The sequence below is a fragment of the Zingiber officinale genome, chromosome 9A, assembly GCF_018446385.1.
Source record: "Zingiber officinale cultivar Zhangliang chromosome 9A, Zo_v1.1, whole genome shotgun sequence".
NCBI classification, from domain to species: Eukaryota; Viridiplantae; Streptophyta; class Magnoliopsida; order Zingiberales; family Zingiberaceae; genus Zingiber; species Zingiber officinale.
The window spans coordinates 136,418,064-136,489,271 of NC_056002.1; the positions used below are offsets into that span (position 1 = coordinate 136,418,064).

Consider the following 71,208-nt stretch of genomic DNA (forward strand, 5'->3'; position numbering starts at 1 on the left):
CTTTTTTGTTTGTTGTGTTATGTCATTGTAGTATTGTGACATATTGTCTAAGAAACAAAAAAAAAATATATAGCTTCTGCTAGCTGCTTATTTTGACCTTTGAAGAGTTTTTTTTTTCCCTTCATTTTTGTGCTAGTACTAGCAAACATCTAATTTCTATTTTTCTACCTTCAATAACTTATTTCTATTCTACCTGTTTCCATCAGCTAGATCGATTATCCAATATGTTATGATTTTGAAAGCTCTTCTTTTCTATGGGGTCTGAGAATTGTAAAAGCTTAAGTGATGATAAACTAACATGATGAATTAGTGAATGTTTGAGAGAAAGTGAAACTATTTTTGAATTTCTTTCCTAGTCCTATTTTGTTTAGGCCTGCAGGACTGTTGGGCTTTCAGAATCACCCTTTTTCATCAGGATTTACTAACATGGTATTTGGAAATTGGAAATGGAAGATCGATACAAATCCTGATACTTCTGAATTGTTTTTCAGGGATCAGAATATGATGAATTTGTAAAAGCAGCGGCTACAGATAATGAAATTCAGTTTGTCGAAACCATTGACAACTCCATAGCTATGCTTCTGTTCCCAGATGTTAGATTGGATAAAAGATTCTTAGGACTTGTGAAAAGTGAACCTGAAAGATTTGAGAAATTTGGTAAGTTGGTGTTTCATGTTAGCATAGACATTTGCCTTGGCTTGGTGACAGATGAGAACTGGAAACTTGAATTGTTTCCAGAAAGAAAGATATTATGTGAATTTATATGTAGTATAATGTTAGTTTTACATTTTATTTTGTATAAAAGTATTGTCAGGTATCATTTTGAGTGTCTACATCTTTGGTATAGCATCACTTTTTGCAAGCAGGATATGGGAGTTAGTTATCCCATGTTGCTCCTTTATTTTGTGCTTCTTGTATTTACGAGATACATTGACACCCATGTAAAGTATTAAAATATGTGCCTGTGTTTCATGATCTAATTTTCTGGTTATTGTGTAGGACCTGCATATGATGGCATTATGAGTCAAGAAATTAGTGGCATTTCTTTGGATTTATGAGACAAGAAATTAGTAGCCTTTCTTTGGATATAATGGTTCCCATGTTTCTTTTGCTCATGAATTCTTTTAATGAATGTAATATCAAACTAGGTCTGCTTCATCTGTTCAACATGAGTTTTGCCTGTCATATTTAGAGATGGTTCTGTACCACTGCAAAACATGAGTTTTGTTTGATTCTAATGCATTTTGTATCAAAGAAGGTTTGTTTCATTCGATACCAACTTTTGACTATGGTTATATTACCATCTTCAGAGGTGACTCTGTAGATGTCATGGTCAAAATAAGTCACATACCAGAGTTTGTTCAGTATGCTTCTTATTTTATCAAATTCATGTGGTTGACTTATAGTTCACTCAAATTTTCATTCTGCATTGTCTTGGTGTTTTTGTTTTTTTTTTAAATAATATTTGCAATATAAAATGTCAAAGATATTTTGTTACAATCATATTATTTTATTTAAACAATTTTTTTTTTTTTTTGCAGATGACAATTTTGAGGAGCATAAGATCTTGCAGTTCATAGAATACAATAAATTTCCTTTAGTTACTGAATTGACTGAACAAAATTCTGTTAGAGTATACTCCAGTACCATTAAACTCCAGGTTGTTGTTGCTCCTTTGTTATTGCAAACTCTATGTAGCAATTCTATGTCTCAGAAAAATTGTATTTGATATTAGAATGAATTAAAGAGAACAATGTTGGAAGCAAGCCAACTGTTTAGATTGAGTAGCATGCAAAATTTTCATTGTCCTGGGTAGGCTCTAATTCCTTCGAAGATGGTGTAAAATTCAAATTTTGTCAAACCTTGTATTGTATCTGACCTCTCTTGACGAATTGTCTACTAACATAGCATTATTCTTGTGATATTAGGATTTCTTGTTTGAGGGGAGAGGAACCCAATTTAAAATTGCCAATTCAATTTAGATTAGGACAATTGTCGAACACAATAGTTTGTGAAGCTATCATATACATTTAAAACCAAGAACAATAGTTCACTTAAATTATAGAAAGTTGAATGAAACCCATCTTTGATAAAGCCTAAGAGAGTTAAAAGCTAACTGTTACCTAACTGAAGATGTAAAAATGTTCAGTAAAGATGGCTGAATCATAAATGTAAATTGTGTTAATAACTTCATGTCTGACAAATTAATCTCAGTTTGATTTCTTTCTAGGTTTTTATTTTTGCAACTCCTGATGATTTTGAAGGTCTTCGCCCACTGATTCTAGATGTTGCAAAATCTTATAAGGGAAATGTATGTAAGATTGTACTGCTTCTTAAAGTATATTTCTTACTTGGGTTTCCTGACCTTTGATTATATTGCTTAATGATGCAGATAATGTTTATACATTTAGACAATACACAAGACGACCTGGCAAAACCATTTATGAGTCTATATGGACTTGAATCTGTTGAGCCTATTGTAAGTTTTCTATCACTTGATTTTGTTATCTGTAATGCTCATCATGAGCTCTGAAACACATAATACAACTTTATTGGCAAAGATAACTTCTACACACAAGTGAGATGTTTCTTTTGTTTTGTAATTGTTAGAGGTGGAAATAAAATATTTATTTAGTTTTGAAATGGAGATGAGACTCGATCCAAATTTTGTGGAGACACTGAATCAGAGGCAAAACAAACTCCAATTTTTTTTACTCACCTCACCCAGGTTCAGATTTCTTGTTTTAGATTGATTGGAGCAAAATTCCATCATGACCAAGCTGGACCAAGTTCAGACCATGGCCGGTCACACAAATGAGGAATAGCAGGCTCAAGAGCACATATTATCACCAAAACTATAAGAGAATAAGCAAAGAAAATAATAAATGGGGGTTTCAAATTCATGACTAGTGCTATTTCAATTTTTTTAATCCAATTTATAAATTTATGATTTATGATATTTCACAAACTAGGACTATAATATTGCAGATGTATGGTGATCATGATCAAATTAGTTGTCATGATTAAATTATTTATGAGGTTATTTCTTTGATGCACAGGTAACTGCATTTGATAATAGGATTGGTTCCAAGTACTTGCTGGAAGCAGATCTTGCGCGGGACAATTTGGAAGTATGTTGTGCTAGTCGGGCATATTTCAATTTTTTACTGAACACCTAAAGCTGGACCCTTCTATATTGTATTGTTTGGGTCAACTTTGCAGGAGTTCTGTAGTGGACTTCTTCACGGTACTTTGCGACCATACTTCAAGTCAGAACCAATTCCAAATGAAGTACGTTTTGTATACACAATATTCACATCACTCATCTTGCTATACTTTTTTAAATGATATTATTTCCTACATGCAATTTTTTTAGAACATTTAAAATTACAATTTTGTGAAATTTTTTTTTCTCTGATAAGGAAATTTGTTGACGTGAAAGGATTTCTTTTTTACATTTTAAAATCACCAGAAACTACATGAACATGAATGCACTGGTGATATGATAATAGTGTGGTTTATGCATGATCGTGATTATAGATTTATTTTTTCCTTAATAAGTTATTAGTATAATTAATTAGAAATAATCCATCCAGAAAAGTACCCTACTATATTTCCATGTGAATCAAAGTATCCAGCATTAAGGTAATTATTAATTCAACATCTACCATATAAATCATTAGCCAAATTTACCATTCAATTAAGATCATCATTCTACTTTGACTTTCTATATGATTTACTTGGTTCCCATGAATTTTGATGGAAATTTCTTTCAAGTAAAATACTCATGCTGTTTGGTTTATTGCTTTCATGCTTCAAGTCTGTTCTTTTTCTTTCATGAAAAACACAGAAGGGGATGATTGAGAAAGTTGTCGGTAAGACGTTCAGTGCTTCTGTCTTGGAAAGTGCAGAAAGTGTTTTTTTAGAGGTATTTGCTTTGCTTTTTTTTTTTATTTAAATATTTTTGCTGCGCTGCTGAAACATTTTCTCACATGTTGCTCATAAATACTTTGTTTTGAACTATAGGTCTACACACCCTGGTGCATTGATTGCGACGCTACTAGCAAGCAAGTACAGAAATTAGCCAAGCACTTTAAAGGGATGGAGAATTTGAAATTTGCCAGAATAGATGCTTCTTCAAATGAACACCCGAAGCTGGAGGTACAAAATTCAAGCATTGTAAAAACAATAGCGAAAAGAATAGGGAAACAAGATCATCAATTCTTTATAGTTGCCTTTAGTTTTTCCGTATGCTGATAATTATTTATCATATAAACTGGAGTAGATTCTTTATTAGTGATTAGAGAGAGTGTTTTCCTTTGTTTACGCATAAGATAGGAATAATTTTCAATTTTCTGAAACTCCAACACATTATTAGTACATTATTACACGGTCCAAATTCGATTCAAATGTTTGCATTCAGCTTCACCTATCAAAAAAGGAACTCCTGTATATGTACATGTATCTAGTAACCTGAACCTTCTATATTGATACCAGCCTTCTATATTGTTCATAATTCATCGAAACCTTTGAGTGTTAGCTTTAAGTATTTGCTTAAATAAGTAGCAATCTCTCGTCTGGACTTGGGAATAATACCTAGCATTTTCTCTGACATCTTAACTTCATGATTTGAGTCTGGCAATTTTTGTATATTGATCCCAGATAAACAACTACCCAACGCTTCTACTCTATCCAGCCGGGGACAAGTCGAATCCAGTATGTATTGCTAGATATTATTACTTCCTATCGATTACGATTGCTTTCTGTCTGTACTAATAAATGCCTAGCAATTTCCAGATCAAAGTTTCCAAGAAGTCAAGCTTGAAGGATTTGGTTACCTTCATAAAAATGAATGTTAAAGCAGATGAAGACAGAGGAATCCTGGACAAGAATGGGGATAAGAAACAGGAATTGTGATCAACAAAATGTTACATGCAGATTCTTATGATTTTGTAGTGTTGTGATTTTTTTTTCCTTCTCCAGATGAGTTTTACAAAATTGCAAACGAAGCTCTAGTTTTTAAATTCTCATCGGAAAGTTATAACTAAATGCATACAGTTCTGTATCATTGCAAAAACATGACACTGTGTTTTAACTTGCAGTTCCTGCACCTAAGCCTGTAGATTGTGTTTCTATATAGTCCATAGCAGTGTGTATGTTATTGTGTTGTGTTGCTACTCTTAACTATAACACAACTGTCAAATATTGAAAATTGTTGACACTGCAGGGGAAGGTTTATTTCATAGGAGATATTTTTAAATCCCAAAAGTTGGACACTTATTAAAATGAAATTGTCATACTTAAGTGTTAATGGTTAAATGGCAATGCCTCTTAAGATACAATTGTGTCTCGAATATATTAATGTCTCGAATCTCAAAACTTTATGAACTCTTATTTTGGAACTCTCTTAGTACTCAAGGAGAGAAGATTGCTCTTGAACTGATTAAATGAAATGCAGAGAAGTGAAGGAATATGCACTTGTACTAGAGTATAGATGTATCCTTTTGAACACAAAATTAGAGGGAAAGGTGAAGGGGCTTACCACTACTACTACACCCTTTCTCAAGTACCTTGGTGCCAAGTGTGTGTATTCCTATTAGCTACAACTGGCATGTGAGTTGCAATGACCTAAAACAGATGAAGATTGTGACTACATGAAATATGAAAATAGTGAATAGAAGATGGTTGAATTAGGGAATCAATATAGAAGGCCATGAAGTCAACTTTTTGTTCCTTGAGAGGTATTATGGGTATATCACTTTGAATTAACTTGGATCCTTCTCAATACTCTAGTAGTAGTAGTAGTGGTAGTGGTAGTGGTAGTGGTAGTAGAGTTATCATACCTTACCAACAACTCCTTGAGTCTTTATTATATTGCTCATCTTAGATTTGGAATACTTCCAATAGTCGATTGGAAAACACTTATCAATCAACTTATTATCAGTAGTAGTAATCATACCTTTCCAACAACTCCTTGAGTCTTTATTATATTGCTCATCTCAGATTTGGAATCCTTCCAATAGTCAATTGGAAAACACTTATCAATCAATTGATTATCATCTACTAGTTGATTGTTTATCTAAGTGATCTGAACAAGCAACCACCAATGGCTCCATCAATGACTACCTGTAGTATCAGCAGTCGATTGATCAACATTCATCAATCGATTGTTATATGATAGTAGTCAATTGAATGAATGACTAAAAAATTTTCTATTCGTTAGCTTTTGTTTACTAGTGGACTAGCTAGTCAACTGTCTATTAATCAACTATCAATTTTCTATCAATTGATTGTTATACCTCAAATTTGGTCAAATCATAACTTTGTAGTTTTAAGTTCATCAATCGATTAAAATTACTTCATCAGTGATTGACACTTGATTTCAACCATATTAAGGCAGAATTCATGCCATGCTAAGAGCCTCCATATTTCTGGGACTCTCTTATCTGCCTAATACTAGTTGACTTTGATTCACTAGGACTTACTTGTCTAGATACTCGTCTCTAACACTTCACTCGTTGCCCAACCTCAGATCAACCTTCACTTATCAGGTTTCACTATTACCAAACATTTGATCCTCCTTGACCTACTTAGAATTTCGTCACCTGCATAACTTTTAATCCTCCATGATTTATTTGGACTTTCTCTGCCAAGTATCAGGTCCTCACTAACATATTTAGACTTTCACTACCAAGCATCCAATCCTAGTCGACTTGCATGGACTTCCACTACTTAACATCTAGTTATTGTCGATCTATTAGGTCTTTCCACGGCCAACATTTATTAAACTTCTCTAGTGCTATTTGGCATACCTGACCCATTTGAATTTTCCATCAATCAAATATCTAATCAACTTTTATCCACTGGGATTTTTTTATCTGCTAACACTTGTTGAATTTTCTGCTAAGTATCTGGTCGACCTTGACCTATTTAGTCTTCTTCAACAAGTAAATATCCACTCATCTTAGCATACTTGACCTAATTAAGAAATATATTGTTCAAACATCAAAATACAAATCTTGGTCAATTTGACTATGGGTCGATTGCAATCTTGAGTTTATAACGGATTATTTTTTTAGGTAGAGTTTACCTAGTGGTTTGTACAACCAAGGAATAGTGGATTCTTGGTTGTAGTCAATGTTTAAGCTTGATCATCAGTCAAGTCAGCATCTTCAAGCAAATTTAGTTAACTAAAGTATTGAGTTGACTTAAGAACTTACTATAAACATTCTTCTTAAGAAAGGTTATGTTTTTGGACTCAATCAATTGAAAGAGGGATTTAGTCAATTGAAGCTATTGAGTCAATTATATATTTTGAAACAAGATGCTCTTTGTTGGGTTCAAGTCGATTGGCGAGGATTTTAATCAACTAAAAAACTATCCATCAAAAGGATAAGAGTATTATCTTATCCATTAGAGTTGATTGAGATGGTTTTCAAAGGACAAAGGTGTAGCAATCAAATAATATAATTGTTAAATGGCAAGATCATTATTTAAGTCAATTGTAATGATTTTTAATAGATTATATAATGTTTAGTCGACTAGAAACCTAGCCATTAGGGGGTAAGTTTGTTGCCTTAGCTAATAGAATTAATTAGAATTGGATACAAAGTGATGACTAAAGAGATTTGAAGCAATTGGAGCATTAGCCAATAGAAGATAAGGTTTTCATATTTGAGTTTCAATTGACTAGAGTTGTGCAAAAGCAATTGTTGAAGCTTATCCATGCATGAATTGGAGGCTATAAATAGAGAAGTAAAGGAATTTTAAAAAACATCATTCATAATCAAGAAATAATCATCAACATACATTGTTTCTTCTACTCCTAAGTGCTTTTGATGGCTTTCTAAACCCTAAGGTTTTTAGTTTTCTTTATCTTTTACTTTTCTCTTGTATTATTATATTATCAATAGAGAAAAATTATTACTTTTTTTAGCTATCATTTTTTATATTGTATCAAAGAAGTAATTTTTGAAGTTTTCTCTACTTCTCATAAAGAAAAAATGTATAGTAATTTTTTAGGAGTAATTTACCTATCTTACTAGTTGGTTGTGAGTAGGTTATAGGGGCTATATTAGGGGTACAAATAAATGGAGTCTAAGCTTTTCGAGTTGATCGGTTAAAAAAATATTTAATTTATATTTAAAATTATTGAATTTGAGTTAAACTCGAGCATATTTGATAATTTTTTCAGCTAAATTTAAAGTTAATATTTTATTTGATTATTCATGAACCGCTTGTGAGCCAAATTGAAATCAAACTTAAATTGAATTCTAATTATTTTATATAATTTTAATTTAAATATGCTCAAATTAAGATTAAAATAACTCAAATTGAACTTGAATTTAAGTCATTTTGAACTATAGTTTGATTCTGCACGAATTAAGATTTGAACAATTCGAACCGAATTTAAGCTCGAATTTTATTTTGAACCAAGTTCAAGCTAAAATTATTTATATTTTAGAGCTTCAACTTGAAATGTCAAACTCAAATGTCAATAATACTATTCAATTCATTTGCAATCCTAGTCTAAATCATATCTCAATCATAGCCTATGGTGACTATAAAAATTTTATCTTTTGAGGACTAGAGGCAATCCACAATGGTATAGTTATAAAATTTTGAGCAACATAGCACAAAATCTTAATTTGTAGTGGTGTTGTCATATTTTTTTTTAATAATCCAAATATCTAACTCTTCAAATTGACTAATCCTGAAGGTGACTGGCTCGACTCCACATAAGTTTTCTATCAACCCCTAGAACTTGTTCATGATTGAAGTGATAGTTGAGAGCCACATGCTTCATACAAGAGTGGAACACCATATTAGAATAGAGATTGGTGGCACCCACATTGTTATAGTAGATGACTAGATTTTGGGATAAAGAGAAGACAACCAGTGCGGTTCAATAGTCGTGGTTACGACAAAGCGGTATTTTGCTTCAGTAGAGGATCGAGCAACGATGCGTTGTTTCTTCAACTCTAAGAAATAAGATTTCATCCAAGATAGACAATATAAGCACTAGTGGAAATAAAGTCGACTTTGTTTCCAACTCAGTCTGCATTAGAGAAGGCATGTAGAGCAAGAGACGATTGAGGATGAAGTAAAATGCCATCATCAATGGTGCCACATAGATATCTTAAAATGTGTTTGACAACATTCCAATGCTCATTAGTAGGATGATGCATGAACTGAGATAGCTTGTTAACCACATAAGCAATGTTAGGACGAGTACAAGATAAGTACTGAAGACTATCTACTACAAAGCAATACTTAGACAGATCAAAGAGGGTTGTGTCATCATGAATTGTAAGGGTAGGCGTAGTAGGTAGTGATGTGGAAATTGGAAAACCATTTGTCATCTTGGTCCAAGCAAGAAGGTCAACAATGTAATGATGCTAAGAAAGTAACAAACCTAGTGGATGAGGGAGTACTTTGATGCCATGAAAATAAGTCAAGGGGCCAAGATCCTTAAGAGAGAATTGCTTGATTATTATATCAATGAAATGTTGAACAACTATTGTGTCATTTCCATTGATGATAATTCTTGTCTACATTGGAATATATAGCATGAAACTTGTACAATTGAGGATAAAGAGAGAAGTATCTACATTGGAATTATGGAAGCTAGAAGTGATGAGAAACTAGCGTAATTCATTGTACCAAGCACTAGAGGCTTGTTTGAGACCATAGATAGCCCTCCTCAATTTGCAAACATGATGAGAATAGTTTGTATCAATAAAATTTGATGGTTGCATCATATAAATGTCCTATGTCAGGGTACCTTAAAGGAAGGCATTATTAATATCAAGTTGGTGGATGGACCAGCCATGGATGATAGTAAGAGAGAGAACAAGATGAACTGTAGTTGGTTTGACAATAGGGTTGGATGTATCATGATAGTCGACACTAGGTTGCTGATGAAAACCCTTGGCTACTAATCGAACTTTATACCTGCTAATAGAACCATCAGTTAAAGGTTTAATGTAATAAATTCATTTGCAACTGACTATATTTTGAACTGATGACTTAAGTGTTGGAGCAATCTGGGTACTTTAGGTTTTGATGTTTGGATAAAGGTTTAAGTTAGGTTTATTGTTGTATTTGATATGCATTATGAGTGTGCAGGATACAGGCACAACAAGAAAAGTCCAAGGGTAATCTTGTAAGAGGAAAGTCCAAGGATGAGTCTTGGTGGTGTAAGTTCAAGCATGTAGTCTTGGCAACATAAGTCCAAGTGTGACTTGACAATGGATGAAGTCCCGGAGGCGCGACCTCTTGGCAAAGGAAGACCCGACAACAATGACAAAGCCAATGGAAGCTCTAGAAGATAAGACGTGAATGATGGGGAGGCATCCGAGGGACGCAAGACTGATGGAGGAGGCTAGAATGCTAGGTCTAGGTTGGTCGGGCGAGGATGAGTGTTGAGTGAATGTATTCGGGGGTTAAATCCTAGGATTAGGGGTTACTGTAGCAGCATTGCAGTAGTACTGTAGTGTTACTGTAGTAGTCGACTGGTGTTTTCATCAGTTGACTGGTGCAGTTGACCGGGCAGTCGACTGGGTGCGAACAGAATGCTTCTGTTCGTTTGGTTAGTGTGGAGCAGTCGACTGATGGAAGTATCAGTCGACTGATATATAGCCGTTGGGTTGTAACAGTCGAATCTCCACAGAGGGCAGTCGACTGATGGTTTTAGCAGTCGACTGGTAGACGGGGGTTTCCAACTCGTGGCCTATATAACCAAACATTGGAAACTTGGTTAAGGTTGATGAAATAGATGTGGTTAACCCTTATTAGTAGTCTACCAGTGCCCTAGCGTCTCAAGTGTTCTTGTAAGAGTTGTGGTGAGGTTTATCCACCCACAAGGAGCTACGTGAGCTAGCCGGAGTTTGCCGGGGAGTCATCCACCAACGGATCGGGATCGTCCACCTTACAGACAGCCATGAAGTAGGAGCCCTAATCTTCGAACCACATTAAATGATCGTGTATCTTGGTTTACATTTCTTGTCTTGTATTTAGATTAGCTTTCTACTTGTTTGTTTGTATTTCCGCTGCATAACTAACAAGTGTAGGAAGAAGCGATCGATTTGGGTGAGACGCTATTCACCCCTCCTCTAGCGGGCTTCGAGGTCCCAACATTAGGGACTAGTTCCTAAGTACCATTGCTAACAAGAGTATTAAACTTGACAAACATGTCCTAATGCCATTTGTGATCCTTGAGAGCCTGGGTTATAGAGGTTGGTTCAATTTCACGGACTAGTTGAGCAGATAGGTTGAGCTTGGTGAAGGATTTATGGATATTGTTACGAGAGCAGATGATGATGTGTGATGGTTGGGTTGAAGGCACAAATGTGGAAGCTGGTGGGGATTGAGGTTGGTAGAGAAGTTGGGGTGGTTATAGCGTTGGGTACAAGAGAGGCAGGGGCCTCTAGGTCTGAGGTAGGCAGGGGTTTGATTAGTGATTGGGATGGGCCGAGAGTTAGCTCGATCGTGGGGTCGATTGTGAGTTCTAGATAGGTATCGTAGTACTAGAGGAGTCAGCCAAAGGTGTTGTGCCTGAGTGAACCATAAATGGTGTAGATGAGGGAGGAAGTAGAACGGGAACTGAAAGCTAAGTGGAACTGGTAGACTCATTAGGACAAGGAAGGGTAGATTGAAGACCAGACATAGGAAAAATAGACTCGACGAAATGAACATGATGAGAGATATAAAATTTAAAGGTAGTGGGATCATAACACATGTATGCACTTTGAGTGACAAAATAACCAAGAAAGACATAAGATGCAGAGCGAGAGTCAAGTTTGTGAGAAGAGTAGGGACGAAGCCAGGTGTAGCAAAGACACCCAAAAGCATGAAGTTTGGAGTAACTGGGAAGGGAGCCAAACAATTTGTGATAAGGAGACACCATATGAAGAGTTGTAGTGGGCATGCAATTGATGAGGTAAGTTGTCGTGGAGAAGGCATAGGACTAGAAGGTAAGAGGCAAAGAGGCACGGGACATGAGAGAAAGACCAATTTCAACAATGTGATGATGGCAATACTCAAAGAAACCATTGTGTTCCGGAGTGTGAGGTGGTGATGTGAGATATGAAATGTCATGTTGACTTAGGAGCGAAGATAAAACTGTGTATTCCCTCCCATTGTCATAATAAAATGTGACAATTTTCTATTTAAAATAATTTTCATAAAGAGTTTTGAAGTGTGGAAAAATGGAAGAGACATCAAATTTGCACTGAAGGGGATAGGGCCAGATGTAGTGAGTGAAGTGATCAACAAAAATAATGTAATATTTGTATTTGTCAATAACATAGATAGGGGAGGTCCAGACATTAGAAAACATAGTAGTTGAGACAATAAAAGATTGAGAAAATGGTAATTTGTGACTTTATTACAATGACAATCATTATAATGAAACAAATGTGATAAGCTGGATGCAAGAACGAATCTAGAAAATAGAGTTAGGGGGAGCTTGACTTAATAAAATAAATTATATATTATTATAAAAAATAAATTATATATATAACAAAAAAAGTCATTTATAATATACTATTCAATAAAGTTATGCCCTATGAGATTTGAAACATAGAATTCATCTATAATTGAATCTACATCTATATCCTTAGTTAAATCTCGTTTAATATAGTGCGTCAAACAATCATCATGAAAGTCACTCTATTTTATTGCAAAGCATCGTCTTCACATGCTTCATTGTTGAAAGTCTCACTCAGTAGTGGCAATAGAAACATATAATGTTAAAATAACATGAATCAATTTAGTTAATATAACGTAAACTTTTGACTGCCCACTCTCAGTCAATTAATGACACAACTCAACAAGTGCAGAAATCTTAAAATTCTTCATCATATCAAGTTTATAATGTACCAATTCATACCCCAAAGTAACGATGTCTTGATCTATGAAATCTTTAGGATAAAATTTTGTTGCAAGCTTGCAAATATCATCACTGTTAATTGAATCAAATAAATTTTTAGGATCTAAAGTTGTCCTAAGAGAAAGAAGTTCCATTGATGATTCATTGAACTGAGTATTTAACTCCATCAGGATGAAATCTATTGTTGCATTAAAAACATCAAAGTGATAATGATGCTTAACTTTAGTTTTCTAACAGAAACGATTGATCTTATATGGACAATCAAGGTCAGACACATCGATCAATTTCATTTCTCGAACAAAAAACTTCACTTCATGAAGAAATTCTTCCCATCCGTATTCTCTAAGTTCTTGAAGGATAGTTTTGGTAGTCCCCTCAGGACGGTCTAGTGGCTAACACATGACGTGTTGCTATCATGAGGTCTGAGGTTCGAATCTCAGCATAGCCAAGGTAAATGTCTCCCTTATGCGCCAATCACTATTCCAAAGACTAGTAGTCACCCATGATTTACCTTCCCCGTGTTGACCTTAAGACGGATTGGCGGGGGCGCTGAGGGCGAGCATAGTCACCTTTTTGCCACCTTTAAGGATAGTTTTGATAGTAGAGACAAATGTAATACCAATCAAAATATCTTGAAATTTGTTTTTGAAGAATTTGACAAAGAGTATTTCTCAAAATTTTATGCATTAAGTGCAAAATGAAAACAAATTCAAAACTTGTCATGTTTCTGTAAATCCCTCGAACATCAGCCTTAGCTCTTCTAGTTTGATAATGGTCACTGAGAACTTCAAAAACTTCACAAGTTGTAGAATACATACCTATCAAGTTTTTACTGAGTTATAGTGAAAACTCCAACGAGTAACTCCTGCTTGCTACAAATTACCAATATGATTGGCTCCACTTCCATAATTATATTCTTCAATTACCAACATATGCTCAATTTTATTTCTTTGTGCAATATATAACTCAACAATACGCTTAGTAGAAGAAGTGACAATATTATCCAAATAAGAAAAGAATTCATAAATAACATTAACATCCTTAGCTATAGAAACTAATGTTAGTTGTAATCGATAGGTAAAAAATGAACATAGTATATAGACAATCTCTAAGAACTAATGTATGAAGTCCATTCTATGCACCACATATATTGCTAGTACTATCCTATCCTTGTCCTTAGATTTTCTTAACCTGGAGGTCATGATAAACAAGAACATTTGATATCTCTTTTTTCATATTCAATGAGGTAGTGTCACTAACACTTTTGATGATAAAAAAATTTTCTGTTAAAATCCCATGATTGTTCAGAAACCTCAAGTAATGGTCATTTGCTCTTTTTTAAATATATCTCGTGCTTCATCAACAAAAATATAGAAGCATTTATCTCCAATTTCTTCATGAACCATCTATTACGCTCTATTGTTCATAATATGTAAAATCTCTTTCTTAATTTTTGGAGCGATATATTAGGTATTTTTTTAGAGCATTCTCAAGTACAACTTCAATAATGTCTATACTCTTTTTTGCAAGACTCGCTAGAAAACTCTCATGATTAGATGAAGATAGAGATTTATCATTACCTCTAAAGACACAACCTTGAAGTGCTAGCCAATGAATAATTACAATTAAGGTCCTCAAATGCAAATGATTTTCCTCATTTTCCTATTTAGATTGGGCATACATCACATTATCAATATGTTGTGAGAACTTTATCAAATTTTCAACCCTTCTCTCATACATAATATGAGGCAAAGAAGCTACCGAACCAATATTAGTAAGAAATGCACATATTTTTGTTTTTGATTTATCCTTTTTCAATTGTCAAATCTTTCATTGACCAATGCTAGTGCTAAGATATTAGATAAAGTAATATCATTCAAAAAAAAGAAAATAATAAAATAATATGTCTCATTTGTTAAAGTCAAATACTCCAGCTAATGAAATTTTTAGAATCAATTTTAGTGAAATTGATGGTTTTGATTTCTAAATTTTATACTTGGATATGAAAACATATTTGGTTGATAAAGTCCCATTTTTAGATATGAATGTCTTATCCCATCTCATCTCGAATATTAACATGATATTTATATATCTATTTTCTTTTTCTTGGATCTCGTTCAATATAAAAGATGATTATATTGATGGTCGTCGATAGGAGAGGAATGAAGAAATTTTTAGAAATTGAGAATTGAAAGATTTTTACTAGATTGATGTTGTATTGTAGAAACAAGTGATTTTATTAATTTTATGCTCTTGTTTTTTTTCTTTTTTAAAAAAATGAATATAATTGTCTTTCCTTTTTTTAGCAGAATTGATATTTCAATCTAAAATAGTTCACGTTATATTCCTAAACAAATAACAAAATAACAATCAATAAATAAATAAGTAATAATAAATTTAGGACAAAATCACTTTATTAAATAAACTAAAATAAAATAAAGTTAGCTCAATTTAACTCTCTAAGCATAAAATAATAATTTTATTTTTTCATGTCATCCTTTTTTTATAATTCTAGTGTCCCGTTTTTAATCTTAGAGGTCACCCATCTATCCCTAAAGAGTTTCTTATCAATCGCCAAGGATAAATCACGATAGCATTGTAGCAAGTCGTCGGCAACTAACCCCCGTGGTCTTCACCATCCACGTAAGACTATCTAATGTTGAATTAGTACTTTACTTGTAAAGGTAAACTCATAGACTTTTTCCACCAAAGGTACTTTGGCACACGACTGCTCAACCTAAATTTTTTTCACTAAATTTAGCACCAGCACGTATCAACACATATTAACATAAGATCAAATCGTAACACTTAATTTATATACATTATATCTTAATCGTTGCACTCTATCATGAGGGCTTTTATATTGAACTTTTTTTTCGCCCCCAGGGCGTAGCACAGACGGTAAGCACGTGATATCTCTGACGTAATAACTAAAGATCGATTCTTAAAAATTAACGACATAAGATTTATCCATCATGCACTTGACACTTATATATTTATATGTATTTTTTTTCATATCCGTATATTTAGTACTAGGACATCGTTAATATAACGGTTATATTTAACTTTTCTTTCCCATCGCATGATATGATATTAGTATATTACAAACGTGCATGCATGTACAATGGATTTTTTTTTTAAAGAAAATAAAAATAGAGAGACTCACATGAATTCCAGCTTTGCACGCGTGACGCCAGAAGAAAGTTTTCTATTTCTTTTTTCGCATAAACAACAATTAATTGAGGAAACGAGTTGGACTAGATGAGGATTAATCAGAGCTTCTACCGAACCCTTGTTCGCCGCTAGAGCTGTCGGCTAATCCATAGTGGAACAGACGGGCCAATCATTTGGCGGGATGATATGAGATAAGGCGGGGCGAGTCGACTCGTATCTTGGTGGGTTAAGAAAATTATCAATTCAATCCAATCCTTGGTGGGTTAAGAAAATTATCAATTCAATCCAATCCAAGATCAATTGCGGGTTAGGTGAGTCAATCCACGTACGCATAAATTTTTTAATAAAAATAAAAAAAATTCATATTTTGAATGTTTTACTGCAGAAAAATTTCATCTATCAAATATATCTAGAAACAAGTATTTTACATATAAATGGATACAAACAAGTACGCATGTTGAATGAAAAGTATTATTTTTATTTCTAAATTATGACAAAAAAAGATAGTAATAAATTGACATAAAACTTGGCTTATATATATTTTTTAACCCGTGGACCAACCTAAGCCAGTTGCGGGCCGACCCGTGCAGATTGCGGGCCTAAGCGGGTCGATCTGCTATAGATTTGTATTGATAAAATTCCAACCTAACCTATTTAAATTGTTTGGTGGATGAGCCAACCCGACGGGGTCAACCCAAATTGACGGCTCTATTTGCCGCAGCAATAGTTAATCAAGGAATAATCATTGTCTTCTCAATTTCTTAGACACTTAAAGATCGAGTCAAAACTTCGATAAATTAACGATTGAATTTTCCTTAATAGACGACGGTTGACCTAAGAACGTGGGGCTATGAGACCGCTCGTTGTGAGTGCTTTCTGATTTATCCTGGTGGCCATTGAAAATCTTTCATGGGATTCGTCACCCCTAGGATTAATCGGCATAAGATAGATACACGGTGCCAATTAAAAATAAAAATAAACAAAAAAAATCAATTGGGTTGGGCTGGGCTATAGCCTAGGACAGTTCATTACTAGATTTGTCTGCTGTATGATAAATATAAATTGAAGTTAGTAACTAAGTGTTCAAAAATAGACTTGAACGGATGTCCTAAACGATAATATCACTCGGAAGGAGAAGCTTTGACATTGGAAAACACAACTAGGGAAGAGGAGGAAGTTGGTGAGGTCGACCACTCATAAACACCATCTCTAGTTCGCCCGTGTCCACAAAAATGGAACAAAATTCAATAAAAGTTTTATTAGATGTGCAAAATTTAGAAATAAAATAAGATTTCTTTTCGTAATTGGGACATACAAAACATTCTGTAAATTAAAATTATGAGAGACAGTGTTTAAGGTAGTAGAACCTACGTAAGTGATATGTAATCCAGTACACGGCCAGAGACAATATGATGAGATGTACCATTGTCAAGATGCCAAGCAAGAGATCTGAGGTGGAGGTTGAAGCAGTGCCCACCTTGGCCTTTTGTTGCCATTGTCATTGTGGAGGCCAAGGCTGTCTAGTTGGAATGAGACGGTATATTCTAAAATTGATTGTGAACCTTTAACAATTTGTTTGATTTGATCCCTGATTTTATTGATGTGGCCACGAAACGGGCAAGCATAAGTATAAGTAAGAACTTTATATGTTAGTCATTATTCCAAAGGTTAGTAGTTATCCGTGATTTATCACTTTTGTGTTAACCCAGAGACGGATTGGTGGGGACGCTGGGGACGAGCGTATTCGTCTTTTGCTACTATAAGTAAGAATAGTTCAAGCATTGTGAGAAAACAAGAGCACCCAAAAGAAGTTTGTCTTGTAGGATCCAAGGAAAGTAATCCAGATTTGGCACGTCAACGTCGTTCACACAAACGGTGGGTGTTGGACATGGGTGAGAGTCATCCAAAAATTTGAAGAGATCGTATGAGGGGAGGTCGGGTTGGCTGGATTGAGGATGACCACCTAAGTTTGATCAATGGCCATGGGGAGGAGGGAGAGAAGAAATTAGGGCTTTTTTTTTGGAAGAAGAGACTAATGGCTCTGGTACCATAAATGACAAAATAAATTAATAGAAACTTTTCTTGTATTTCTTTCATTGAATTAGAAAACTATATATAGAGTACAAATGTTTAAATCTGGAAACTAAAACTATTCTAAAAAATTTACAAACTAAATTATAGAAGAATATAAATGACTATAATTACAAGATTTATAATTTCAAAATTCAAATCACAATCATATCTTTGTATTTGGTTCTCTAATATTTATTGAGTAAAAATTTAATTAGGTCAAGGTTGATCAGATACTTAATAATAGAAAAGTTCAAGTGGGTTACAGTTTACTGAATATTTGATAGTTGGAAGTCAAACAAGAAGTTGATAAGAGTGAAGTCCAAGTGGATCTTGGTTGATTGGACATTTGATAGTTGAAAGTACGTACAACAAGGAGTTGACAAGGGTGAAATCCAAGTTGATCATGATTTACAGGATACTTGGCAATTGGAAGTCCAACAAGGGAGTTGGCAAGGGTGAATTAGAAGTGGATCAAAATTGACCGGACACTTGGCAATGATGAACATTAAGCAGGTCACAATGGATCAAATACTTAACATATGATGAAAGTCCTCCTAACATATCATCGAGGACAGATGTTAGGTATAGAGATGGGAGTCCTAACTAGGGTTGCAAAAGAAGTATGTTCATGATCTTTTCAAGTCCGCTCGAAAAATATTTGATTTGTACTAGAAATTTTCAAATTTAAGATGAACTCGAATATGTTTGATAATTTTTTTGAGCCGAATTCAAATCCATAATATTTTTATTTGATAATTCATGAGTCACTCGCAAATTGAATTCAAATTGAACTCTAATTGAACTAGGATTATTTTTACTCAAATTTAATTTAAATATGCTCAAATTAAGGTTTGAATTAGTCGAATCAAACTCGAATTTAAATAATTTCTAACTATAGTTCAATTTTTCTCAAATCAAGGTTTAAACAATTCGAACCTAACTCGAGCTCAAATTAAAATTATTTATATGTTTGAACTTCAAATTGAATTCAAATATCATATATATTTTTCAAGCTCTAACTCAAATATCAATATTTTTATACTATTCAGCTCGATTCGATTCATTTACACCCCTAGTCTTAAAAGATCATGGAGGACTATATATCAACATGATAAGTGAAATCCTAATAGATCAAGGAGGATGAGATGTTAGGCATAAGACAAGAAGTTCAAACGGTTGGAAGATTCAATATTTAGCAATAGTGAAGTCCTAACAGATTAAAATTGACTGAATGTTAGGCTTGAGATGGGAAGTCCAAACAAATCAAGGAAAATCAGATGTTTGATAATGGTGAAGTCCTGGTAAGTTAAGGTTGACCGAATGCTAGACAATCGTGAAGTCCTAGCAGGTTAAGGCTGATAGCAATGGTGAATTCTTAGTGGGTCAAGGTTGACCGAATGTTAAGCCAAAGAAGTCATAATAAATCAAGTTTGACTAGATGACAAGTAAAGGAAGTCCTCGTAGGTTGAGGTCAATCTAATACTAAGAAAAATGAGTATTTAGCCTTGTTAAAGTCAAAACAAGGGTGTCAATCGACTATTATTGTTTACAAATCTATTAATTTACCTGAAACTAAAATCTAGGAGTTTAAGAGGGTTTCATGCATTGTTGAAATGTGAGCAATCAATTGCTGAGTGTTAACGGTTGATTGGTAAACTCTAAACTATAAGTTTGAGATTTAAGAGGGTTTGAGAGGGTTTTCAGTGTGATCAATCAACATGATGTGTTTCATTAGTCAATTGATTCATCAATCGAGTGAGGAACTCAACTGATGACACTTTGGAGCAAACATAAGATCTAAGTTTAGTTGGGAACTCGACTGATGTATTAGTCGACTATTAGTGAATATTAGTTGATTGTTGACTTGAATACTAAGTTGGAAGAAATCGTTGAGTAGTCAAATCTTGATAACGTTTGAATTCTGGTAGAATAATTGACTAATGATGATAAAAGTCATCTGTTAGGTGGAAAGTAGTCAGTAATCATATAAAAGAGGATTTCATGGAAGATTTCAGGCATATATTCTATGCTGATTCTTGGAGGTTTCGAGAGAAAGTATTGTTACATTCAACCTTCAAGAGGCAATCTAAAGTAACCAAAACTGATCAAAGCCAAGTTCTTTTGAGTAATCTTGCTTATTTCAATTGCATTTGATATAATTTGTATATATATTTGGCTTGTTTTGTTTTGTAAGGATAGAATTGTAAAAGATTTCTCTACCTTTGAAAGATATATGTGAAGGAGAAAGCATATTAGTGCTTACCGATAAAATGCTAGGCCATGGAATAGGAATTGAAGGTTTCGAACCATGAAAAAATTAAGGCGTGGTTTATTGTTGTGCTTTGTGTTTATATTTCTGTTGTATATTAACTTTTTCCAAATGAGAATATGATTGATGAACAATAATCGAAACATGCTATTTACCCTCCTCTAACAATGTCAACGATTTTGTAAGTATAGAATTTTAAGAGGTTTCTCTACCTTTAGAAGATATCCGAGAAGGAAAAGAGTATTGTAGTGCTACTGCTAGAACGCTAGACCATAGAATAGGAACCGAAGATTTCAAACCATGTAAAATTAAGGTGTCGTTTATTGTTATGGTTTGTGTTTATATTTCCGCTAAATATTAACTTTTCGATCAATGAATGAGAATCAAAATGTGCTATTCATCCTCCTCTAGCAATATCAACTATCCCAACATGCAGGACTATGGGCTAGCCCTCCACAAGTCCAACATCTATATAGATGGAATCAACAGGCATGCCAAAGATCAGCTACTAGAGATATCAAACTTTTAGATCGAGACTTTCCTATGTACAACGGGCTATCACACCTTGATTGGCACAGTGGTGAGTCAACTTACTTCCTAGTCGAAGCACACTCACTCTTATGTTGGAAAGTTGGAGCTAGTTAGGATGATTTTATAGGGTGTTGAATGCTTCTGGTTCCTTATCCTATTGATCCCCAATGATGTGATTGACAACTTATATTCCATTTGCAAAGTTTTTGTGTGGACATCCAAACATCCTCCTATCTCTTAAACTACTATGTGTCTTTTAAGGAAGGTTATGGACTACAAGATACGTCTGCATGGAATTCAATATTGTTGACTTGAGTTTTATGTAGACATGCTACATTAACGCCCCCTTCAATGCCGACCCTACGGATATGGAGAGAGGTAAATACAGGTACATAAACGTTAGACATATGGTGGAGTAAATCCTAGGTCGTCAGTTTCTGAGAATCGATTTTTGACTATTACACTAGAGATGTTATACGTCCATCGTCTGTACTATACCTTGAAAGCTATTGACTTGAGCTTTATGGAATATACAAATGAAGGACACACTATGGGTGTCATCGATTCATCATAAGTATTTGAGTGGATTTGATCTATGCACATGACAGGTGAAGGCGTTAGATTAACTTATTAAGTGATTACTGTAGATTTAATATACTATCCTAGATCGCGTTGTACAGTAGGGCAGGCAACATCTTTGCTTAGTAATTGGTATGTCTCATCTCGACAAGGCATTTTAGACGCATATGGTTTCTTTCAGTCGAGAGGTCACTAGTCAACTTACATTATAATTGTTTGGAGGCATGACATTATGCCCAAGAGTAGCTTTATCTCGTGGTTACTAGCTCATGGACACATACGGATTAAGGATGACTTTCTTATGCACAATGTACAAGGGGGACAATGAGTAGTTTAGACCTCTTATTCACTTTTTACGAACTAAAAGAGAGTCACTTACGTGTATTGATGGAGAGTAATGACCTCACCTATTTTATATGTGAGGGTTATTACTCTCCACTAATATAAGCTACCTCCTCTTATTAAATATACTATAGGGGATAAAAATTGTGAGATGAATGTTATGGAAAGATGCGTTCTTTAAAAATAAAAAAATAAAAAAAAAATAATATTGTAAAGATAGAAAATTTGGATATCATATATGATATAGTAATATAGAGGATGACTATGAAAATCTAAAGGCTTGTATTTAAATCTTTAAATTCTTACGTGGTTTTTAATATAATTTATTTATTAAAAAAAATAAAATAATTTCCCCAGACAGCTGGAAAATCCATCTCCGCGTTAATCGCCGTTTGTTTCTGGTGGGTCCCAAAAACGCACGGCACCGAACGCGGCCCTTTTCTATCTCTTTTTCTCCTCTCTTCTCTCATGCCCACCGCTCTGTTAAAAAAGGCAACGGGAAATTGATAGATCGAGGCTGAGGGCCGAGGGAGGGAGGAGGAGGGATGCCGGGAAGCCACGATTACCGCTCGAGATCCGCCAAGCCGGTCACCATCCATGGCTGCGCCCAGTCCGGGGACTTCGCCGGCTTCCAGAAGTGCCTCAATGACAACCCCTCGCTGATCAACGCCAGAAACGCAGTCGTACGCTTTGCTTCTCGTCTTTCCTCTGACTATTCTATTTCATCGCCCGATCTCGTTGTTCTAGGCACTCGTTTCGTTTTCTTCTTTTTGTTTATTGCTGTCGACAATGAGAAGTTGATCTTGCGAATTGATTACTTGGTTTCTTTTAGTTTCAATGGGTTCCCTCCCCAATCACATTGAGTCGATGGTTTAATAGACCAAGATCGCAATTGCAATTTGGCTTCTTGTTTGGAAATTATTGCCTTCTTGGACTAGTTTGTAAGCAAAACTGTTTCAGCGATCTCTCTTCTGTAGGAACTGCTTGTTGATAGGTTCTCAGCGCTTTCATTGTCGTTAGGGCAAAGATTTTTTTGTCTTCTGGATTCTTGCTGGGAGATCTATCCTTTCATGGTTTTCATGTCGCTCAAGCTTTGGAAACCTGACTATGTGGATGACCTAAACAATCTCATGTTCGCTTGTTAGATACTTTGTGTGGGCTGGTTTCTTAACCTGGACTCACATGCCAGTTTGAATGGCTAGGATAATCTCTCCTCTTTTTGTTGTTTGATATAATCTTTGGATCTCTTGGTATATCGTATTTATTCTGTTAGTTTTCTGTACTTAAATTAAGATCTTGAGAACTTATTCTTTTCTTCGACTATGTCAATATAACAGCATTATGACTTCCGCCAACTATTAATTGCAGATGTCACAAACACCTCTTCATGTGGCAGCCGGATATAACAATACCAGAATTGTAAAATACCTTCTCGAGTGGAAAGGTCTTGAGAAAGTTGAGTTAGAGGCAAAAAACATGGTAGGCTGAAGCAAATAATCCACTCTTGCCAGTTTTAACTTTGGTAAATTTATTCTTCTGTCTGTTAGTTTATTAACTGGCATTCCTTGTACCTATTTGTTGCAGTATGGTGAAACACCATTACATATGGCAGCAAAAAATGGTTGTAGTGAATCTGCAAGACTCCTGCTGGCGCAGGGTTCTTCGCTGGAGGCAAAAGCCAATGTAAATTTTTTATAAGATCAATTCACCTTTTCACTTGAGGCATTTGAATTTCATTGTCTGCATGCTTCTTACTGAATATATTGCACTAGATTCTCATGTAGCCTCTTAATTTATTTTTCCCTTTTTAATCTTTATTGAAGAATGGGATGACTCCACTACATTTGGCTGTTTGGCATGCACTGCGGGCAGAAGATTGTAGTACCGTGAACACATTATTGGAATACAGTGCTGATTGTAGTGTCAAAGACAATGTATGCTTTCCTTGATACTGTATTATCAGGTTTGGTTAGAATCATTTGAAGTGACACCTAATAATATTCTTTGTAGGAGGGTATGACCCCTTTAAATCATCTATCAGATGGTGCTAGTAGTGAGAAACTTCGAGTAATCCTTATGAAGCACATGGAGGAGCAAAGGAAGCGCAAAGCTATTGAGTCATGTAGTCAAGCAAAAGCTAAAATGGATGAGTTTGAAGTAGCTATTTCAGGTATTGTAGGGTTGCATGATCTCAAAATGCAATTGCGCAGATGGGCAAGGGGCATGCTTTTTGATGAGAAGAGAAGAGCATTTGGATTACATATAGCTCCCAGAAGGCCCCCACATATGGCTTTCCTTGGTAACCCTGGAACAGGTATTTGATATAATACACGATGAGGTTCTTCTCAAACATAGGATACACATTTTCAATTGATAAGAAGTTTGACATGTTATAGTGCTACAATTTAGTCTACATTTCTCAAATAACAAACTAGTTATTTGTTCTTTAACTTGGATGTATATTTGAACATGAAAAACATATGGTTGTCTCTATGAGTCATTCAAGAGGAATTTCCTATTTCTCATGTGATGAAATAATTTCAGTATTCCACCTAAAATCGTAGATGTGTGCTGGTGGTAGCAATCCATTTTTTGGGGGAACATGAGTCAAAACCATGCTTTTTTTTCTATGGGAGCAACTAAGTGGCCACTCAATAAACAGCTATCAAGAGTTTTCTGTCTGTCTCCTAGAGGTGCTCAATATGGATCACTAATTGATTTCTAGGTTTCAAAATGAAACACAATCTCCTATTTAGTTTCCACCATTATGTTTGGAACCTTGAATAAGACTGTTGGCATCCCCTTGGGACGGTCTAGTGTTTAGCGCATGAGGTGCTGCCAACTTGAGATCTAGGGTTCGAATCTCAGCATGCTGAGATAAATTTCTTCCTCGTCCGCCAGGCACTATTCCAAGAGCTAGTAGCCACCCGTGATTTACCTCCTCCGTGTTAGCTCTGGGACGAGTTGGCAGGGGCGCTGGAGGCGAGGGTAGTCACCTTTTGTCAACTTGAATAAGACCGCTGGTGATAAGACTGAAGGTGAATTTTAGCAATCACTTATTTTGATTCTACAACGCAGGTTTTTTCCTGGTGCAATTGTTGAAACATTGATTCCTGCCAGGTTAATTACAGCACCTTTCTGATTCCATCCAAAAAATTCTCTCGTACTAGATTTGAAAATGGGGAAATAAAGACCAAAAAACTGTTAGATTTTGGTATCACTAATAATGTAATTTAGCATGGTCCTTAATTGTGGAAGGTCATTGTAATTGATGGTAAATAGTTGGACACATGGAGCAGTCTTATTGTATAAATCCTGATTAAGTTTGTAATATGATATCAAATGTTATCTTCTCATTCTCTTGCTGCTTCTACTGATTTGGAGATGCTAAGTGTTGAAGGGTTATTACCTTTGATAGGTAAAACAATGGTTGCTCGTGTTCTTGGTAAACTCCTTCATATGGTGGGAATTTTATCTACTGATAAAGTTACAGAAGTGCAAAGAACTGACCTAGTTGGAGAATTCGTGGGGCACACGGGACCAAAAACCAGACGAAAGGTATATGTGTATATATATCATCACTTATCCTGGTATCATGGGGCACATAGAACACTATGGCACCATGAAACATGTTTAATTTCTCACAACATTGCTTCTGGAGCTTGTTAATTGCTTAGTATGACAGACCTTCAAAATTTTGGAGGTCCATATGGTTAAATATCATATTGCGATATTGTTAATCTACAAAATTTTAGTATTGTTAGAGTAAGCATCCTGATGCTACATTGAACAATTTTCTCAGATAAGTGAAGCAGAGGGAGGAATTCTTTTTGTAGATGAAGCTTACAGATTGATTCCAATGCAAAAAACAGATGATAAGGACTATGGCCTGGAGGCCCTAGAAGAGATCATGTCTGTAATGGACAGTGGTAAAGTGGTGGTGATTTTTGCAGGGTACTCAGAACCAATGAAACGCGTGATCGAGTCAAACGAAGGTTTTTGCAGGAGGGTAACTAAGTTCTTTCATTTTGACGACTTCAGCACAACTGAGCTCGCACAAATCCTTCATCTCAAAATGAATAACCAAGATCAAAACAGTTCCCTCTATGGATTCAAGCTACATCCATCCTGCAGCATCCCCGCCATTGCAGAGTTGATCGATAGCGAGATGACTGAGAAACAAAGGAGAGAGATGAACGGAGGACTCATAGATCCACTGCTCGCAAATGCCCGTGAAAGTTTGGATCTTCGACTTGATTTTGATTGCACTGACACTGATGGGTTGGTGACGCTAACAATGGAGGACCTGAGACTTGGTCTTCGACTCTTCGCTCGCTGATGGTTCTTCTTGGTAGCTTAGAAATATTTCATTTTTTTGTAGCCAGATTGATTACCTACAATGTGTCAAATTGAGATTATTTTGTCGAACATAATTTGTTGAATTGCGTACTGCTTACTCGGTAGGGAATGGCTCGAAATATGTGAAACTCATGATGTAATTTGTAAATGAGTTTTGATTCTCCAAGGAGAAAATCATTACAATAAAATAATTATTGTTTCTTCTTAATTTCCTTGACGCGTGCAGTGCGCGTGATCTTCATCCAGCGTGGCATGTGACCTCGCTTTTCTTCACTCCCTCGTGTCAGTGTTGTAACAGCTGCCGTGTGCTGTTGTTGTTTTGACTTTGCTTTTCTGTCTTGTCTTCTTGTGGCACGAGTGAGGTGCTGCTCTCGCTACAGGTCAAGCTGTGGAATCCAATAAATGAACAACCTTTCTCCTGCTCCTTCACAGAAGCCCAACGCGAACACGATGTCGAGTGGTTTTGCTTTGACAAATTCAAAGGATCCAACGCTCCCCGCAACCATCGTCAAAGCCTCACTCGCTGTTATTGCCACTTGGATCTGTATAAATGTCAACTCCACTCTGGCCTTATCCATTCCTCCTTGCTCTTTTCAAAAGTTAGCGCCCCTTGCTCTCTGTCAACGCCAACCGCCGTTGGAGCGGAGGATGTTCACGGTGGCCGCGAAGATGGACGAAGGCAACTGGGACCTGGGCGCGGTGGTGAGGAGCTGTCAATCGTCGGGAGAGGCCGCAGCCAGCGCCGCCGTGTTGGCGTTTCCACCGCTCTTGGCGGTCGAGGCCGGCAAAGGCGGCGCCTTTATGTGTATATCGGAAGCCTTCCGGAAACAGAGCGGCTTCTTGGAGATGGAAGAGATCTTCAAGTCCTCCAGCCCCAAAGTCCATCCCCCGCCGGAGAAGGAGAGCGTCTCTTGGCCTCCTTCAAATTCATTTTGTGGGAAAGTGGATAGCTCTCAAACTCCCCGCTCTCGGCGAAAGTGAGCTTCCGTTCGAACAATTTTCACTTTGAAAAATTGCCGAAAGAGTAGAGTTAGGCTAAAAATTGCATCTTTGGCGGCGATCGCAGGAAGAAACAGCAGAAGAAGAAGGTGGTGCATCACGTCGCCGCCGACGGCTTCTCCTCCGACATCTGGGCGTGGCGGAAGTACGGGCAGAAACCCATAAAAGGATCGCCTTATCCTCGGTAATTAATCCGCTCCTCGACCTCTAATAATCTTGGTGACAAATCGAAGAGGCTAACTTTAATGGTGAAAACAGGGGATACTACAGGTGTAGCAGCTCCAAAGGCTGCCCCGCCCGGAAGCAGGTGGAGCGGAGCCGGACGGATTCGGCGGCGTTCATCATCACCTACACCGGCGAGCACAGCCACCCGATGCCGACGAACTGCAACTCCCCCTCCGGAAGCACCCGCCTCAAGATTCCTAGGTCACCCTCCGGCAGCAACCAAGAAGCCAGTCCCCTGTCCTCCACCACCACCGCATCTCTCTCGGCTTCCATCCTCACCCGGCCAAATGAAGTTTTCGCAGTGGAGGAAGTGGAGATTGAAGAAGAAGAGGAGGAGGAGGAGGGGCAATTGCTGGTGGACGACATGGAAATAATGGGCGAGGACGACTTGCTCTTCGTGAACTTAGAGGAGAGCGCCACCGCGTCCCCGGCTGCGGAGATGGCCGCCGCCTTATCGGACGGCGAGGGCAACCTCGACCACCACCTGCTTCCTCTGCTGTGGCGGCCGAGATCGGCATAGAGCATCCGATCTAAATGATTATTGCTTGTTAATTCGTATAAAGAGGAATAAAAAAAATCAATTTATTCGCATGATCTGTTCGTCCTTCTCTCCGTCATCATCTCGATTCTCTACTGCGCCGTCTCGTATCCTATTCAGTACGTGCTGTTATTTTCTTACTAGATTGCCCTTTGACTTTATCCGGCTGGCATCATTTGGATTTCATGGTGGAAGTCAAACCGCGTATGGGTTGGGAAGTCACAAGTCAACGAAACTTATTGCTAAAAAAAAGGAAGACAAGTTGCACATTCCGATGCTCTCCATCTGTAGTGTCAGTTGACGGTGAGCTCTTGGTCAACCAATATTAAAGACAGCCCGGGAACAATGCAGGCGACCACGTTTATTTGTCGTTGACTTTGACATGGTCTAGAATGGATGAAACGCGGTGCTCCCACGTGTTTCAAGACAAATTTTGTATGGCCCACTAACCCATGGGGTTGCGGTTCAACTGTCTACCGTTGGACAATATAACACAGCAGGGTCAGTAGTTGCCTCATTAAAAGAATCGAGTTCCTCTGCTAAAATCTGTTCAAAAATTATTGAACAATTTTACTCTAAAATTATTGAAGTGGATATGATTTTGGGATAAAAGAGTGATTAAGAGGAGAAGGAGGAGTATTATTGTCTTGACACTGTTTAGGACTTAAGAGGGGGGAGAACGTACTATGCTGGAGCGACAGTGAACAGAGAAGAGGAAGCTTCTCCCTCTCTCTCTCTCCGCCACCCTCACAACGCCGGCGATAGCCACTCCTTCCTCCTCTCTCTCGCGCTCCTCGCCGGCGCCGGTGGCCGGTCGGCAGGCCGAGACCTCTCTCCTCTCCCTCTTCTCCTTGATGCCAGCCATATCCTTCCTCTCTTCTCCCGCTGGACGCGCCGCCGCCGCCACGAACAGAATGCTTCCTTCACGACAGTCAGCCGCTGCGCCTCCTCTTCCTCTTCCTCTTCTCCCTCTCCCCCTAGTGACACCGACGACGATCGCCTATCTCCTACCCCTCCTCCTCTCGTCCCGTGGCCAGCACCGTAGCTGGTTCTCTTCTTCCTCGCCGGCGCAGCCGCCGGACCAGCCACTGCTCCCCTCTTTCCTCTCCCACCGGCAGCAACTTCCCACTACCTTCTTCCTCTCTCACCACCACCTCCCCACTGCTCCCCGTGCGCATCACGACCCCCATTGCGAACGCCGGCAGCCCTTTCTCCTTCTCCGAGTCGACGTCGTGCTTGTCGGAGCCGTTGCCGGTACTACTGTTCACCCGCACAGTTAGGGCATGCACGCCGCAGCAGCTGCCCCTCCCGTGTTATAGTCGGTTGTTGCCATCTCCGATGCTTATCCGGCGTAGCTTCCCTGTTGTTGTATGCCCCCGACCTGTGTGCCACTGTGGTGTGTTTCCGGCTTTCAAACCAATATTGGGTTTCCGTCCTTCTAATTGAGATTATGTTTCAGTTTGTGCATTATTCCGACCTGCGTGTCGAGCTCGTGTCCCGACCTGCGTGTCGATCTCGTATCCCGGCCTATGTGCCGATCTCGTTTCCCGGCCCGCGTGTCGATCTCGTGTCTCGGCCTATGTGCCGATCTCGTTTTCCGGCCTGCGTGTTGATCTCATTTCCCGGTCTGTGTGCTGATTTCATGTCCCGGCTTGTGTGTCGGTATTGTATCCGGGTCTATGTGCCGGTGCTTTATCCCGGTCTACGTGCCGGTATTATATCCCGACCTACAGTTCGTCTTCTAATGTCGTACTGCGTTCGGCACCTCACCGTCAGATCCAGCCTGATCAGAGTCATTTACTCTTCCGGGTCGCGACAACTCGAACAGCGTCCCATCCGAGGATGCCCCCCTGGGCCGGGTACGTTCTCCGTTCATATTTTATGTATATTTCATTATTTTATAGCTTAGTTTTGTACTCATATATTCGTTGGATCTACTTCGAGTATCAGGGTACCGGGGGTCGGGTCAATCCGGTCGCTGGCTCCAGGTAGCGTTGACCAAAGGACTTCTGAAGACTTGGCCAACATAGAAGCCATCTCGGCACACCCTCTTTCGGGACGTCGCGATTCCGTCAACATTTCATCCACCTCACCCGACGGTCGGTCTGACTCAGCTTCCAGACGGAATCAATTATCATTAAATATAATTATTAAATTTAAAAAATTTAAGTTATACTATTTGTCGAGATGAGTTTGACCTGCTCAACTCCAAACCAAAAGACTGAGCTAAGTAGAAAAGCCAAAAAGCCAAGCTACCAAACTGGGTCGCCGAGCGAGGAGGTAGGGCAGCCGAGCGATAAGGCCAAGCAAGGAATTGTCGAGCTACTGAGCGAAGGCTAGGTAGGGAAGCAGGGCAGCCGAGCAAGGAGGTAGAGCTACTGAATTGGTCGAGTTGTCAAGCTATTGAGTAGATTGAGTTATAGAGTTGGCTGAGCTATCGAGACTTTGTGTTATACACAATTTTCTTAAAATAGATTCACCCCTTCTCTATCAATGCTTAAAGGTTCACAGAGACATTTATATTCTTAAACTCTAAACCCTAAACTCTAAACATGTAGAAAAGTTGCTTGTTGAATGGGCTATTCTTCTCTTCTTCTGTTCACCTCTTGCCAAAGGAGGCGGCCAAAGGAGCCTCCTTTTATAGGCTTGGGACCTTAGTACCTATTAATCTTGATGATTAATGGTCATTACTCAATATTAATAGCCAGGTAGTTAGAGGTCTGGTCATTACAAGTCAACCATTAACATTGGATCATTTTAAATTTACCAGTAATGTGTCTGTTAGGTACTTGAAGTAAATAGAAAAAATAGTGAGTAAACATTAGTAGGGATTCTTGGGCAAATTTCCCCCCTAATTGATTCAACATTTAACGCGTGCAAATCACATTCACACATAAATTAACTGGGTTTAGTGCAATTTAGATCTTAGATTTGTAATCCCATAAGGGCACAAGATAGTCTCTCATCCATATAAATTCACAACATCTACAACTATGCTAACCCTAAAACTCCCATCCTGAGACTATACTCCCTTTCATATTGGAGCTAATTCCATCCTTGTTTCCTTCTAATATGGCTAATCACATTAGAGTCAATTACAGTTAATTTTTCATTGACTTTTCCAACACCTACATCAACAAGGTTGACTCAAAGTTAAGTTAGCCACGACCTAAATAACTTAGACAACTTGAGTTTAAATATATATTTTAACTTTTGAATGATTATATAAAAAATTAAATATAAAAGAAGGGAAAAGAGACATGTATAGAAGAGTTAAAGTGAGAGAAAGGAAGATAAGAAATTTTATCTAAATAAAATGTATTAAAGATTAATATAATAGAGTACTAGTAAACGAGCGAGAAATAAAAGAGTGATGGAAGAGGTATGCTCATCAACTTTGTAATAAAGATTTAGGTGATTAACTTAACTTAGGTAATTTAAATAGGTCAAATGAGCATAGAAATTTAAATTTTTATCGTAAAATTCCAACTTCAGAAGTAGAACAAGCTTTAAATAGAATACACAATGAAAAGTTATTGGATTAGATGATATTCCGATAGAGGTATGGAAGTACCTAGGGAAACAAGGCATTGAATGTCTTACAAAATTATTTAATATCATATTAAAAATAAAAAAAATATCTGATCAATGAAGGATAAGTATTCTACTTCTCTTATATAAGAACAAGGGAGACATACAAAATTGTATAAACTATAGGGATATTAAATTAATGAGTCATATATTGAAACTTTGAGAAAAAATAATAGAAAAAAGATTAAGGAAGGTGACTACGGTGATCGAAAATCAATTTGAATTTATGCCGAGAAGGTCGACAATAGAACCTATACATCTTTTTAGACAATTAATTAAAAAAATATAGGGAGCAAAAATAAAATCTATACATGGTATTCATTGACTTAGAAAAAACTTATGATAAAGTCTCAAGAGAAATTATATGGACAATTCTAGAAAAGAGAAGTGTTAGCGTAACATATATTGAACTAATTAAGGATATGTACGAGGATGTAACAACTAGAGTAATGATTTCAGGAGGAGTAACTGAAGCATTTTCAATAAAGATAAGGTCACATTAAGAATCAGCTCTAAGTCCCTATCTTTTTACACAAATTATGGACGAACTCACTGCACATATTCAAGACACAGTACCGTGATGCATATTATTTGTCATTTATTATTAGACACTCTTAACCTCTATGGAACTCTCATCACGCGCACCCTTCTTCTTGGTTTTTTTTTAAATCATATATATCTCATTTTACTATTTATTTACTCATCCATCTAATAAACAATTATTATTATTTATTTAATATTTTTATCTTAGAATATAATAGTTAACATGATCGGATGGGGAGAGATTATCAACTTATTCTACAATTGTCTAGGCTTATGGGGAAGGGCAATTCTTTGATAGTGCAATGCCACTATCCTCTAAACCCTCAACTTTAGCTTCTTTAGCTTGTGACAAAGAAGGGGCCAATAATGAGATAACATTTAGAGGTAAAAATGATTTCGCTCCCCTCAAGTGTCCTTCATCGTCAGCCCCACAACAAAATAAAGGAAGATAAATCATGTACTAAGTGACCTCCTAAATAAAAAAATATTTATGAGATAATACCTAAGGTACTATAGAGAAGGGTGCCTCTTCGAACATGCAATGAAAAGCATTATAGCGTCTTTAAATTATATATAACTATAGTTTATATCTTGGATTAAAATTTCTAAATTGCTACTTAAAACTTAATAATAAAAGTTTATTAAACAAAATATATATATAGAGGTGGACATGGTATACCTCTTATATCAATGGTGTCATCCGCAACCTTCATAGGTCGGGGCATCCGAAAGTGAGTCAGGCGTCCCACCCCCTCAGGCGCAAGCACTGCCACTGATATAGGAAGTTGCACCATATCAACTCTTTTAACTTGTATTTAACATCTATAGCTAAGTAAATATTACGAGATCTAGATAAATTGGATCATTGATAGACATCACGCTACATGCCTTATCTTAGCCACAATTAGCCATTATGTACTAATATTTATGGTGTCTACATTAGCTCCATCTCCAGTTTGAATTGAGGAGTTACTTGAATGAATGGAGCTAGGAGATATCCATCTACATCGAAGATTAACTGGATGCTAAGAATCATCTATAAAATAAAGGATGAACAAATAATCATTCATGTTCTATGAAAATTAAGTCAATATCATGTCAACTTCTTATTAGACTTTTAATCACTAAATACCTAATTAATCGTGATCCACTTAAATTTTTCTCTTACCAACTTTCTGTTAAACATTCGACTGTCAAGTGTCCAATCAACCATGATTTATTTGGACTTCTCTATTATGAAGTATTCAATCAAATTTGATTTACTTGACTTTTCACTCAACCGTTCACATGCAAATCAAACATAGTTAACATAATCCGTTCTTCTACTTGACATTTTGCTCTTATCAACAAGTATATTGATCAAACATCGAAACTCAACTCGAGCTGGGGTCACACTTAATCATAGATCAATTGTATTAAGAATATCTTTTTTTGATATTTGATAATATATTTAAGTTAGATTATCTCATTAACCTAACATTCACTTCTTATGCCAAAACATAAATGAAAATTTTCAAACTTAAACCTTCAATATGCTAATCAAAATTGCACAACTATTTGCTGATAGCCCAATAAAAAGGTGCAAGGTAGTTGAACCTAACTTTGCCAAAGGAATAGTTTTTGTACCACATCTCCATCATCAACATGGAGGGGTCAGCAAAATCCTGTTATACTAAAAAATCAGATGTCTATTTATTTACTACTCTAGTGCAAGGCAGGAAGACAACATAACTAGACCTGAAAAAGGATTAGGCAACCTAACAGCTGCCATCAGCTGATCGTTTTCCAGTCGTAACCTCATTTTCTGCAGCAGCTGCTGCGGCTGATGCTGCCTCATTTAAGCCTCTATTCTCCAGTTCTTTCAGAAAACTTTCAACGTCAGCTTCACTTATTTGATACGGTGTATGAGCTGCACTGGGGAATGAATGAGTTTCGACTTCCTCTTTGTATTCTGTGAGGGCTTTGTTTATGACATTGCCCACTTGCGCATAATGTTTACAGAACTTTGGAGTGACCTGTCAGAAAGTTCATAATCCATGGATGTATAAGAAAGATCGGGATTAAGAAAATTTGATTAAAAACAAAATTACCTTGGCATGATGAGGATGTTGCAACATTCCCAGCAAATCATGGTAAACAAGCACCTGCACAAGTTTTGATGTTTGAAGTTGGAAAACATTTGATGTGAAACTCATGTAACCAAGTAAAATCGTCCGAGTAACAACAAATATCACAAAAGGTATACTAGGAGACATTCATTTTAGTACAGAAATGCTAATCAATTGTGCTGCTTATAGAACGTTTTGAAGGAAAGATAAAGAGGACCTACCCTTGTGTCTTATCTAATACTGTCAAGTTGAAGGAATAGCTATATTGGTCGGTAATGAAAATTTGAATATCCAAGGAATAATGCGATTCTCTACTGTAATTTCCAACGGGAGAAAGACTGCAATAGCAATCTATGCAGTTAGTAATTGACACTACCCCTTTCCTTGTGTCATGTAAAAAGCTGCATCTTAGTCAGCAGAATAGGAATGATAATGTAAAGAGTATCATAGAGGTTAGAGAAGTGAGAGTATCAAGACGGTGATTTGATAATATAGCACAATCACTACAATAATCTCTATCAAAATATTTTGTCTAGTACATTTGTCCTACAATAATAATAGCCAAGCTTTATCCCACTAGATGGAGTCCGCTATATGGATCCTCTTACATCATGCTTATGTCATTGAATTTTATCCTTGCTATCTTATTATTTATATTTAAATAAATTTTATTTTATTTTATTATTACTAATTAAGTCTTCTTTGATCAACCTCTTTCTCATTTAATGTGTGTATTTGTCATAATTTCATATTACTTAATTGAAACTTTTATTATTGACCATCTAAATACATGTTCATGTTTCTCGGAGTTTTCCCTCAATAGGTGCAACCTCGACTTTTCTGACTCTTTCTCTAATGTTCTCATTTCTTATCCTATCTGTCCTTGTATGTTCATACATCTGCGGTTCTTATCTTTTGCTCGCATGCTTGAGTCCATGAAACTTGTCCCAAAAATAGAAAAAATAATGCTCCCTCAAATTCTTATATTGCACTCTGCAACCTAAATCCTAGGTCTGCAATGAAGGCAGGTAAATTTGAGTTTCAGAAATCTGAATCAAGACCACACTGAATGATCATATTGGACGACAAATATTTTAAACAAGCTATACAAACTGGAAAACATGGGGACAACTTAGTGTATAATAACAATCACCAATTCAATTCTTGGTCCAACACAAAAATGATCCTTTGACAGTAGTGATCCTTTTTATAGCAGAAAAAGAACATAATGAGTCTTGCCGGTGATTAAGAAACATTAAAAGAACCTAATTAACTTCCAGTAATTTGTTAGATCCACTAATGATAGAACTCGAGGAAAGGTTCTAAGCACATTTACCTGATCGTAAACCCTGATTTATACTGAAAATAGTTAGTCCAAATTCCTAACTTACAGATACAGAACCATTCTTCATGATTGTCATCATGAAAATGTTTTCCTTGGGAGGAAATGAAAAATGAGAGGTTCTCACCTGTCTTACTAATATTCAATGTAATTACATATCCTCCATTGGAGAAGTTTATACAGCAAGTACAATGCATCATGTCAGGAAGAGAAACAATGATGAAGAGAAAATTACACATTGAGGAAGGAAACAGAAGCGGAATGGTAGACCGTTATAACTTAGCAAGTTAGATTGTTAAGGTGTCTTCCCTCTCAATGAAGCTAATCAACAAGCAAAGATGGCAACAGGATGGGTAATTCCTGTGGAGAGATGTGAATTTCACTCATGCTAATAGCTCATACATATCCAGCAATGAGACTGCAAAGTTGATAAGTGGAAGTTGGGTACTTATCACCTCTCCACCTTCGACAGTTCACCTGGCAAGTGCAAAGGGGCACACGAACAATAAATGAGTGGGTAACAGTCTATCTGTTAGTTTTTCATAAAGGCCAAGTGAGGTTGACATTAATGTTTCTTCAGCAGAAGTCTTTGTTATGCAGTTTCTTTGCAGGATGATCCTCCCCTTGAATTTAATTTTAGGGAGGACGACAGACAGTGTCATAGATGTTTGTACCAAGGTGAGTAACACCCTAGCAGGAAATGTTCATATATGTGGTGTGAATTATTAAAGTATCATTACAAGTGAGTGAGGGATCAAGGAGGGGGAATAATCAACGTATGAGTATCATTACAAGTGAGTGAGGGATCAATGAGGGGGAATAATCAACGTATGAGGAAGATTGAGTAGTGTAGGTGCATACTATGTTATGACACAACACACCAACCAAAGAATGCAAAGAGATCAAGGAGGCTGTTTCAGCAAGGCAAAATTGACTCGGAAAGCATGTGTACACAGGAACGAGCTGCCACCAAGTTAAGTTGATCATGGAGGATATCAAACCACCATTTCAACATGGAACATTGAGGGTGGAGTATAATTCAGACATGCATAAGACCCAGCAGGCTTGCCTGCTAGAAAAATGGTATAGACTGATCAAGCAAAGGCAGGTGCCCTTGGATGAAGCAATCTTGTGAATGACCCAATTGAGTGTAATGTGGATACTCAGGTGCCAAATCATCTAAAATATTCTGATTACTAGTATCTTTCTCTTGGAAACATCTGTCGGACGGAACAAATTTAAAGAAAAGTAAGAAACCATTTCAACTGAAAAGGGGGAAAACAACTTTCAACACTAGTTAGTTAGTGAGTCCTCTAAAAGATTAAGAATACTTCTGTTCAATATGCAAACATTGAAAACCACTAAATGAACTATAGAGAGAAACTGTATATTAGATATCACCAGAAAGAAAAAGAAAAAATCCTTCCTTGCAAGCCTACAATATAAACATTGAAATCTAACCTGGCCACTACAGAAAGGTCCCGCACCAATGCCAATGGTAGGTATGTGCAGAGCAGAAGTTATGGCAGCAGCTACCGGAGCAGGCACACACTCTAAAACAACTGAGAAGCAACCTGCGTCCTGCAAAGCAAGGGCAGTCTCCACGACCTGTCCATAGCTAGAAGTTTTAAGCACACGATAAACCCTAATATAATCACATCCCGAGATAATTGGGTAGGTATTAGGTTTAAAAAAGTCACCTTGACAGCACTAGAAACCGTCTTTCCCTGCGGCCGGAAGCCGCCGAGAATGCTAATAGCTTGCGGAGTCAATCCAACATGCCCCATGACAGCAATCCCAGCCTCAACGATTGCCTTGGCGGCAGAGATCCTGGACGGCGCGGCGGCTTCCAGTTTGATCGCATCCATGCCCCCTTCTTTTAACATCCTCACCGCCGAATCCACGGCCTGCCATGCCAAGAAACAGATTGAGAAAGTGAGGATGAGTACTTTGCAAGCAAACAGACGGGCATTTTTTTTTTTTTGCAGAAGTCGCACCCGGGAGGCGGAGGACTCGTAGGATCCGAATGGAAGGTCGCTAACGAGGAGGGAGCGGGAGGCGCCGCGGGCGACGGCGCGGCAGTGGAGGAGCATGTCGTCGAGGGTGATGGGGAGAGTGGTATCGTGGCCGTGGACGACCATGGCGGCGGAGTCACCGACGATGAGGACGTCTATGCCGGCAGAGTCCACGTGGACGGCGGAGGGATAGTCGTAGGCGGTGACGACGGTGATGGGTTGGCCGCGGCGGTGCTTTTGGCGGAGGTGGGTGAGTGTAACTCGGTGGGCGGGCGATTGGGGCTTCGGCCCGCCGTACACTGTGCTCTCCGGCACGTTGCTCATCAGGCGCCTCGCCAGCCGCCGCAACATCTCCTCTTCTTCTTCTTCTTCCTCTTCAGAGACCAGAGGCAAGAGCAGTGTTAGAGCTTCTGACAAAAATGGAAAGCTGAGAGCGAAATGGGAGAATCGTCGTAGGTCGATTCCGTAGGGAAGGGCGACGATTCTGTTTGGGAAAGCGAGGTGAGGAAACGAAAAGGAAGGAAGCGTACGCACAGAATGGGAGATTTTCTTACATTCTAAATTGGGATGAAGGGAGAGAAAGGGAAAGCCAAATAGATTTTTATTCTAATTTTACCCATATTCTTAAATATTTTTTTTTAAAAAAAATAATTTTCAACTATGCCACCTCAAACGGTTGCTGTGCCCTTCGCACTGGATAACCGGAGGAGGGTAGACCCGGCCTGAGCTGGGTCAACAGGCCGTTGCCGGGCCCAACCGGAACCAGCCCGGTTCATTAAGTGCAAAACATGTAGACCGCTGGTTAGTCATCAGTTTGGCCCGTTGGTTCAACAGATTTTTTTTTTTTATTTTTTTCCCGTTGGAATTGTCGGTTAACATACGGTTCCTAGTCGCTGAGGGAGGGATGAAGAATTTTTTGGATATATTTTTCAACGGCTAGAAACATTTAACCGTTTTTTTATCAATGACTATGATTTAATGTCTGTTACTATCCAAACTCTATAAATAGAGACCTCATTTCATTATTTTTACACACATCTTCTCTACTCTTAATCTTAATTTCATATTCTCTATACGTTTTCGTCTTCATTTCTACACACTTTCATATTCAATTTTCAATTGCAATGGAAGGAGACCGTGGAGGTGCATCATCTCGAACTCCGAAGGGAAAGGAAATAATGAATCCGCGGGAGGAGGACCCCAACATTCAATCCACCGATGATGAGATCGAACACCTTCCGAATCTGACACCCGAAACACAAGAAAATCAGAAAATTTCTCTTCTAAAGTCTTCTATTTTTACTAAACATTTTGAGAAGATCACTCTTACGTTGGGAGAAATGCGTACAAAATGTTAATACTGCAATGTTTCCTACAAATTCCAAGCTGACGACGGTTAAGGGTCGTTGAAACGACATATAAAAATGAAGTATTCGACAGAATATGAACTCGACCATTTTCAAACACAATTATCAAGATTTCCTTCAACAAGGGATAGTATTAATTCCAATTTATTTTTATATTCAGATAATAAATTAAGAAAATTATTAGCTAAATTTGTTTCCGTAAACACATCTTCTTTTAATTTTGGATCTAAATAAACATTTGAAGATTTTTTTGTAAAGAATCTCTTAATCATATGCTAAGTATATTCCTAGGACTACACTTGTATAATTAAAAAATTAGTAAAACAAGGAAAAAAAATTTTAATTGATGAATTTAGTAAATTAGATAATAAAGTTTCTTTATATTATGATATTTGGAGTGATCATTGGCAAGCACATTGTTGGATCAAGAAGTGCTAGAGGAGGGGGTGAATAGCGCTCGTGGCTTTCACTCGTTTCGGATTCGTAAAAAAAACGTTCGAGTAAATGCAGCAGAATTAGAAAGAGAACAACACACGAACACAAGCTATTTACTTGGTTCGGAGCCTTGAGCGACTCCTGCTCCAAGGCCCACACTCGTTGAGCGTTTACGTTGGGCAACAACTATAATCTCGTAAAGTTCAGTACAAGTATAAAGTACAATGTTAAAATTAAAACAACAATTATACCAACGGTGAAAAATAATAATCTTGAAGCTTCGGGTCGTCGGGGACTTGTCGTAGCTCAACCGGAATGTCTCGTTCGCAGCGTACTTGAAGAAGAATCGATTTGGAAGTTCTGAGGTGAAGTGCTGTTCGAGATGTCTTTAAATAGCCTACTTAAGGCACCTCAAAACCCCATTGAGGCGCCTCAAACATGGAGGCTTATCCCGCGTTTTGTGTTGCGATGATCTTCTCGTCAATGCCTCTTATCTGCCTGGAGGCGCCTTAATCTCATTCTAAGGCGCCTCAAAGCCTGCAGCGTGCAACGTCTGCTCCTTTGCACCCGAGGCGCCTCCAAACTCCATGGAGGCGCCTCGGACACTATTCATCCAAGGCTTGTCTTGCTCCTTTGTCCCTGCAAGACATGTTATTCCATAAAACACACATATACCCTGCAAAACAAAGTTAGCACACATAAAATATGACAATAGAATATTCTGACAGTCTCTGGACTGTCCGGTTCTAATTTCGGATTTCCTACCGGAAACCCTAGTTCGAACCGACGCCTACTGTTCGCTCTACGAGGAACGCGTCTTCACATATTCCACTCAAGAGATTTACCTTTTGCCAGTTCGGTCCTCCAGACCGACTGGACTTTTGCTCAACATCCTAAGCTTCCGGTCTTCATGCTGGATGTCCGGTCCTCGACTCATCCAGACTTCTACCCAGTTCGCGACACCAAGATTTTAACCTAGGTTACCACCCCCTAGGATTTTTGCCCGAAACTCCGAACCGCCAAGACTTCTCGCATAGGGTTATCACCCCCTATGACCTAGGGTTACCACCCCCTAGGGTTTTCCCCTTGCCTAACCGCAGCTAGGACTTTCCTAAAACACTCAATCATACACATTAGATAACAATTAAACTTAACTTTGAATCCCTTTGCCATTATCAAAACTTGAGTTTAATCGTCGGATGCTTCCCGCACCAACACACATTCGTATATGGGTGTAACTTACTATTGGATCAATAACTCTTAGAACCTTCAAAAAAAGATTGTTAGCTTGTAGAATTTTTGATGAATCATATAATGCTCATAACATCGCACAATTATTATATTTAATTTTAGAAGAATATGGATTAACTCATAAAATATTTTCAATATCATTAGATAATGTTAGTTCTAATACCGCTTGTATAAATGATCTAAAATTTATTTGTCAACCTATTATTGGTGATTTATTTTTTCATATTCGTTGTGTATGCCATATTTTAAATTTATGTGTCAAGATAGGTTAAAAATTTTAGAAAATTATATTAAATCAATTAGAATTACAATTTCTTATGTATGGTCTCATCTATCTATAATGAAACAATGAGATAAGTTTCGTAAAACTAATGAAATGAGATTTAAAAAAATTTCACATTATGTACCAACACGTTAGAATTCAACATACCAATTATTACAAAATTCATTTTAATATAAAGAATTATTATGTTCATTTTTTGTACAAAATACTAACACTAATATATATTTATTTTCACAACAATAAAATATTTGTAGTAGTATTTGTGAAATTTTAAAACTATTTAATGATGCATCGAACAATTTTTCGATAATTATTATCCCACGGCTCAATTAGTTTTAAATTTTTTTTCTAACATAGTATTAGTTTTAAATGAACATATTAATAATGAATCTTAAATCCTAGATTTAAATTAAAAGTTTTACCAAAAATGTTAACTTTATATTATGACGATTTAATTCTAATTAAAGATTTTCTTCTCATCCAGTTAATATTATATATAATATTAGAATTTATTTATATGATATTTATAATCAATATTATGTAAAATATGGAACACAAATTAATATTTCTAAAATATAACAAACTACAAGTAGTAATTTAAAACTTACAAAAACACAACTTATATTAAAAGAATGGTCGAAACGTCCACGAGAATGCTCAAGATCCACACAGGAACTTTAGAATTATTTTACGACTTCTTTTGATTTTAATGAATCAGATAGCAAAAATTTCAATATCTTAAAGTAGTGGTCACAGAAGGCTCAAAGTTTTCTCATCCTCTCCGTGATCGCTAAAGAAATTTTAACTTGTCCAATATAAACTGTTGCTGTGGAGCAGACGTTCAGTACTGGCAACAATATATTAGATGAACGACGATCAACTTTGTTTTCCGACTCATTGGAAACCCAAGCATTACTAGACGATTGGATCAGAGTCGAGAAAAGAATTCAAGGAAGGTAACTTTCAGATTACGAAGTTGAAGATTTTGATACTAAATGAATGAATACAATAAGAACGAGAAATGAAAATGAGTGACAATGTAAAAGGATAAAATATAAAAGAACTATGTGGACTTTGATTTCCCTGTATCCTAAGGGGATACGTAGGCAACTTAAATAAATGCAAACCCTTTTTTAAAATAATTTTTAATTTTTTTTAATATAATAATCTTGAACCATAGCAAACTATGACGAACCAGGAACCGAATCATTTTGGACGGTTAAGGTTAAGGGTCGACCTGTCAAGAACCATCGAATCGACGATTTCGAACCATCGAACCATTGATTCTGAACTGTCAAATCATCAATTCCAAATCGTGATCAGGTCTAAAGGAGGGGATTCGACGTGACTTCTTTTTAAACTGAATGGAAAAGCTTCAGAGAAGATGTATAATCTGTCAAAATTTACAAGAAAATCTATAATTTTTTATTTAATAAGTTTAAAAAAAAAATCAAAGATGTTATCTTTTAGTTCTTTTATTTAATATTTTCAAAATCATTATTTTTAATATTTCTCGTTTAATTATTTATTTTGTTATGATGAAAAAGTTATTATTTTCATAATTCTGTTATTGATGGTAAAAAAGAATTAATTTTTTTATTAAAAAAGTAATTAATTTAAATGATAATATAAAAGAATTAATTTTGTTATTAAAAATATCTAATTTATATTTATAAAATAAATATAAATATTATAAAAATGGCTAATTTAACAAAAATAAAGATATTTTTATAATTTTACATATTTAACTTTCTTCTCCCTCCTTTTTCCTCAAATAAGATAACATATATTGGAACTTTTACTTCCTCTTCCTTTCCCTCCTATTAATATACCTTCCCTCATCATATCCAAACAGAGGCTTAAAGATCAGCACCACGTTGGTGTTGATTTTTAAAGATCAACACCAACAATGGTACAAACCAACACAAATAAACACATGTTATTGATTTGCGCAAATCAACACCACGTTGGTATTGATCTTTAAAGATCAGCACTAACAGTGATGCAAACCAACATAAATCAACACCATGTTGGCGCTAGTTTAAGTAAATCAACACCACGTTAGTACTAATCTTTAAAGATCAGCAACAACAGTGGTGCAAACTAGTGCAAGTCAGCACCACGTTAGTGCTAGTTTACATAAATCAGCACCACGTTGATGTTGATCTTTAAAAATAACATCAACAGTGGTGCAAACCAACGCAAATCAACATCACATTGATGTTAATTTGCACAAACCAATATCAATTTGATGTTGATCTTTAAATATAAGCACCAATAGTGGTGTAAACCAGCGCCCAACACTCAACACCATCGTGGTGCTGATTTGCCAAACTAGCACCGATATAGTACCAATTTTCAAAGCACCAACAAACCAGCACTAACATGTTAACACTAATTTTCACGTTGGTACTAATTTGTAGAAACCAGAATTAACATGCAAACAGGAGAAAAAAATTTCATACAGATGAGAGAGAGAAATAAAAAAAAAAATCAATTTTAACTACATCAAACCATCCGTGTTGAATGTCATCCACCATCGCTCATGAGAAATAGGACTAAGAGTTAGTCATCCATTGCATGACCTTTATCATCTTCTCATGGGAGTTGAAGCCTTATGCCACAAATTCATAGGCCGATGATATGTTATTGTTCATGTCTACAAAGTGGAGTCTCAAATGTTAACATCTATAGCTAACTAAATATTACGAAAACTATATAAATTGGATCATTGATAAAGACATCGCGATACATGCCTTATCTTAGCCACAATTAGCCATTATGTACTAATATTTATGGTGCCTACATTGGCTCCATCTCCCGTTTGAATTGAGGAGTTTCTTGATGCTAAGAATCGTCTATAAGATAAGGGTGAACAAATAATCATTCATGTTCTATGAAAATTAAGTTGATAGTATGTCAGCTCCCTAACAGTTGCCATCAGCTGATGGTTTTCCAGTCATAACCTCATTTTCTGCAGCAGCTGCTGCGGCTGATGCTGCCTCATTTAAGCCTCTATTCTCCAGTTCTTTCAGAAAACTTTCGACGTCAGCTTCACTTATTCGATACGGTGTATAAGCTGCACTTGGGAATGAACGAGTTTCGACTTCCTCTTTGTATTCTGTGAGGGCTTTGTTTATGACATCGCCCACTTGCGCATATTTTTTACAGAACTTTGGAGTGACCTGTCAGAAAGTTCATAATCCATGGATATATAAGAAAGATCGTGACAAAGAAAATTTGCTTAAAACAAAATTACCTTGGCATGATGAGGATGCTGCAACATTCCCAACAAATCATGGTAAACAAGCACCTGCACAAGTTTTGATGTTTGCATTCAGAAATCATTTTGATGTGAAACTTGCATAACAACGTAAAATCATCCGAGCAACAACAAAGATCACAAAAGGCATACTAGGAGACATTCATTTTAGTACAAAAATGCTAATCAATTGTGCTGCTTATGAGGGAATAAGTAAACATGAATTTTTATGACTTTATAGTACGTTTTGAAGGAAAGATAAAGAGGACCTACCCTTGTGGCTTATATCATACTGTCAAGTTGAATGAATGAATCGAAAAGGAATAGCCACATTGGTCAGTAATGAAAATTTGAATATCCAAGGAATAATGCAATCCTCTACTGTAATTTCAACATACAGCAGAATAGGAATGATAATGTTAAGAGTATCATAGAGGTTACAGAAGTGAGAGTAACAAGACTGTTGTACATCTTAGATTTGATAATATACCACAATCACTGCAATAATCTCTATCAAAATATTGTCTATGACATTTGTCCCACAAAAACTCCAGCCAATCTTTATTGAACTACCTTATTATCCCCAACTACCTTATTATCTATATTTAAATAAATTTTATCTTATTTTATTATTATTAATTAAGTCTTCTTTGGTCAATCTCTTTCTCATTTAATATGTATTTGTCATAGTTTCATATTATTTAACCGGAGCCGTTATTGACCATCTAAATGCATGTCCATGTTATCTTAAATATGTCTCTCGGAGTTTTCCCTCAATAGGCACAACCTCGACTTTTCTAACCTTCTCGCTAATACTCTCATTTCTTATCCTACCCGTCCTCGTATGTTCACACATTTCTGTGGCTCTCATCTTTTGCTCGTATGCTTGAGTCCATGAAACTTATCCCAAAAATAGAAAAAATACTCCCTCAAATACTTATATAGCACTCCACTACCTAAATCCTAGGTCTGCAATGAAGGCAGGTAAATTAGAGTTTTAGAAAGCTGAATCAAGACCACACTGAATAATCATATTGGACTACAAATATTTTAAACAAGCTATACAAACTGGAAAACATCAGGACAACTTATTGTATAATAACAATCACCAATTCAATTCTTGGTCCAACACAAAAATGATCCTTTGACAGTAGTGATCGATTTTACAGCAGAAAAAGAAAATAATGAGTCTTGCCAGTGATTAAGAAACATTAAAAGAACCTAATTAACTTCCATCAAATTGTTAGATCCACTAATGATTGAACTCAAAGAAAGGTTCTAAGACCATTTACCTGATGGTAAACCCTGCTTTATATTGAAAATAGTTAGTCCAATTCCTAACTTACAGATACAGAACCATTCTTCATGATTGTCGTCAAGAAAATGTTTTCCTTGGGAGGAACTGGAAATGGGAGATCCTCACCTGTCTTACTAATATTCAGTGTATTTACATATCCTTCATGGGAGCAGTTTATACAGCAAGTACAATGCATCATGTCAGGAAGAGAAACAATGCTGAAGAGAAAATTACACGTTGAAGAAGGAAACAGAAGTGCAATGGTAGACGGTTATAACTTAGCAAGTTAGATTGTTAAGGTGTCTTCCCTCTCAATCAAGCTAATCGACAAGCAAAGATAGCAACAGGATGGGTAATTCCTGTGGAGAGATGTGAATTTCGCTCATGCTAATAGCTCATGCATATCCAGCGATGAGACTGCAAAGTTGATAAGTGGGAGTTGGGAAGTTATCATCTCTCCATCTTCGACAGTTCACCTGGCAAGTGCAAAGGGGCACACGAACAATAAATGAGTGGGTAACAGACTATCTGTTAGTTTTTCATCAAGGGTAAGTGAGGTTGACATTAATGTAGATTCAGTAGAAGTCTTTGTTATGGAGTTGCTTTGCAGGATGATCCTCCCCTTGAATTTAATTTTAGGGAGGAGGACAGAGAGTGTCATAGATGTTTGTACCAAGGTAAGTAACACCCTAGAAGGAAATGTTTATATATGTGGTGTGAATTATTTAAGTATCATTACAAGTGAGGGATCAATGATGGGAAATAATCAACGAATGAAGAAGATTGAGTAGTGTAGGTGTATACTAGGCTATGACACAACACACCAACCAGAGAATGCAAAGAGATCAAGGAGGCTGTTTCAGCAAGGCAAAATTGACTCGGAAAGCATGTGTACACAGGAACGAGCTGCCACCGAGTTAAGTTGATCGTGGAGGATATCAAACCATCAAGAAAAGGCAGGTGCCCTTGGATGAAGCAATCTTGTGAATGGCCCAATTGAGTGTAATGTGGATACTCAGGTACCAAATCATCTAAAATATTCTGATTACTAGTATCATTCTCTTGGAAACTTCTCTTGGATGGAACAAATTTAAAGAAAAGTAAGAAACCATTTCAACTGAAAAGGGGGAAAACAATTTTCAACACTAGTTAGTTAGTAGTTTTCAGTAAGTCCTCTAAAAGATTAAGAATACTTTCGTTCAATATGCAAACATTGAAAACCACTAAATGAACTATAGAGAGAAACTGTATATTAGATATCACCAGAAAGAAAAAGAAAAAAAAAAAATCCTTCCTTGCAAGCCTACAATATAAATATTGAAATCTCCATTTTGGGGCAAAAGACAAGCAAACCTGGCCACTACAGAAAGGTCCCGCACCAATGCCAATGGTAGGTATGTCCAGAGCAGAAGTTGCAGCAGCAGCTACCGGAGCAGGCACACACTCTAAAACAACTGAGAAGCAGCCTGCGTCCTGCAAAGCAAGGGCAGTCTCCACGACCTGTCCATAGCTAGCAGTTTTAAGCACACGATAAACCCTAATATAATCACACCCCGAGTTAATTGGGTAGGAATTAGGTTTAAAAAACTCACCTTGACAGCACTAGCAACAGTCTTTCCTTGCGGCCTGAACCCGCCGAGAATGCTAATAGCTTGCGGAGTCAATCCAACATGCCCCATGACAGCAATCCCAGCCTCAACGATTGCCTTGGCGGCAGAGATCCTGGACGGCGCGCCGCCTTCCAGTTTGATCGCATCCATGCCCCCTTCTTTTAACATCCTCACCGCCGAATCCACGGCCTGCCATGCCAAGACACGGATCGAGAAAGTGAGGATGAGTACTTTGCCAGCAAAAAGGAGGGCTTTTTTTAGCAGAAGCCGTACCTGGGAGGCGGAGGACTCGTAGGACCCGAATGGAAGGTCGCCAACGAGGAGGGGGCGCGAGGCGCCGCGTGCGACGGCGCGGCAGTGGAGGAGCATGTCGTCGAGGGTGATGGGGAGAGTGGTATCGTGGCCGTGGACGACCATGGCGGCGGAGTCACCGACTAGGAGGACGTCTATGCCGGCAGAGTCCACGTGGACGGCGGAGGGATAGTCGTAGGCGGTGACGACGGTGATGGGTTGGCCGCGGCGGTGCTTTTGGCGGAGGTGGGTGAGAGTAACTCGGTGGGCGGGCGATTGGGGCTTCGGCCCACCGTACACTGTGCTCTCCGGCACGTTGCTCATCAGGCGCCTCGCCAGCCGCCGCAACATCTCTTCTTCTTCTTCTTCCTCCTCTTCAGAGACCAGAGGCAAGAGCAGGGTTAGAGCTTCTGACAAAAAATGGAAAGCTGACAGCGATTATGGGTGAAATCGTGGTAGGTCGATTCCGTGGGGAAGGGCGACGATTCTCACAACGCTGTTGATGGCTGCTTTATCGCGAAAGGTGATTTAGCTCCAATTACTGGGTTAGGATTTTTTTTCCCACATGCGCTCGGAAATTGTTTTTGTTTTTTCTGTAATCAGTTTTTGGAAAAAAAATTTTTATAAATAATTGTATTTGGATTTCGAATAATGGATATCTAAATGATAATCTGAATATCTTATCATGGTACCAGGACTCTGGGGACTATTTTGTTATACAAAGAAATAAGAGATGGGAAACCCAAAATCAGATTATCAAAAGGAAAGAAAGATTGGCTCGCTGATGTTGCACTGCATTTGAGATTGATGGTCAACTTCATTTTCACAAACTAAATGTAGTTCTGTTTTGCTTTATGTTAAAATTTTGTCTAATTCATTGATGATCCATCTTGAGCTAGGTGGGTTCCATCCCCACTAATTTTAAAAAAATAAAACTAATGAAAAAATTTTAGCCCCTTTAATTTTCTCTTAATTGTTTTCCTATCGCACGTTCTTGCCATATGCACTTTTTACTAAACCCAAAATTTTAATTTGGTTTAATTAAAATTCCAAAGCACACATCCCTTTGTTAAGAATTTTAATTAAATTAAAAATTTTGCATACCCCTTCACCTCCAATCCCAACGCGCACGGCTCTATCTGTCGCACACCGCAACAATCACTGTCGGTCCCCCTTCCTTGTTCTTCCTCGAAGCCGCGCAGCAGCAAGTGCAAAAGAATTTGGTTTTGATTATCTTCTCCTATAACTAAGTTTGAATAGATCTGTTCATCTTTAGAATGAATTTTCTTCGAATTCTTTTCTCGACGACATAATCTTTCAATTTTTTTGAAGATATTTCTATTATTATTCACATGATATTTTATATTCATAACTTATATAGACGTTCGACAATGACTCGATGAGTACAACCACGACATCCCTTCTCTTAATTGAATATTGCACGATATCAATGTGACCATCGCCACAGGATTATCAACATTTGTTGAGGGCGTCTCCAACTGTTTTTCCAGCAATTCTTCGTCTTCTCTTTAGCTTTCGAAGTCTCGATAGTTTGGGTGATTGTGATCAATCGAAATAGGACTCATTCGAATCCAATTTTTGGTCTTCTTCTCGAGCAGGCTTCCACCTTGGCTTCTCGTCCCTCGAACGCCGTACACGTTTTTCTCGTCCACTGGTGTATTCTTCCGTAGCTCTTTCGTCCTTCGGACGCACCGTCGTTGTTCTCGCTAACTGCATCTTCCGCTCGACTTCCTGTGCTCCTAAGCTCTGCACACTTAGACACAGGGATCAAAACCAAACAGAACCTGACCTAACTTGGTTGATCACATCAAAACAATCACAGGCACCAACAATGGAAATATTCTGTTAATCAAAGGGACAAAATTAAACGAACTTATATTAAATGGGGCTATAACAACCTATTAAGAATGAGTATCCACAGATCAAATTTGGAAACCAAAATCGACAATTTCAAAGTCATTGGTTTAAATAAGTTTACTTGGTTAGAGTACTCTCCTTCAAAAGATGTTGCATTTTGCTTTCCATGCTTCTTATTTGAACATGAGCATCCTCGCAATTTTACATTTATGACAGATGAATTCAAATATTGGAAGTGAGTTAATGATGGAGATATATGTGCATTTTTAATGCATATGGGATGCAATACTTCACCACATAATAATGCTGTGAAATATCTTGATTATTTGATGAATATACCTCATCATATTGACAAAGTGATGAATGCACAATCTTTAGAAGAAAAGCAGCAAAACAGATTGCGGCTTACAACAACTATTGAAAGCATTCGATGGTTCACTTTGCAAATATGTGCATTTTGAAAGCATGATGAGTCTCCATTTTCTAATAATCATGGAAATTTTATTGAGATGATAAAATTTATAGGGAATATGAATGAGAGTATTGGGAGCATCATCTTAGAGAAAGCTTCAAAAAAATGCAAAGTATACTTCACCAGATATTCAAAAAGATATCTTAAATATTCTTGTCAACCAAGTGAGATCCATGATTCGTAAATAAATTGGGGATACAAAATTTTTCATTTTAGTTGATGAAGCAAGAGATATATCTAACAAGGAACATATGGCTATTGTATTGAGATTTGTAGATATTGGTGGTTTTTTACAAGAGTAGTTTTTTTGTCATTGTACATGTAACTGATATAACTGCTGCAACACTTAAAAAGAAATATCTGATGCTCTTGGTCGTTATGACTTGTATATTCACAATATACGAGGATAAGGATATGATAGTGTTAGCAATATGCATGGTTCTTGGAATGGATTACAGGCTCTTTTCTTGAAAGATTGTTCATGTGCATATTATGTACATTATTTCGCTCATCGATTTCAACTAGCATTAACTACAGCTACTGAAAAAGAGGTATCCATTTGGTTATTTTTTTTTAAATTGAATTCAGTTTGTAATCTCATTAATGCATCTCCTAAACATTATGCTGAGTTACATTTTGCTGAAAGAATTAAAGTTGCACATATGATAGCTACTGATGAACGTGATACTGGTACAGGATGTAATCAAATTGGCAATTTATTACAACCTGGAAAGACTCGTTGGAGTTCTAATTTTGACTCAATTTGTTACATGATTGATATGTATAGCTCTTTGATTATCGTGTTTGAAAAGATGGTGGTTGATGGGTCTTCTAACTCCATCCACGGCGAAGCTAGTAGTTTGTTGATTGCAATGAAGTCTTTTGATTTAATATTCATATTGCACTTGATGCAAAAGATAATGGGGAAAGCAAATCTGCTTTGCCCAGCATTACAAGAGAAATCTCTACATATTTTAAATGCAATGGACTCTGTTTCAACTACTAAAACTTTACTTCATCCTTTGTGAGAAGAATATTTTGTTATTCTACTTAGTTATGTGAAAGAAGTTTGTGTCAAATATGACATTGAGATACCTTATATGGAAGCTTGTTATAAATATGCTACAAGTCGTTCTTGTCAATAAAATGGCTCAATTACAATTGAACACCACTATCGATGTGATGTATTTGTTGCTGCAATAGATTTTCAAATTGAAGAACTTAATAGTAGATTCAAGGATGAGGCAGTCGAACTTCTTAAGCTTAGTTGTGCTTTGGAACCTAAAGAAAATTTTAAGCTTCTTAATATTGACTCATGTCTTTTAGTATGTGTAATAAACCACAAGTTCTCACTCACTATTTATCAAACACTAAAGGCATCGCTTTTCATTCCATTTTCAAATGAGTAGATTATAGTATAGGTTGAGGCAATGGAATCACACTAGAAAATGGATGGTATTTTGGAGGTCATGGTTAGATTCAAAAAATCAGAAAGGGAAAGGGGAGAACTTATAGGTTGGAGATTGTAGGATTTTGAAGATCATAGCAAGAAGAACTCGAGAAGATGGAAGTACCAAATGAGACGACGCCCTCCTTCATCAACCCTAATATAGTTGCATCTTGTCAATTTCAGTTGTCTGATGTCGAATGTGAAAAGGCAGGCCAATCGGCTACTCCATTATATCATGCGACCGGATCCACAAAATCTTGACCGTCATCTCGAGCCGATCTCTAGGGATGACCTTGAGTCGTGTCGGCCTCGAAACTTAGCAACATTAATTGTCTGTGACATTCTAATGATAACCCCGATACACGATCTCGGGTGTCGTCTGCTTTAATGGTGCTTGATTCACAGATTATTGAGGCATCAAGTGATAAGGCAATGAGGATACTTGGCTACGTCTGTCCAAGACCATGGTTGGCGAGTAGTTGATCGAAGACTACTTCGGTGTACCATATTATATGGTTAAAATCTATTATTCCAATAAATTATCAAAATTTAATATCGTTTAACATATACAGTGCCTTCTTTTATTTCATCTTCTTTCTCTTTTAACCTCCAATCTATCCCCGACATTATGTATCGGAGCGTCATCATAATAATGGAACAATATCTTTCCGCCCATAGATCAAAGCTATAGGTTGGCTTGAGATTTTGAACCTTGATGTTGAGTGGTATTGAGTTTCGATGATTTATCGAAACGATACATTTCGACCGTTTCATCCGGTATGATAAGAGATTTCAAATCATGCTTTTCTTTCTTATGCAAAGCTTCATATTGCACCAGTTTGGCAAATCCTCTTACCCCAACTCTATATGGTGAGATTGCATACAATGAGAAGAGCTACACAAGGGAATCGTTCGTGTTCACGAACCCTTATCCTATTGTAGCAACTCTGTCTCACACTAACCAACTCAACCCTACCCTGGAGGCAATATCGGAGATGCAATCATCAACCCTGCCCTAAGGGCAATATCGGAGATGCAATCAAGCTGCTTACTAATGTTGTATCAGATGATCTCCTAAAACCAACTTGATGAACAATGTTGAATGAGTGACCATGCGAACAAGATCTTGTCACATTGTTAGCCTTAAGAATAAGGTAGCACGCCACAAGGTTCTTGTGTTTAATTTGCTTGGGTTGATAGCTATGTGACAAAAGGTGATTCTTTCGCCCCAACACCCCCGTCAATCTGTCCCTAAGCCAACACGGAAGAGATAATTATTCATGGGTGACCACTAGTCATTAGTGTAGATGGCCAAAGTACGGGGGAGACATGCTTGGGTTGATAGTTATGACACGTACGATTGATGGTCTTCTAACTAATATACACGAGAGTGAATTGCTGGATGGTGCAAAGAAGGAATATTAGATAGGGATCTTGATGTTTATTTTGAAGTGGTAAGTAAAGACTCAACTCCAAATACAAATATATGCATACAACCACATGCTGAGTATTGCAATATTTCCCAAATTCAAGTCAGTCTTGAGATTACGCATTCTTTTCCCCTTACACCAAGAGGATTAACTTAGTTATTCTCTTTTGGACTCTGTAGATATTGGGAGTCTCAAGACCGAATTTCCTTTTCTCTTCTTGATTCCACGGATATTTGAGAGTCGTGAGATCGAGTCTTTTATTCTCTCTTTGACTAGATTCGAGCTTCATATTTTATTTCCAACTCTGCGAGTATTCAAGAGTTGTGGGATCAAGTTTCCTATTCTCTTATCGACTCCACAAGTATTTGAGAGTTGTAGGATCGAGTTTCCTATTTTTTTTGACTCTACGAATATTCAGGAGTCATGAGATCGAGCTTCTTATTCTCTACCTAATTCTATGGGTATTCGGGAGTCATGGTATCGAACTTCCTATTCTTTCCCTGACGCCGTAAATTTTTGAACATTATTCGACATATGTTCAAAGAATCGATAAAATCATATAGATTTCAGAAGGTTCAGAGATCTTTTAATGATGGAAATGTAACAGTATCAGAGGCTATATCAATCGACTAATAGGTAACATCAATCAACTGAATGGTGGACATCAGCTTCGACCTAAAGGCTTTAGAAGAAGGGTTTTAAGGAGATTTTCAAGACTAGTTCTTGGAGGTTTGAGGATGAAGTGTCTATGTATTTCCAAACTAACAAAAGATATTCTAAAGTAACCAACAATGATCAAAAGCGAGATTTTTGTAAAGTTGCTACTTTCTTTGTATTTGCTTTTGTGGATTTGTTTTTTATTATATTGGTTGTGAAAGAGTTGGAAGAAATTTCTCCGCCTCTAGAAGGTATCCAAGAAGAAGGATAGTGAAGGTAGATCACTAGGACTAGGCCTTGAATTAGTGGCCTTACGAGACGAATACCAAGTAAAGTCAATACTGATAAATTTATATGGCGTCGATCCTCTATTGTCTCGGCCTTGTGGAAACGTAACCCACAGAAATGGAAAAAGTTGAAAGGATGGAAGGGTTACAACAAATGTGACTTTAAGCCGGAGAAATGTGATAATAAAGTCACTTTTGTAATCTTAAATGCTTGGTGACTTGGAAATAATAAAGTTACTTAGTAGAAAAGTCATTTTGAAATTAACAATTCCTTTATGGCTACATAGAGAAGCACAATTCAATTTTTGCTTCTTCTACATTATATTCAACACAATATTAGTTGAAGACTATAAATAAATATTGAAAATTATTAAAAATAATAAAAAAATATTCGGATCCTGTGATAAATCTAAACGGTATTTTTTAGGTTCAAAATTTGACCGTTATATGTTCTCATAATAAATATAGATCTTTAAATTCTATAGGTATAAAGAGTATGATTCAGAATCAACCCCGGCCCAGAGGCCGGGCCACCCTGGGCGATTGCCCAGGGCCCAAGTTTGGGAGGGGCCCACAATTTTAAAATATTTATATAATTTATATATGCATATATTAATTGAGAATTAGCTTAACTTATAGTTGTAAACCTTCACTGTTGCACATATCTTTTGCCGCCACACAAGCTGTTGCGATTTCTGCCTCTCCTTTCTCATATTCTCCATATTCTCTTTATTTTGCAGTTTTCTCTTGAATTTATTTACAATTACATCACTTTTCTCTCTTCCTTTTTTATTTTTATTTGCTCTCCTTTTTACCGGCGACTCCGCGACAGCGTCACAGCGAGGTTGCGCCTTTGTCTCTTCTCTACACATGGCTGCACCAGCACCTCTTGCACGTTGCATCTAAAGATTTTGAACCTCTACTGTTTGCGTTGCGGTTTGCGAGTTGCAACGATTGCGGGTTGTCATCTACTCATCTTTTTCATCCAGGTGCAATTATTCTAGTTTATTTAAATTATAGTTTTATTTCAGTTGATTTAAATTATAGTATTGCAATTATTATAATTTTGTACATTATAATATGTTGCCTAGAAAATATATTTCTAGATATGAAAAAAGAAAAAAAAAATAGAACAATTAAGTGAATCACAAAGAGGCGCTCTTAATAAATTCTTTATTAAAAGATCAAGTTCTAATGAAAATATAGAAAATTTAAATAGGGATAATATAGATGAGTTTAAGGAAATACATGATGTTAACGAGAAGTTTAATGAAATTCATGATATTAATGATGAATCTAATGAAATTCATGATGTTATATGAGAATAGAGATAATTTAAGAGAGCATGAAAATGTTACTAATGTAGTAGATAATGAGAATACTAATATTGATAAACAATTTATTCCTCCACTTGATATATATGATCCAAGGAATTGGGATAATTTTGATAATAATGCACATAATATTTTAGTTGAAAAGGGGCCTATAAGAGAAATGAATCTCATATTTCCTTTTGATCATTACTCTAAACAATTTTCAAGTATTCATTATTTTAAAAAATTAAGTAATGGAGAGGTAAGAGACCGAAAGTGGTTGGTATACAGTAAACATGTAGATAAAGTTTCTCAAAATTATTCAAAATTAAAATTGTTAAAAACATATATGAGATCAACAATGTCATAAGAGAGATTAAATTGATTAGCAATTTTATTCATTGAAAAAGAGATTTTAGAAAATCTTGAAATTAATAATATTATAGATGATTTTACATCTAGAAAAATTAGAAGAAATCATTATAAATAATCTTTACTTTATGAATATAATAAATTAAGAACCTATTTTGATCGTTTCGCCTCGGGCCTCCCGAATGTTAGGACCGGGGTTGTTCAGAATTCCAAATTAAAATTTATGATTCAGAATTCTAAATTAAAATTTATGATCTGTTAAGAATTAAGTACTTCGATATTGATCCTACATCATTAATAGTCTAAACATTATAAAGATTGGAAAAAAAAAAAACATAACTATACATCAACCCTCCTCGTGACATATTAAAGCCAGATGAAGTCAATCTGAGTAATAAGAACAAAACCAATCTATTCATGACCCACACCCACCTCATAATCATCACATATTATAAACAAAAAAGGTAAGTAGGCAAGGCAAGTAGGACTTGATTGATTTTGATTTTTCATTCCAAGTGTCTACATGTAAGTTGAAAGGTGGATTTAAATCAATATAAATAAAATAAGAAATCAAAAGAACCCCTTTAATAATAATAATAATAATTATTATTATTATCATCATCAGCATCATCATCATCATCAATATCCCACTCAGGGGTGGAGTTAGAAAATTTTTTATAAGAGACTGAATCCACATTGCACATATCATCTGTCAATGTCACTATCGCCGCCAATCGCATGAGCAGATATGCTTCAACATTTTCTTTTGGGTGGGAAGAAGGACGAAGAGGGGACGAGAGGTGGAAGGCTTGGAGCTTAAGTTGGCTTCATTTCTCCACTAACACCACCTGCTTCATCACCTCTTGTATAAAAATCTATCAGAAAAGTGTTGGTGCGGGAAGCATCCAACGAGCGAACCCAAGTTTTGATAATGACAAAGGAGTCAAAGTTAAGCTTATTTGTGATCTAACATGTCTGATGGAGATTGCAAGAAAAGTCCTAAGTGTTCTTAGACAAAAGTTCTAGCTGCGGTTAGGCAAGGTGAAAACCCTAGGGGGTGGTAACCTTATGTCCTAGGGGTTGGTAACCCTAGGTGGAGGAAAATCCTAAAGTGTGGTAACCTTAGGTCCTAGGAGGTGGTAACCCTAGGTAGAGGAAAATCCTAAGGGGTTAACCTTAGGTTCTAGGGGGTGGTAACTCTAGGTGGAGAAAAAACCTAAGGGGCGGTAACTTTGGGTCCTAGGGGGTGGTAACCCTAAGCAGAAAATCCAGTCGGTTTGGAGGGTCGGACTAGCATCAGGTAATCTCTCCTGAGGGGAGTAAGTGCGGTCGCGTTCCCTGGAAGAGAGAACAGTAGGCGTCGGTTCGACCTAGGGTTTCCAGTCGAAAATCCGAAGTCAGAATCGGGCAATCCGAAGACTGTCAATTTACTTACCTATATATTCTCTGCTATATTCTAACTCTGTCTTGCAGGAGAACATTTCTAACAGTTTTTGTGCAGGGTCAGAATTGACCGGGATCGGTCGACCGAATCGGGTTATCGGTTGACCGAACCCCCAAAGCAGCATATCAGTTTCCAGCGAATGGACCAGGCTCGACCAGGGGATCGGTCGACCGAAACTGGTTTTCGGTCGACCAAACCGGGGAAAAGACTTGACCAGATCGAAGCGGAGTGAGCGGAGCGAGTGGATCGTGCAGATCAGATAGGAGGAGATCGCCTGATCGGTCGACCGAACGCGGGGATCGGTCGACCAATCCACCTCGGGTCAAACCTGATCCCGAGACTTGGGGATCTGGATCAATCTTACAGAGCCTATAAAAAGGAGCCTCGGGAAGCAACCTAATCATCAATCTCGAACAGAACAACCGGTGCTTTTGAACGCTCTTCAAACGCTTCCACCATGCGCTGCTACTCTGACAACTAACGACTCCATTCTTCAAATCTTTTATACTATCGGTATCGCATTTCTTTATTCAGCACTTATATTTCAAAATTGTAAAAGACTTACGAATTGATAGTGATTGTCCATCGAAAGCAATCTACGATCGCGGGCTTTGGAGTAGGAGTCGCCCTAGGCTCCGAACCAAGTAAATCTTGGTCTTCTTGTGTGTGTATTTTTTTCTTTCCACTGCGTTACTTGAATTTCCGAATACGAGACTTGTGAAAGCCACGAGCGCTATTCACCCCCCTCCCCCCTAGCGCTTTCGATCCAACAAGAAAAAGATTGAGAGATTGCAAAAGCAGTCCCCACAGTTAAGAACCGCCATACTAGGCGATTCCGATGAACTTGGGAAGGAGGAGGGGGGTGGGCTTTAGCTCCCCGTCGGTCTGCCCCTGGTCCCACTTTAAAATATATCTTAAAATAATCTATCAAAATAGTATAATTTCACTTTCAAACTGTTTTAACTAGATTGCTCCATCATAGAGCTATTTTGATAAATCTACTGTAAGATGATCCGCCGGTGGTTTATATTTTTGTAATTAAACTAGTTAAGAATAAAAGAATATTTTGGATAAAAAATAGGTGAGGATATTGCTTTATTTTTTATTTTTTATTTTTTATTTTTTATTTTTTATTTTTTACTAATAATAGGAGGATCGGAGGAAGGGTCTTTTTAATTTTTTTACTTTTTTATTTGAAATTTAATATTTTATCATATTAAATTATTGATATGGTATTAAAGTGAAAATGTAACGTTATAAATAACTATCTATTATAATTTTAATTAATAAGTTTATATTTTTATTTTTGATATTTTTAAAAAATTTATTTTTTCTAGCTATGCCCAAATTAGGATTTTAAATGAACTAAATATTTAGGAGCAAATTTGATACTTGGCTTGTTAAGAAATTATTTATATTTATTCAATTTACTCAGTGTCAATTAAACTAAATGAATATATTTGGATTGAATATACATGACATAGATATACAATTCAATTTCATAAAAAAATCTCATCAGTAGTTTTATAAGTTTGTCATTGCACTGTATAACTGAATATCTTATCTTATCTATGCATGTTACTAAGTAATTAAAATAATCAAAGTGCAATTGCCAGCTAGTTAATTAAGCTTAATTAGGTCCATCGTTAATTATATATTAATAGCCAACTAACTCTTCATATCATTGAAACAATATCAACTACTTAATGATGATGATCATTTCTAGCACAGAGAAGAAATGAAATGAAATGGAAATGACGATCGTGGTTCAGTTTGAACAAAATTTGAACTGATTCTATGGGACCTACACGTTACGTACCGATGGATTCACCATATCCAGAATCAGTTTTAAAATAAAATAAAAACTGTTTTCTATTTAATTTTAAAAGCTCCGACCATGTGCTGCTCAAGGAGCTGCAGAGCATGCATGACGAACAGGGAGGAATCCAGATTCCTGCATATTTTTTTATAAGATAACTAGTTTTAAAATAAAATTAACTGTGACGTGCACTCACTTTCATTTTTTTTTTATAATTCATGAATGAATCCGTTGAATCGTATGACATCGAGAGAGGGAAAGTGAATTTGGACGCTTTTAAAAATTTTCTTTTATAAAAATTTAGAGTACGTAGTAGAATAAAATGAAACGAAAAGAATACTTGATGATTCTAATCAAGTGCTGAGTCGATGAACGCTGGAGATGTGACTCTCCCGGTGATGATGTATAGACCTTCGACTGCTGTAAACTTCCGGCGAGAACCTATAAGCACAAAACCGAGCTAGGAAGGGGTTCCCGGTAACGGCCCTCCGACGCTTAAGTCAACTCTCGCGGGAAGAGATCGAGTCAGAATGACGGGAATGAAAACTGTAACTACAGTGATGTAGAATGCATACCTCCGTCGAAACCTGGGGGTCCTTATATAGGGCTCCCGAGGGAATGCGTGTACGCATCCCGAAGTGTGCACGCTCCTCAAAGTATACCTGGAACGACCTTGTCAGAAAAGCGTGTCTGGCGCCATGCCGCAATCGTCCGGGCATATCTCTGACGTGATAGTGGAAACTTCCACCGTACGATTCTCTGTCCGGTCCAACCGCCAACCATCCTGTCTGTCGGCGACACACGTCTCGAGAAAGATATCCTTAGCTGCTCCCTTTGTCCCCTTCGGCGCCTTGTCCGTTTCGGGCCGAGCGGAAGAGACGCTCGGCCCCGTAGGGCTCAAGCCTGAAGGCATGACAGACCGAGCGAGAATGCTTCCTTGGTTGAGCTGCAGTTCAGCCGAGCGGACAGGTCGCTCGGTTCGACAATTTCTCTATACTTGGCAGCTTGTGAGCGTCGGAAGGCCGACTCGTGGTCGAGCTGTCTTCGCACTAGCCCTGGCGCGATCCTGGCCGAGAGGCCATAAGACTTCTCCAGGCCGGGAGGTCATGAGACCTCTCCGATCGGCCGAACCCGTAGGTTGACTCCTCTGATCTTAACCTCCACGTGTCGTTGATCCTTGCCCATGCGGGTCCCCCCATGCTTACCGTCAGATCACTTAGTTTGGAGTCTTTCACGACTCCTGTCCTAATGCTTGCGATCATCAATCGTTTTTGTTGGATAATCCACTAAATGATAAAGTGATAGTACAAATATGAATGCAATGTGTAAGTATAATAAATATACTGACAACAATGAATATAAAAAAAATTATAGGTTGTCAGAAATCTCTCAGCATCATAGTAGTTGCAGCTTGTACTAGCAGAGAATCAACATAGTAGAACATTTAAAAATAGGAGTCATATGTGGCTCAGAGATTGAGAGCTTCTTTTATAGGTCTCGTTCCGTCGATTAAACCTATACGTCTGACCAATCCTTCTATCCGTCAACGGATCATCAATAAAATTCTTTTCAACAAATTAAATAATCAAAAAAAATTTCAAAAATAAATAAATAAATAAATAACTTTGTATAATCAAGTTCAATAAACAACCAAATAAGTTTAAAATGTCAAAAAGTTTAAATAATCAAATAAATTTGAATTAAGATGTTTCGATAACATCTAAACAAATTAAACTCAAACTCATGATAATTTTAACGATTTAATTTATTTTAAGATTGACTTTAATATCACAAATTTTAACTCAGCTTAGCTCATTTGGAGCTCTACTAGATGTTCAAATTTGATCCCATTAATCCGGAGATAGATTATCTTTTCTCATTTAAATTTGAAATATAACTTATGCACGACTTGACCTTCAAAATATTGGCCCCAATTGAGATTCGAACTCTAATTCTATTATTTATTTTCTTAAATATTTCACAATGACAGCTGGCTGACGCCTGTGGTAGTAGCAATTTCTCAACCAAAGGTGGTCAGGTCACTACATCAAATACACATTAAGCTCATGAGTTAGACAAATCAAACTAATATAAAATCAATTATTATTAATTTGATTTAATCTATTTTTAAATTTTTAAATCTAAATCTAACGGAATAAATCATCAGCAAATCAAGTACAAAACACCAAGCGCACCTGCGCCGGCATCGCTGAATCCCACAAATTCGCAATGCACGTTACGGAATCCATCGGAGTTATTCCTTGTCTCTCGGAGCTAATTGCGGCGTAGTTGCTGCTGCATGCACACGACAATCTAGCCACGATTTAATTAAGCTGATAAAAAGATGATTACATTATATCTAAAGTTAATAAAACCTCATGCACTAGATCAGATCATCCGGAACAATACAATTTGATTTGATTTTGATTAAATTCTAAGGAGGAAAAGGGGGAAGAAATAGAACAGCTGAAACCCTTTCTTATCCAAAACCCCAATGCTTTTGGCCTCGGCATCTTCCTCTTTGAGTTTTTATATTTTCCTTTCCCTTTTCTTTTCTCCGCTGAAAAGGTGAAAAAGGTGGCGGATTTACAGGGTACGATAACTGGTAAAGCGCAACACTACAAACCATACGCAGCGAGCGCGAGCGCGAAGACAGAGAGAGAAGGAGTGGCGCTCGATTCATTGCACATTACTCTTCTTCTCTCTGCTCTGGCCCCTGCTGCAGCATTGCTACGCGATTGAGGAACTTTGATGCATCTTTCCCGATGCAGAGTCGGGAATCTTTTACCTCCTTTTCGCGTCGTCTTCGGATGTTTTGTCATTGCGTTATTGATTCGTCGGTGACCGCCGGGTTAGGGATCGACTTGGCTTGAGAGTTCACCGGAGCGAGCTTCAGACACACACACTGACTAGCCGATCATTGATTAGTAGTACGTACAAGGAGAGGATTGGAAGTTTTTTTTTTTTAATTTATTGAGATTTTTGTATGGGGAAATTAGGCTGGGGAATCTACCGTCGCCTGGATCGGCTCGCTCTTCGATCTCGCTAATGGCGACTTCGCCGCCGACCCTGCAAAAACATGGAGAGAACGTAGGTAGCTCAGGGCGGTGACGGGATCCGGGGTTGGCGGGGGTGGTGCGTCCGCTTACCTTTGTCAGGGGCGGTGAAGGAACGCTTACAGTGCGCTATGGCGTTCTGTATGCCGTCCTGCAGCTCCAGGAGCGAGTCGTCCCGACGCTGCGGCGGCGGCGGCGGCGGCGGAGATGGGACCGCGGCTACGGCAGCTGACGTCTGCCAGCTCTTCCCCAGCCGTTTTCCCGCCGCTCGCATCCCTGCCGGGAGACTCTTTCCTCCTCCAGCGTACTTCGCGGGCGCCTCTTCCTCCGGCGGCTCTGCTTCGCTGGACGCGCCGGAGAGCTTGTGCTTTTCTAGGTGCTTCTTCGAAGCCCTGACATAGAGCGGCTTGATCATGTTGCGGTACTTCTGCAGGACCTCTCTCGCGAACCTCTTCTCGTCCGCCTCCGCCGCCGCCTGCGCCGCCGCCTGGACGGTGGCGGTGGTGTTTGCGTCCGCCGCAGTCTTGGAAGGCCGGTTAGTGGACGAGCTCCGCGCTCTCCTGTCCAGCGCGAAGAACTTGCTCTGCTGCTGCTGAGGTTGCTGCTTTGGGGATGCGGCATTAGGCTCCGCCGCCGCCGGTTTGAACTTCCGGTACCCGAGCGAGAAGACTCGAAATTTGGGGGCCAACTTAAGGAGCGAAATGGACGACTCGCATTGAGGTTTGTCGTCGGCGACCGCAATCGAAGAAGGCTCTAAAGGAACCAGCTTTCCTTTGAAGAAGATTTCGTCGGAAGACGAGAAGCCCTCGGCGCGGAGGTTTTCACCTCCACCGGCTCCCTTCAGCTCGATGTCGAACTCACCCTCTTCCACCTCAATCCCCGACTTCGACACGGAGCCATCGGCTGCGCCGAGGGCGCCAAACTCGATGTCAAAGAAGGGGCCTTCGTCCTCCCCCTCGCCGTCGTCCGTCGTGGCTGAGGAAGGGCGGAGGACGGCGGCGGCGGCGACATCTGTCCCGTGGTTGGCGGCGGAGGAGCGAATGGCGGCCGCCACGGTGGCTCCGCCGCCGCCGCGCCAGTACTTGAGGAGGCTGAAGGATTCCATAGTAGGGAGAGCCAGAGGTGAAGTCGACGTTTTACTACCAACTACGAGTCCACTATCAGAAAGAGGCGACCTTTTCTCGTCCTGCCTCGCTTTCTCCTTCCCTCGTAAAAAAAAAGACGGTGGGTGACTGGTGGTGAGGAAGAGAAGAGAGAGAGAGAGAGAAGAGAGAGGGAGGTGCTGCGACTGCTCTCTCGACTGGATCAATGGCGTAGCAGCAGAGCAGAGTTGAATAATTTGTGTTGCGTGAAGAAGCTTTAGCACTGCACGAGAAAAAGACAGAGGCAGAGTTTACTATTCATACAATTCAATTTAAATGGCAGTGGCCAGTGGATAATTCAACCGCGGCGTCATTCGAATGTAACGTTGTCGCTTTACAAGCGTCGTAACGGCCGGGTTACTCTGCTTTACAAGCGTAATAACGGCCGAATTAATCTTTTACGTACCTAATTTTTATAAGATGGAAATCATGTACTATATTTTTTTAAAAAAATATTTATTCACTTTTTTATATAGGTCCATTAGTCGCATGCTAAATTTTTATAATACCTAAATCATGAGAACTCTCCATTATTTTATATGTATTAGAAATCTCTTTAGTGTATTTATGTTCTGGGATTTAGATTTGATAATGTAAATTGACAACACATGCATCTTTAAATTTTTATACTATAAATTAAAAATTTATTATTCTTAATTTTCGGAAAAAATTATTTATAGTTCTATACTATTCGAAAATTTAAACCTTTGATATTCTTTGAAATATAGGAGCTCTAGGAATCATTAATGGTATTGATTTGTAATCGGTTAACTGAAGGGTTCAGTCGATCTGACTAAAGAAATCAATAGAAGTTTCTAAGTTCATATCAGACAACCCTAACTATCAGACTAATTCATGCATAATTATATATTTCTAACTCTATTTTACAAGTCTATTATTGATATTTTTGTTGTGATAACTTTATTTTACATAAAGCAAAGTTTGGGTTAACTGAAGGGTTCAGTCGACTGAACAGGGTGGTTCAGTTGACCAATCTAGGCAAATAAGTGTGAATCAGATTTGAATCCAACAAAAAATAAACAAAGGTTCAATCGACAGATCAGGAGAATCAGTTGATCAAACAAATATGAAAAGTCCATAATGGATATGATTGGATCGAACAGTAAAGGAAACTCCCGTGGTCTAATCACCTGAACAAGGTTCAATAGACCGAAAACATGGATTTCATGGGATCAATTAGATTAGATTGGAGACAACAAGGAAAGAAGAGGCACCAATAAAAGGTTCAGTTGACTAATCAGTTTCTCGTCGACCGGATCAAGCCTATAAAAGAAGCCTTGGAATCTAAAGCTCAATACATCATCTCAATCCAATTCTTTCAATGCTCTCTTCACCTCTGCTATTCATGCAAGAACTGGTATTATATTGAGAAGCTCTCTAACAACCTACTACGAATCACCATCTTTGAAGTTGTGAGTAATCTTTATTTACTTGCATTTACTTTAAAAGGGTTAGTAGATTATTACTATCACCTTCATCTTTGTACGCTTTCCTCCTTCTTCGAAAGCTTTTTTTATAGAGAAGAATATTAATGATTTTCTCATTCATAAATAGTTTAAGAAATCATGGGTCTTAGAGTAGCAGTCACTATATTGTAAACCAAGTAACCTATATACTAAATTGAGTGTCTTCTAAGTCTATTCTATCTACTCCATATGAATGTTAGATAGATAAAAAATTAAATTTGAGTAATTTGAGATCATAGGTGTCAATGCCTATATTCATGATAAGACACAAATATGGAAATTAGGACTTACAGGTACAAAGTGTATCTTTGTAGGGCATTCTGATACCTCCAAAGGTAATATTTTCATTAGTGAGTAATAAAATAGAATCATCTCTGAAATAGAATTTAGATATGATACTTTTTTTGAAACTGAGTTCCCAATGAGAGGTGAGATTGATAAAACTATTCCTCTATTTACAATAGAGTAGGAGGATGATACTTTATCAACAAATTAGGTATCATAAGAGATGTCTGAATCTAGTTAACCTAGTGAGAGTGATTTTTCAATAAATGAGATGATATCTCAACAGTCAAACCTACGAAGAAGTAGTTATCAAATTATTTTTCAGAGAAGGTTTAACATCAAGAATGATGTATTTATGATTCTCCTAGTTGACGATGAAAAACCTTGAATAGTTGAGGAAGCATTGAGTTGACGATGAGAAACCTTGAACAATTGAGGAAGCATTGAGATGCTTAGTTAGAGAAAAATGAAAAGTTGCATTGGATGAAGAAATGAAGTCTATGAAAAAAAATTAAGTTTGGGAATTAGTTGATTTTCCTATAGACCGAAAGGCTATTAGAAATAAATAGATTCTCAAAATTAAAAGGAAATCAGATGAATCTATTAATCAATTCAAAGCTCGTCTAGTTGCAAAAGGATATACCCAATAAAAAAGCATTGATTTTAAAGAGATATTTTCTCCTGTTATGAAATTTGTGTTAATTCATGTTATTTTAGCTATAGTAGTACATTTTGACTTGGAATTATATGAGATGGATATTAAAATAACTTTACTTAATGGTAATCTTGACGAGAAAATCTATATGACACAACCAAAAGATTAAATTATTGAATGCCAAGAGAATAAAGTATGTAGACTTAAAAAATCTATATATGGACTAAAGTAAATATTAAGATAATGGAACATAAGGTTTAATAAAGTTATTTTATCTTATAATTTTAAAATGTCAATGAGAATCATTGTGTTTATATAAAAAAGAAAAGTTTATTATCTTATCATTATATGCTGATAATATACTAATAGATGGGAGTGACATAAAGTTTATGATAGAAGTCAAATCATGACTTTCATAATAATTTAATATAATAGATATGGGGAAGCTGAGTACATCTTAAGAGTAAATATCATAAGAGATCGATCAAAAAGATTCTTGAATTTGTCTCAAGAGGCTTATATCACTAAGATGCTAAAACACTTCAATATATCAGATTGCAACATTGAACAAACACCTCTAGCAAAGGATACTGTTCTGAGAAAAAGTATATGTCTTAAGACTCCTGAGGAAATAGACGACATGGAGAAAAAATCATATGCTAGTGTCATTGGTAGTTTAATGTATACTATTTTGTGTGCATGCCCTGATATAAGATATGTTGTTGGTTTAGTTAGTCATTTCTAATCAAACATAGAAAGAAACGAGACACTTGAAAACAGTGCAGAGGACATTCAGATATCATAAAGAGACAACAGATTATTGTCTTTGTTTATATGCATCAAAGATGAATCTAAAGGACTGCACTGATGCAAATTGGGCAAGAGACACTACAAAAATACATGAGTTTAACGACGGGAGTACCGACGAAATCTTAACTCCGTCGGCATATACCGACTGAATATAATTCTGTCGGTAAGTACCGACGGGGTTTAGGTCCGTCGGTAACCACCGACGGAATGGTAATTCCGTCGGTAATCACCGACGGAATTATTAATTCCGTCGGTGGTTACCGACGGAATCACCATTCCGTCGGCGAGTAGCATAATATCGCCATTAGAATTTTTGGTTATTTCCGACGGACTTATTATTCCGTCGGTAAATAGGCGGGTCCGGGTGTAAAGAATACCGACGGAATGATATTTCGTCGGTAATTAACGGGTTTAGGGTTATATTATACCGACGGATATATGATTCCGTCGGTAAATTTCCCCCGTACTCGTTTCCTCTGCGTTCGCTAAACCTTGCCCGCTAACTAGCCGAAATCACCGACGGAAATAAGCATTCCATCGGTAATTACCGACGGAAGTATATTTCCGTCGGTAAATCTCGATTTAGGGCACAGAATTCCCTTTCCTCTTCGCGCGATCTTTCCCTCAGCGGTGGCGGCGATTTTCCGACGGCTCTTCGAGCGATCTCGGCGGCGCCCTTTCCTCCCGTGCACACCGTTCCGGCGATCTCTCAGGTTTGATCTTCTATTCTCCTCTCTCGTTTGCATTTTCACACGCTGGCAGCCGCGCCCTGCTCGCTGATCGCTGCCGGCGGCCTGTTCACGGCCGGCAGATTGCTTGCGGCCGGCGGCCTGCTCGAGGCCGGCAGGGGCCCTGCGGCCGGCGGGCTGCTCGCGGCCGCCGGCCTGCTTGGGGGTTCCTGTGGTGCTATAGGCCGGCGGCCAATGGGGTGCTCTAGGCCGGCGGCCAGTGGGCTGCTCGCGAGCAGCGGCCTGCTCACAGCTAGCGGGTTGCTCTTGGCTGGCGGCCTGCTCACGGCTCGCTACTCGCGGCCAGCAACCTGCTCGCAATTGTAGCAGTGCTTTGTTACTGTTCGTAGCTGAGCACAATGTAAACCCTAGAAAATTTAAGTGTTGTGACATATTTTGATCAATTTCGCTATTGTACTTGCATAAAATGTAGTTTGATCGATGCTTCTCATATATGTATGATTATTTCATTTGATAATGCTATAAGGAACAACATGTTTATAATAGTTTCATTTAATTGTTCTAGTGTAGAGGTGATTTATGGTAATATGATATGATGATTGTGAGATGAAATTGTGCACATAATTCTTTATTTAAACTTATTTCAAGTGATACAACAAGTTTAATAATGTTTCAATTTATATTCTCTTTAGGTTATACCAATGTATATGAACAAAGCTTGGATGTACAATCGATTAGACAATGGTTTTATCAGAGATGATTTTATTGCTGAAGTTGAACAGTTTGTGATTTTTGCTAAAAGTCATCCAGAATGTATGAATGGTTCTGAGTTACGGTGTCCGTGTAATCATAAAAAATGTCAAAATAGAGCATTTCGTGATGAGGATACCGTAAAAATGCACATATGTAGAAATGGATTTGTGCCAAATTACTACAATTGGTATTGCCACGGAGAGCCTTATATATATGAACCAATTGGGTCATCTGGTGGTTCGCATTCTGGGACTACTGTTACAGCTCCTGAAGCATCAAATAATATTGATATTTCAATGCAATCAATGGTTCAAGATGCAATGAATGCAGTTGATTATTCGAATATAGATGAAATATCAACCCCTGAATATCAGCAACTATATGAAATGTTAAAGGCTAGTGAAAGAGAAGTGTGGGAAGGCATTCCTTCTGGGCATTCACAACTATCAGCTACAGCAAGGTTATTGAATATGAAAGCAGAACATCATTTCTTCTGAGGTGGAGTCATTAAGAAAAGAAAACCAAGACTTGAAGACTCAGATGACTACCATGGATCAGAAGTGAGAGAAGAAGTGGGCTGCACAGGAGCAGACATTGGCCCAGATGCAAGCAATCATTGCACGATGGGACCCATCACAGCAGCCCCAGTCAGAGGAGACCCCAGACCCATCAGACCCAGACCCCGCTGATGATTAGATTTTGTTAAGGTATGTTTATCTATAACTTGATTTTTTTTATATTTTTTTAGATATTCATTAAGTCAAATATATTTATTGTATATTATTAGATACTTATCTTAAAGTGTTTTACATTTTTCAGGAGTTCATACTGATACATTCACCATCACCACTATTATTGGTTATCCAAAATATAATCCAGGTATTTTTTTTTACATGTAAAATTAGTCATATATAACAATGTTTGAGTTATATTACATTTGCATCGAGTTATTCTAATCATAATCTATTGTATTTGACTTTTACAGGATTATATTCTGATATATGTATAAGTGATGTATCATGGTATGTATTTTGGATATTTTGTATTTGTCGTTCACTTGTATAATTTTAGATACTTTTGATTGTGAGAACTTGATACTTAGATTTTATTATAGTTTGGAGATTTTCTATTTGTCGTTCAGTTATGTTTATATATTTGTTGTATGTTGTATTTTGGAGATTGTGGATTGATTTATATTGTGATATTGTTAATATATTGTGTGGATTGTGTTTGTGATACCATCGATTGTGATGGTTTGTATTTATATTAAATTTGTATATGGGAAACTAGCAAAACAGGGGCTGGATTTCAAAATTTTTCCAGATTTTTACCGACGGAATTATAACTTCCGTCGGTAACTTATCGAAAAAGCACAGGTTTTCTTCGATATAATACCGACGGAATAACTGATTCCGTCGGTAAACACCGACGGAAACATATTTTCCGTCGGCAAACACCGAGGGAAACCCTAATTCCGTCGGCAAACACCGACGGAAACCCTAATTCCGTCGGTGTTCTCCGACGGAAAAGGCTCTTCCGTCGGTGTTTGCCGACGGAAAAACTGATTCCGTCAGAATTATACCGACGGAATTAGGGTTTCCGTCGGTAGTCTCCGTTCACCGCCATTTGTTTTTTTACCGACGGGTAAGAATCTCAGTCGGTAATATACCGACGGAAATACATATTCAGTGGGTAATTACCGACGGATGTATTTTTCCGTCGGTAAAGTTATTGCCGACCAAAATACTTCCGACATCAGAAATTCCGTCGGCATTCCGTCGGTAATCTCATATACCGACGGAATACCGACGAAATATTCAGTCGGTAATAATGGTAATTTTTGTAGTGAGACATTGATAATAGAAAATTCACATATGGTCGGTCCACACTGATCATGTATCTCTAAGAGAAGAACTTCCACAATCCAAGAGGGATTTGATTTGTGAAAGAAAACAAGGGTTTCTCAATATTTCGTAATCGCTCTTCTGACAACAAGCATGAAGGACAAGATCGATCATCGTCGATCACGGTAAGTGTTTACAGATATATAGTAATCTATTTGTATTTCATGCATTAGAAACTACACTATCTACCACGACTAAATCTTTTCCTTCTCGGATTCCTTCCAGAAGCGGATAATTCTCTCACATATTCTAGCAACAAATACAACAAGCATACAAATACAAATATAAATAAAAGCACAAACAACTTTACAAATGAAATTTTGCTTTGGACACTTTCTTGATGCTTATAATTGCTTCTTTTTGGTCTAAAATTACAGCACCACTTTATTCTCAAACTTCCAAAAATCGACTCCGAAAATTTTCTCGAACCCTTTCTTTTATAGCTTTTAGGTCGGGGATGATTTCTACTTATTAGTATACTGATCTTACCCATCAGTCGATTGATCCAATGTTGATTTGAACCCATCTCAACATCAGTCGACTGATCTTACCCACATCAATCAACTATTATCTAATCAGTCGAGTCACGCAACCGAGTCAGAATGCTTTTGTTCAATTTTGATCATCATTAGTCGACTGATATCAACCATCAATCGATTGATGTCATTAGTCGAGTCGGATAATTGAATCAAGTGGCTTTTGTTCAGTTTTGATTGACATTAATCGACTAACATCAATTATCAGTTGAGTCAAAAAGTCAAATTCTAAAGCTTCTGGTTAATTTCTAAAGCCATTAGTTGATTGATAGAACACATGTATAGTAGTAGTACTATAGCAAATTATTATAGCAGTACTGTAACATCCTTATTTTTAGTGTTTTATGTTTGTTAGTTTATTAATACACCCTATCAATCGAATTAATACTCTTGTTTTAGTCTTACCGAAGCTGAATTCTCACCTCTTTTGGTATCTAATTGACCTCAACCTATCAAAACTTCCTTTGCATCAGTTAATTTTGACCTGTCAGGGCTTCTCCGCTGTTTAACATCCGGTCAGCCTTGATCTATCGAGACTTCCTCGTAGCCTAGCACCTTGTTAATCTTGACCTGTTGGAACTTTATGCCTCATGCCACTGCCTGTTGGACTTCAAACCGCCAAGTGTTCGGTCAACCGTGACCCACTTGGATTTTCTTCTTGTGCCAGCTCCATGTTAGACTTCCGACCACCGAGTGTCTGGTCACCCATAACCACTTGGACTTCTCACTAACTTTCTATTGGACTTTTGATCACTAAGTGTCTGCTCAACCATGACCTACTTAGACTTTTCGTCTCATCAAATATCCAATCAACATGATCTACTTGACTATTCCTCAACCAATTAACTTATTGATAGATTGTCAATAATCTGGTCAATCTTAACATGCTCGATGTCTCACTCGATTAATTTACATATTGATCAAATATCGAAATCCTAATTCGAGTCAACTTGAATTTGGTCAACCTAACCAACCTTAACTAGGGATCCCACCAATATATTTTACTTTTTTTTACAAGAAAGTGCTATGGATAATATTGGTAGCTAATGAAGGGTACAAAATTGACAATAATTTGAGTTGACACTTTAAAATCATAAAATCATGAAGCGAGTAAGGAGCATATTAGTTGTATAATTAATTATATTAAATTGGAAAGGAGATTGCAAAGAAATAAGAAAGCTTTTAAGTAAAAATTAATAAAGACAAGAGGAGGGGAGATTAGTATTAAAGCGATTAATAACTATTGTACATAATCTTACAAAAAAAATAACTTAATATTGTGAAGAGATGGTAAAAAAAAAATATGTTGAAAACAATGGTTTATTCTTGCCATAATCAAGCATATACATCTTGGTTATAAAATTAAAAATGAATTGATGAAAATATTGACAAC

At 37.4% G+C, this 71,208-nt stretch overlaps 6 protein-coding genes across 8 annotated transcripts in view; 3 read left to right on the forward strand and 3 right to left on the reverse strand.

The window, feature by feature from the left end:
• The window catches only part of LOC122019969 (protein disulfide isomerase-like 1-5), an 11,913-nt gene extending 6,776 nt beyond the window's left edge, over positions 1–5,137 (forward strand). Inside the window, exons 3-12 of the mRNA XM_042577637.1 lie at positions 492–657; positions 1,542–1,660; positions 2,231–2,311; positions 2,393–2,479; positions 3,060–3,131; positions 3,223–3,291; positions 3,851–3,928; positions 4,027–4,161; positions 4,663–4,716; positions 4,798–5,137. Coding sequence (XP_042433571.1) covers positions 492–657; positions 1,542–1,660; positions 2,231–2,311; positions 2,393–2,479; positions 3,060–3,131; positions 3,223–3,291; positions 3,851–3,928; positions 4,027–4,161; positions 4,663–4,716; positions 4,798–4,917 — 981 coding nt within the window. The 3' untranslated portion in view covers positions 4,918–5,137. The remainder of the gene's footprint in view (positions 1–491; positions 658–1,541; positions 1,661–2,230; positions 2,312–2,392; positions 2,480–3,059; positions 3,132–3,222; positions 3,292–3,850; positions 3,929–4,026; positions 4,162–4,662; positions 4,717–4,797) is intronic.
• A 17,193-nt stretch (positions 5,138–22,330) lies between these two features.
• Positions 22,331–26,427, forward strand: LOC122018934 (protein CfxQ). Its single transcript, XM_042576409.1, has 7 exons — positions 22,331–22,543; positions 23,229–23,339; positions 23,445–23,543; positions 23,684–23,794; positions 23,871–24,174; positions 25,279–25,418; positions 25,663–26,427. Exons 1-7 carry the CDS (start codon positions 22,406–22,408, stop codon positions 26,197–26,199), a joined length of 1,440 nt encoding a protein of 479 aa, XP_042432343.1. The 5' UTR covers positions 22,331–22,405; the 3' UTR covers positions 26,200–26,427.
• A 226-nt stretch (positions 26,428–26,653) lies between these two features.
• On the forward strand, positions 26,654–28,034 carry LOC122018935 (WRKY transcription factor 22-like). Its single transcript, XM_042576410.1, has 3 exons — positions 26,654–27,196; positions 27,286–27,402; positions 27,477–28,034. The coding sequence occupies exons 1-3, from the start codon at positions 26,670–26,672 to the stop codon at positions 27,961–27,963; spliced, it is 1,131 nt and encodes a 376-aa protein (XP_042432344.1). The 5' UTR covers positions 26,654–26,669; the 3' UTR covers positions 27,964–28,034.
• A 5,581-nt stretch (positions 28,035–33,615) lies between these two features.
• Positions 33,616–38,116, reverse strand: LOC122018874 (3-methyl-2-oxobutanoate hydroxymethyltransferase 1, mitochondrial-like). Of its 2 annotated transcripts, XM_042576331.1 has the most exons (6): positions 37,563–38,116; positions 37,266–37,472; positions 37,027–37,173; positions 34,206–34,259; positions 33,853–34,130; positions 33,616–33,779 (listed from the first exon to the last, which is right to left on the reverse strand). In XM_042576331.1, exons 1-5 carry the CDS (start codon positions 37,929–37,931, stop codon positions 33,873–33,875), a joined length of 1,035 nt encoding a protein of 344 aa, XP_042432265.1. In that variant the 5' UTR covers positions 37,932–38,116; the 3' UTR covers positions 33,616–33,779; positions 33,853–33,872. The 2 variants fall into 2 exon arrangements, with proteins under 2 accessions (XP_042432265.1, XP_042432263.1); XM_042576329.1 differs by having other exon boundaries at positions 33,616–34,130.
• A 5,495-nt stretch (positions 38,117–43,611) lies between these two features.
• Positions 43,612–47,877, reverse strand: LOC122018873 (3-methyl-2-oxobutanoate hydroxymethyltransferase 1, mitochondrial-like). Its single transcript, XM_042576328.1, has 5 exons — positions 47,359–47,877; positions 47,068–47,274; positions 46,829–46,975; positions 44,176–44,229; positions 43,612–44,101 (listed from the first exon to the last, which is right to left on the reverse strand). The coding sequence occupies exons 1-5, from the start codon at positions 47,725–47,727 to the stop codon at positions 43,844–43,846; spliced, it is 1,035 nt and encodes a 344-aa protein (XP_042432262.1). The 5' UTR covers positions 47,728–47,877; the 3' UTR covers positions 43,612–43,843.
• A 12,944-nt stretch (positions 47,878–60,821) lies between these two features.
• LOC122018543 (probable membrane-associated kinase regulator 2) lies at positions 60,822–62,936 on the reverse strand. 2 transcript variants are annotated; one of them, XM_042575887.1, is made up of 3 exons: positions 61,648–62,936; positions 61,512–61,567; positions 60,822–61,388 (listed from the first exon to the last, which is right to left on the reverse strand). In XM_042575887.1, the coding sequence occupies exons 1-3, from the start codon at positions 62,657–62,659 to the stop codon at positions 61,317–61,319; spliced, it is 1,140 nt and encodes a 379-aa protein (XP_042431821.1). In that variant the 5' UTR covers positions 62,660–62,936; the 3' UTR covers positions 60,822–61,316. The 2 variants fall into 2 exon arrangements, with proteins under 2 accessions (XP_042431821.1, XP_042431823.1); XM_042575889.1 differs by having other exon boundaries at positions 60,822–61,446; positions 61,492–61,567.
• Between the last annotated feature and the right edge of the window lie 8,272 nt (positions 62,937–71,208).

Excerpts from the sequence above, each read along its gene's own strand:
- LOC122018934 (XM_042576409.1), top strand. The coding sequence starts at position 22,406 with ATGCCGGGAAGCCACGATTACCGCTCGAGATCCGCCAAGCCGGTCACC. Across the intron at positions 23,544-23,683 it reads CGCTGGAGGCAAAAGCCAAT|AATGGGATGACTCCACTACA; the intron begins GTAAATTTTTTA and ends TCTTTATTGAAG. Across the intron at positions 24,175-25,278 it reads CCTTGGTAACCCTGGAACAG|GTAAAACAATGGTTGCTCGT; the intron begins GTATTTGATATA and ends TACCTTTGATAG.
- LOC122018935 (XM_042576410.1), top strand. The coding sequence starts at position 26,670 with ATGTCGAGTGGTTTTGCTTTGACAAATTCAAAGGATCCAACGCTCCCC. Across the intron at positions 27,197-27,285 it reads ACTCCCCGCTCTCGGCGAAA|GAAGAAACAGCAGAAGAAGA; the intron begins GTGAGCTTCCGT and ends CGGCGATCGCAG. Across the intron at positions 27,403-27,476 it reads AAAGGATCGCCTTATCCTCG|GGGATACTACAGGTGTAGCA; the intron begins GTAATTAATCCG and ends TGGTGAAAACAG.
- LOC122018874 (XM_042576331.1), bottom strand. The coding sequence starts at position 37,931 with ATGTTGCGGCGGCTGGCGAGGCGCCTGATGAGCAACGTGCCGGAGAGC. Across the intron at positions 37,174-37,265 it reads CGGTTTCTAGTGCTGTCAAG|GTCGTGGAGACTGCCCTTGC; the intron begins GTGACTTTTTTA and ends AGCTATGGACAG. Across the intron at positions 34,131-34,205 it reads AACATCCTCATCATGCCAAG|GTCACTCCAAAGTTCTGTAA; the intron begins GTAATTTTGTTT and ends ACTTTCTGACAG.
- LOC122018873 (XM_042576328.1), bottom strand. The coding sequence starts at position 47,727 with ATGTTGCGGCGGCTGGCGAGGCGCCTGATGAGCAACGTGCCGGAGAGC. Across the intron at positions 44,230-46,828 it reads GACCTTTCTGTAGTGGCCAG|GTGCTTGTTTACCATGATTT; the intron begins GTTTGCTTGTCT and ends AAACTTGTGCAG. Across the intron at positions 44,102-44,175 it reads AGCATCCTCATCATGCCAAG|GTCACTCCAAAGTTCTGTAA; the intron begins GTAATTTTGTTT and ends ACTTTCTGACAG.
- LOC122018543 (XM_042575887.1), bottom strand. The coding sequence starts at position 62,659 with ATGGAATCCTTCAGCCTCCTCAAGTACTGGCGCGGCGGCGGCGGAGCC. Across the intron at positions 61,568-61,647 it reads CTTCACCGCCCCTGACAAAG|GGTCGGCGGCGAAGTCGCCA; the intron begins GTAAGCGGACGC and ends ATGTTTTTGCAG. Across the intron at positions 61,389-61,511 it reads GCGAGCCGATCCAGGCGACG|CTCGCTCCGGTGAACTCTCA; the intron begins GTAGATTCCCCA and ends GTGTGTCTGAAG.